At 39.6% G+C, this 72,089-nt stretch overlaps 1 protein-coding gene and 1 long non-coding RNA gene across 2 annotated transcripts in view; one reads left to right on the top strand and one right to left on the bottom strand.

Annotated features, from left to right (window-relative positions):
• LOC148133029 (uncharacterized) overlaps nt 1–81 on the top strand; it is a 7,447-nt gene extending 7,366 nt beyond the window's left edge. Inside the window, exon 3 of the long non-coding RNA XR_015746032.1 lies at nt 1–81. This exon is cut by the window's left edge and continues 1,842 nt beyond it. This is a non-coding gene — a long non-coding RNA (uncharacterized LOC148133029).
• A 15,626-nt stretch (nt 82–15,707) lies between these two features.
• On the bottom strand, nt 15,708–63,964 carry FOXO1 (forkhead box O1). The gene is made up of 3 exons (XM_026668589.2): nt 63,118–63,964; nt 20,112–21,464; nt 15,708–18,692 (listed from the first exon to the last, which is right to left on the bottom strand). The coding sequence occupies exons 1-2, from the start codon at nt 63,709–63,711 to the stop codon at nt 20,121–20,123; spliced, it is 1,938 nt and encodes a 645-aa protein (XP_026524374.2). The 5' UTR covers nt 63,712–63,964; the 3' UTR covers nt 15,708–18,692; nt 20,112–20,120.
• Between the last annotated feature and the right edge of the window lie 8,125 nt (nt 63,965–72,089).

Below are 72,089 nucleotides of genomic sequence, written 5' to 3'. Positions count from 1 at the left end.
CAAACAATGGTACCCAGCTATTTGTATTCTTTAATGTATTACTTGCATTTTATAAAATAATAAAACAATTATAAACAAGAAGCTGGAGGACTATTAATTTTTATTTATTCAGTTTCTATAGCTACCCAATCAACCAAGTATCTCTGGGCGGCTTATAATTCTTGGTCTCCAGTCATTATCTTCAACATAATAAGCGGCCATATACCAGTCCCCAGGTGATTAAACTATCCATTCAGTCCAGTGTGCCTCTTTGACCCCTAAAAAATTGTCTTCCATGTTAAAAATAAACAACAAAGCACTTAAAGTTGGTACATAGCCCAAACACGACCATAATAACCATGGATAATGGGATACACTTCACATTAGCCTGCATGAATGAAAATCTCCAAAATGGGAAGTAGTTGTTTCATTCTATTTTATGCTGGTTAGATCCTAGTCAGAAAATATTCAGAATGGGTCTAGAGAAGGGCAGCCAAAAATCAAGACTCCTACAAGATGATTTTGAAAGAATGGGCATGTTTAAACCTTGACAAGAAAAAAAAAATTAGGAGGACGTAGGAAAAATGGCTGAAGGGCCGTTACTGTTCTGGACCTTACAACCATTAGCTGATTACAAAGTAGGCAGATAACTCCACAAAGCATCCATACAAAGTCTTTTTATTTGGTTCATCAGGCATCCTCAAGATAACTCACAGTTACATTGTGATTCATCTCAACGTCCAACTCTTTGCATAGCTGACTTTCTGGTGTAAAGGGATAGTAATCTTTCATCCCCAAAATGAAGGAGCAAGGGGGTGAGGCAGCAGCATGCTGCTTGGTTCCAGGCAAGAGTGCAGAAACTTGCCCCAACCCACCAAGGGTCAATTCAGTGACCAGTCAGGATTACAGATGTGGCCACATGACATGGACTACATTTCCCAGGATACCTTAACTACATTTACCATGATGCATTCCCTTAAGGGGATAGCTCCCAATTACTAATTATACCAATTCCCCATTAACTATAAACTGTCTGGACAGGACAGTTACACAGTAGGTCATAATCCCTCAAGACACGGCATAGACTGATAATCAAGTTACAGAAAAACAGATTCTGAATATATATTAGCAAATCATGTCTAATAGAGTAATTTGACAATGCAACCAGTTACCCAGGGAGTGGGGGATTCAAGCAGAGGCTGAAAAGCTAAGCGTCTGGGGTGGATCATATGACCTAAAGCAGTGGCCCCCAACCTTTTTGTGCCACGGCCCGGTACCGGCATCACAAAATGATCCGCGGCCCGGTACCGGCATCAGCACGCATGGCAAGGTGAGCCAAGCAACCGGTGAGCCGACCGGCCAGCCAGCCGTCCCGGCTTCTCCCCGCCACCTTCAACTCCTCCTTTGTACCTTTGTCGATGGGCTGGGACGACTTCCGGGACGGTCGCTCGGCTCGCCTTGCCTTGGGTGCTGAAAGAATCCTCGCGCCTTAGTTTTGTTGAAGCCGCCCCCTCGACGAAACTAAGGTGCGAGGATTCCTTCAGGACCCAAACGCCGCTTTCCAACTGGAAAAGCTCACCGGAAACACTTTCTCATCAAAACAAGATGGCGGGCGCCCAGCAAACCGGCGGCCTGGTAGAAAATGTTCCACGGACCGGTCCCGGTGGTTGGGGGACCCCTGACCTAAAGGACACCTTGCAATTTTTAAGCTTCTCTGATCAGCCCAACACAGTAAGAGACAGCCAGTCACCCTCCCAGGAGAATGCCATCATAACCCAAAATGAAGGAACATTGACATTGCACGATCCCGATTTATTTCACAGAAAAGAAACTTTTCCCTTTTACCTACGACAGTCTAGATTTGAATGCAGGGATGGAAGGAGAGAAAGGAGAAGCAACAGGGCCTGCAAATGTTTTCAAAGAATTGTTCCTGTCTGGTCTCCTTCAGACTCTTGTTCCCTTCCATATTTTCCCGGGCGACCGTGCCTTATAGCTATTTGGCTTCTCTGAATTACCAAATCAGAGGAGTTCCAATCCAGCAATATTGTTAACTCGCAGTGTGGGATTGCAGGAAAAGTCGCAGAACCTGTTTTGCAACATTTCCTGACCACCTCTCTGTTGACCTCAATGAGAGGGAAAGGGATTTTGCAGGCAGGAAATCCATGTTGGGTGTGCGCGGGGCTTTTTTTTTCTATGCACAAGACTTCATCATTGCACAGTGGTGAATAATCAGACCTTCTTTATTTTAAAAATCGGCATTACTGTGCAGTTGTAGAGGTACACGTATATTTGCGCAACACAAGGAAAAACTAGCCATTTGATGTAGCATAAAAAGTTTGGGAGGAAACTAAATCCGTAAGTTCATATTGGCAACCAAGATTTCTGCACAGCTACTCATGGCAATCTGAAATAACAGGATGATTTTCCTCCACAGTCATTGTGCTCGTGCCATGTGCTCACACACTCAAGTAATAAAATGCAATCTTTTTTGTGTTCCTCTTGTAATTAGAAGTCCAGACACAGGATCCCAGCATACATTCCATGAATGCTAGAGTGATTTCATTAACATGCTCACCAAACATTTCCTGCATATGGGGGGAGGGGGCAGTGGGGATGATCTGTTGTAACAATTCATCAGGAACAAAAGGAATCTCTAGAAATATCCTGCTCTACTGTAGGAAGTTAGCACCCACCCCTCTCCTAGAAAAATGAAATATCCTAGGAAATATTTAAAAGGCAGAATATTTCCCCTAAAAGGGAAGTAGAAACTCAGGGAGGCAGAAACTCCCCCCCTCCCACTTTGTTAATGGGCGGGCCATTCAGGCCTGGGCCAGAGTATTCTACATAACAAAGCCCTCTATCCATATCACCACATGGCCTGGGAAGATTGCATCAGCCAGCACTCAGGTAAAGCCATTTGGTCCAGACAAAGCCTACAAAGCTAAGATCCTTGCCCCGCCCCCCCGGAGTCTGACAGCCAATGGGATACATTTAACAGATTAACAGATAGTCAGAGTTGGAAGGGACTTTGTAGGTCATCTAGTCCAACCCCCCGCCCCAGCGGGAGACCCTACATCGTTTCTAACAAATGGCAGTACAATCTCTTCTTGAAAGTCTCAAGTGATGGCGCTCCCACAACTTCCGAGGGCAAGCTGTTCCATTGGTTGATTGTTCTCACTGTCAGAAAGTTTCTCCTTATTTCCAGGTTAAATCTCTCCTTGTTCAGTTTCCATCCATTGTTCCTTGCCTGGCCTTCAGGTGCCTTGGAAAATAGCTTGACCCCTTCCTCTCTGTGGCAGCCCCTCAAATATTGGAAGACCGCTATCATGTCTCCCCTGGGCCTTCTCTTCACTAGACTAGCCAGGCCCAGTTCCCGTAACCGTTCTTCATATGTTTTAGTCTCCAGTCCCCTAATCATCCTGGTTGCTCTTCTCTGTACTTTTTCTAGAGTCTCAACATCTTTTTTATAATGTGGTGACCAAAACTGGATGCAGTACTCTAGGTGTGGTCTTACCAAGGCTTTATAGAGTGGTATTAGTACTTTCCTTGATCTTGACTGTATCCCTCTGTTAATACAATTTAGGATTGCATTATATTAACAGAGGGATACAATTTCTTACACAGGAGCAGGAAACACTAAGGTGGGGCCCAACAGAGGGTATAAAATTAAGGGTCTCTCAGTATCTTGCTCTTTTCTTTTCCTTCACCCAACATCTTCAAGCATGTGATCGTCTTTTTCACTTCACTCCAAGCCATGTAGTCCTGTCCACCATTAAACCATCTTCCCAAACAGCCTCCAAGGTCCAGTGTCTTTCTTCCCCACCCAGAAGGATATTTTTCCCAACACTAGTCTGACTGTTGCTGCCTATTTAAGACACAAAACTCCAGGATTGGAAAATATCCAAGAGCCAAGGTTGTTAAGGTGTTGGGGGGGGGACATTCATCCCCAAAATCCTTCTAAAGGCAACCATGAAGGGATTGTGGGATGCTTTGGGCTCCTCTGGGGTTCAGTCCCCCCCTCCGCTGCTGGAGAACCTGTGATTGGCTGACCACCAGAAAAGATCCAGCCCTGCTCAACCTCTCGGGCCCAGCAGCTCCAATGAGATGGGGAAGGAGCTGGGTCACCTTGGGGAAATGGGGGAGTTCTGTCCAAAAAGGATGGAAAGGAGGGAGAGAAGAATGGGAGAATGGAAAAACAAAGTGGGAAGGTATCCAGGCTCCCTGGAGATGATGAGCTGCAGGGATAAGCTCTGTGAGATGGGTGCCATACAAGTTGTTTATATCAATGTTAGATAGATCAATGAATAGATCGATCGACAGACAGACAGGTATAGATTGAATAGAGGTAAATAAGATAGATGAAAAATACATAGATGCAAACAGATAATTAGATAGATATAGATAGATAGATAGATAGATAGATAGATAGATAGATAGATGATAGATAGATAGATAGATAGATAGATAGATAGATAGATAGATAGATAGATAAATAGATATGATAGATAGATATGATAGACAGACAGACAGATATAGATTGAATAGAGATAAATGATAGACAAAAGATACATAGATGCAAACTAGATAGATAGATAGATAGATAGATAGATAGATAGATAGATAGATAGATAGATAGATAGATAGATAGATAGATAGATAGATAGATGGATAGATGGATAGATGGATAGATAGATGGATAGATGGATAGATGGATAGATAGATAGATAGATAGATAGATAGATAGATAGATAGATAGATAGATAGATAGATAGATAGATAGATAGATAGATAGATAGATAGATAGATAGATAGATAGATGTATATGATAGATAGATAGATAATGATAGATATGATAGACAGACAGACAGCTATAGATTGAATAGAGATAAGATAGATGAAAGATACATAGATGCAGACAGATAATTAGATAGATAGATAGATATAGAGCTAGATAGATAGATATAGATTAAATAGAGATAAATAAGATAGATGAAAGTTACATAGATGCAGATAGATAATTAGATAGATAGATGATAGATAGATAGATAGATAGATAGATAGATAGATAGATAGATAGATAGATAGATGATATCTAGATAGATATTAGATAGATGATATAGATGATAGATAGATAGATATAGATGATAGATAGATATAGAGATAGATAGATAGATAGATAGATAGATAGATAGATAGATAGATAGATAGATAGATAGATGATAGATAGATAGATAGATAGATATGATAGACAGACAGACAGATATAGATTGAATAGAGATAAATAAAATAGATGAAAGATACATAGATGCAAACAGATAATTAGATAGATAGATAGATAGATAGATAGATAGATAGATAGATAGATATGATAGATAGATATGATAGACAGACAGACAGCTATAGATTGAATAGAGATAAGATAGATGAAAGATACATAGATGCAGACAGATAATTAGATAGATAGATAGATATAGAGCTAGATAGATATAGATTAAATAGAGATAAATAAGATAGATGAAAGTTACATAGATGCAGATAGATAATTAGATAGATAGATAGATGATAGATAGATAGATAGATAGATAGATAGATAGATAGATGATAGATAGATAGATAGATAGATAGATAGATAGATAGATGATAGATAGATAGATAGATAGATAGATAGATAGATAATATCTAGATAGATGATATAGATGATAGATAGATAGATATAGATGATAGATAGATATAGAGATAGATGATAGATAGATAGATAGATAGATAGATAGATAGATAGATAGATAGATGATAGATAGATAGATAGATAGATAGATAGATAGATAGATAGATAGATAGATAGATAGATAGATAGATGATAGAGATGATTAGATAGACAGACAGACAGACAGACAGTCAGATAGATGGTATAGATAGGAACCTTGGGGGAGAAGTAAGGACACACATACACATCTACACTAGGAGCAAGCATTTTCTTCTCTTTGGCTGCTTACCCTCATGCCTTTCAGGGTTGTGGTGGGGATAAGAAATAGCTCCCGTAATAAGGATTCCTGCCTTGAACAGGCTATTCAAGACTAGAAAACCCTTCAAAGTCCCTTGCAGCTCTGTGATTCTATGATTCATGTCCAGGGACTTAGCAGCTGCTTCCAGAGACTCACCACAACTTCTTAAAGCTATTTAATATTATCAGAATAATGGCTTCTTTAGAGGGCTTTCCTCGTGGCTCAAAGGGTTATCTACCCACCTTTCCATTGGTGGAAAACTGTCATAGTGTAAACCCAGCTGCCAACCTTCATTCTGCCTCTGTTTTAGCTTGCCACCCGATGGGCGGTATCCTGATTTCCTAAGGGCAGGGTGTGTGTTAAGCAAAGGTGTTGCTTAAATCCTTTGGATTTACACTATTGCCCTCTCCTTCCTGGACTTCACCAGCTGGGAGGAAACTATGAACTGGGCATGCAGTATCGACCCAGGGGGAGACCTGTGGCTTTAGCCATCTGCCAAAGCCCTCTTAAGGCCCTTAAGCCTGGCAGGCAACTCATCCCAGGATGGGGCTCCACTTGGATATCTCTGACAAACCACGACTGGTTGGGTTTCCTTTCTTTCTTCGAGAGAGGGATTAGCACTCAGTTTGCTGCCAAAGCAACTCAACCCAGCATCTGATCCAGAGAAACTCTCCATCCTCCCTCCCGCCCCCTCCAGTGTAATAATCACCTGCTTTACAATCTTATTGTAAATGTGGGTTTAGCTCTCCCACTCTCCTTGGATCTGCAGGAAAGCTGATTTTTACAATCTGGGAAGATAGTGGGTACCGCAGGAGAACATGGCGGTTTCAAATCTACCACTTCTCAGATCTGCAGGCTCCAGGAAGTGGAAAGGGTAGGAAGACCCAGCTGGAAAGAGACAGATTCTTCATATTTTAAAATTGGAATGACCCTAAGGGTGAGGGTCCAAGAGCTGAAGCATAACCAGCAGGACACAGGCTGATCCCAGCCCCCACAATCATTTGCATGTCTGCAGTAATAAGCAGAGGTGGGTATTCAGCAGGTTCTGACCAGTTCTAGAGAACCGGTAGCGGAAATTTTGAGTAGTTCGGACAACTGGCAAATACCGCCTCTGACTGGCCCCGCCCCCATCTCTTCTCTGCCTCCCGAGTCCCAGATGATCGGTTGGGTCTTCTTTGGTTGCCCTGCACAGGAGAACGGAGCTGGAAAGCAGGTTAGTGGGGTGGGGAGGGAATGGAGATTTTGCAGTATATCCTTCCCCTGCCATGCCCATCAAGCCATACCCACCAAGCCACACCACGCCTACCAAGCCATGTCCACAGAACAGTGGTGGGATTCATTTTTTTTTTTTTACTACCGATCCTGTGGGTATGGCTTGGTGGGCGTGACAGGGAAGGATACTGTAAAATCTCCTAGAAGAGGCCTATCTACAATGTCACCATTGACTTGATGGCACATAACTCAGGGCATGAAGAGAGAAATCAGAAAACTAATCATTTGTACTTTGGTCCTGATGCCGAGAAGAGAGTGCTTAACCTGCCTGGGTGGACAGGGGGAGTGTGGAAAGACCTGAAACTTAGACCCACAGAAATGATTTCAGCTGCTCACTCAGGATGATGTTAGTGTTCTTTCCCCCAATCTTAATCACATGGTGATTACCTGCTGTAATCGGCATGCTTAATTGCAAGGTGAAAATTCCCCGTCTAAGAGCATGGCTTTAATTAGCATTAAGGGATTTAACTTGAGAGCAAAATGCCCAAGTACATCTTCATTCTGATCAGCGTTTTGTCAGTGGTTTTTGGTTTTCAGGGGTTTCTTTTCCCCAAGTTAAGCATTTGTCAGACGAGGCTTACAAATCTGACATCATAAATAATTGTGCAGTCTTATTACTGACTGTAAACCCTTCTGGAAACAAGGGAAAATTGGATCTGCCCTCCTTGGCGGAGTCTCTAATTAGTCAAGCTGCTAATTAATAAGACATGGAAAAGCCATTAAAGAATCACTGAGGGGTTGTTTTTGGCCTGTATCATTTTTTGATTTTTATTTAATTGGTTTTATATTCTGTTCTTGTTACATCATTTTTATGAAATGCAATTTTTCTTAGCCCCCGAGTTTTCCACCTGTCTCTTGTTTGGAAGAATGCTAAACATTTATTATGACAATGGTTAAAGCAATTTTAATATGACAGTTAATGGCAGATTAAATGGGTGTACTTCATAAAAGGCACATTTCTGAAATAAGAAGACTAAATGAACAAACACATAAAGGGTTCAATCTGAGGGAAACCTAGTTAAATTAATGTTGGTTCTCTGCTGAGGCCTCATTCTGTAGTCACTGTTGTGGGTTGCTGCTCCCCCCCCCCCCTGTTTACCCTATTTCTGATTTTGCCTTTCAATTCTTCTTTCTCTTTCAACTCAGAGGCAGAGGTGGTATTCAGCGGGTCCTGACCAGTTCTGGAGAACTGGTAGCGGAAATTTTGAGTACCGGCAAATTCCACCTCTGACTGGAGATATTACAGTAACCTTGCCCTGACACGCGCACCAAGCCACGGCCACAGGACCGGTAGTAAAAAAAATTGAATCCCACCACTGCTCAGCGGCATCTGGAGAAAAGAACAAACGGCTCAAGATGGAGTTCTTCAACCAAGTGATCAAAGCCCGGCCCTCTTTTTATATGGGTTAGACAAAATGCACCTAAAAGGGGGGCATAACAGGACTTGAAACATGCAGTTAATGGCCACCATCTTAACTGTTTTATTCTGCAAATACCCCTATTCTTCCTTTTTCCAACATTCCTTCTCCTTTCCGGTAGCTCTAGTTATTTATCATTTTAATAGGCATAGGGTGGAATGGATAATTTTGCCCATCCTTTTGATGAAGGCAGTTGAGAGAAAAGTTTTCATGAATAAATAAATTCTAACTGTAGTAGTCCTCATAATTTTGGGAATGATGAGAAGTAGGAGATATTCCAAGCAAGGCAAGGCAAGGCAAGCCTGTATAAAGCAACGCCAAAGGCAGTATGAAGCCAAATCAGTGGAATCAATTTCCATAATCTGTAGGCCTAGATTTTAAAATAAGTTGCTGCTGTCTATTTATACATATCAATCCCTAACTCCTTGCAAATCTTGTCATTTTGATTCTGCCCCCGGGGCATTGCTTGTGATTGGTAGTAGTAGCAAGCTCATGTTCTGCTCTGTCTTAAAAGTATTCATAAGATGTAAATCATACTGAATGATGGTTTTCTTTTCACTCAACATTCATGTATTTATGCATATAATTTGTATCATGTTTGTCCTTTTATGCAGCACTCATCACAAAGCGCAAATTAAAAAGGCAGTACAATAAAAGGCAAAATTACCATGAGTGTCATTAAATGGAAAATAAATTCAGAAAATTCTTCGATTTTTTTTTTTTTGAAAGCTTGTCACTATATCCCCAAATACTGTAGAGATGAGATAGTCAGGATCAGATACATCTCCTTGGGGAACATATTCCATGATTAGATAGTCTATTTAGGACGGGGGGGGTGTCAACCTCAAGGCCCGTGGACCGAATCTGGCCCGCCAGGTGCTTAGATCTGGCCCATGGGCCCAGCCTGGAAACAGAAAAGGACTGGCCCACAATGCCTCTGTTAGCAAAAATGGAGCTGGGGGGGCCCCACGTGCGTGCCCCGCCACCACCATTTTTGGCCTGGATGGCCTCCTGCAGCCTCCTGCCAGTGAAAATCGAGCTCCAGGAGCCCACAGGTGGCCCGCAGGCTCTGTTTTCACTGGCAGAGGGCTGCAGGAGGCTGTCCAGGTTGAAAATGGGGCCCAGGGAGGCCACACGGAGCCCCCCTGGCTCCGTTTTCATTCGTAGAGGGCTATCAAAAACTAAAAACAAAAGGAGAAATGTTTCCCCTTTTGCACTGAGCATGCAAGAAGAGACAGGAAAGGAGAAAGAGGAAAGACAAGGAAAAAGAAGGGAAGACGGGAAGAGAGCAAGGAAGGAAAAATAAGGAAAGGGGAAGGGAGAAGAAAGAACGAAGAGGGAAGGAAAAAGAAGAGAAGGAAGGCAGGAAGGAAGGAAGCAAAGAAGGAAGGAGGGAGATTATAATGAGAGTGAGGGAGGGTCTCAGGGAAGTCTTGCCTTAGCACTTGGCCACCACAGGTGCCCCCAACACAAGTCCGGTATCACGCCCACCATGGCCATGCCCCATGCCCCATGCCCCCCTGGCCTCCGAGGTCAAACACAACCCGGATGTGGCCCTCAATGAAATTGAGTTTGACACCCTGGATTTAAGAGAAGGTCCTCTGCTATATAGTCATGGGCTGAACTTCAGGTAGCAGGGACATCTTCCAAAGAGTTTCCCCTCCTACTAAAGAAAATCAGGTAGACTTGAGTGGTAGATCTGCTCTCTGAGACAGTCAGCCCTCATAGGACTCAACCCCATAACTATGAAAACATGAGACTAACCACAGCTGGGGGTCAAGGAGCAACCCCAAACTATGAATCTGTTCTTCTTGTGAGGAACAGGGAGTGTAATGCCCTGAAACACTTTCTCAGGTAAGTTATACAGAATAGTGCATGCAGGGGTGGGATTCTACCAGTTTGCACCTATTCGCAAGAACCGGTTGTTAACATTCTAAGCAGTTTGGAGAACCGGTTGTTAGAAGAAATTACTGGCCTAATCCTGTAAGGAAGGCAGGAAGAAAACATTCTGGTGTTGCTTACAGAAACTGCCTCTCCGTTAACCCTTATTACATTCTTGGCAGGACTAGACTTCCTGTCTCTGGAACTTCTCTGGAGTTTTTTTTCCCCTTCCTTTGCTGGTACTTTGTTTGTGTGGAGTGACCATTCGAAGTTACAATGGCATTGAAAAAAGTGACATATTATTGTTTTTGACACTTATGACTGTTGCAACTTCCCCACAGTCATGAGAGGCCAGGCGAGGAGATGCGTGCCTCAATATGAGTGATATTGAGTTGGCCACTCCCAGCCAGTAACATGACCACCAAGCCGTGTCCACCAACTAAGCCATGCCCACAAAACCGGTTGTTAAAAAATTTGAATCCTACCCCTGAGTGCATGTGGTTGTATATGCTGTAAAGCTGACTGGAGGAAGCAGGGGTTAAAATTGATGTTGGATGTCCACTTGAAATAGGCAACTGTGTCCAGGGCCCAATGCTTTCGTCAAACCTTTCTCCCATTAACCTTTCTTAGAGCAGAGTGTCTATTTTCAAGTGTCAGCCATGCTAGCCATTCTCACCTTCCCCCCAAAACTCAGGAATCTGGTGCATCTTTTCCAACTAACCTATTTTATTAAAAGGCATAAGTTTTTGTGAGTTGCCATGTGCTTCTTCAGAGCTGCAACATATACAAGCTTGCGCCATTCAATGAAATTGTTTGGGCAGAAAAGGTAGTATCAGGCTCCTCCTTGCTTTTTGCCACCAGGGACCCACACAGCTCTCTTTCTCCAATAGCTTCCCAGAAGGCTTCTAAGCTCAGTAACCACTTGGAGAACCAAAATGAAGACATGGTAGTAGACCCTTCACTGTGCCTCTCTGGAGAGCTCCCTCAAGTCTGGCACATCCCTTTGGTCAGCAGAAGAGTAGAACCATATGCGTGGCATGCTTGCCAACTGGAAGTCCTTTTTTCCCCTCCCGCCTTCTGTCTCCTTTCCATCTTTCCATCTGCCTTTCTTCTAGTTCCTTAAGCTCCACTCCAAAAAGTATAATATTTTAAACAGTAATTAAGAACATCCTTACTTTCTGGGTCAGTGTTTCTCAACCTTGGCAATTTTAAGATGAGTAGAGTTCAACTCCCAGCATTCCCCAGCCAGCTGTGTAATGCTGGGAGTCCTAAAAGTAAGGATGTTCTAGGTGCTTCAACAGGCCACGTTAAGAACATCCTTACTTTCTAGGTCAGTGTTTCTCAACCTTGGCAATTTTAAGATGAGTAGACTTCCAACTCCCAGCATTCCCCAGCCAGCTGTGTAATGTTGGGAGTCCTAAAAGTAAGGATGTTCTAGGTGCTTCAACTGGCCACGTTGTTTTAAACAGGTAGCTACCATTTTAGAAAGTGCTCCAAACTCAACAGCTTCCTGCTAGATAGAACTCCCTCATGGGCTGCTCCTCACCTCCAAAGATGTCCCAAAAACTAATTTTAGGGCAATGCATCAGGGAGGAATGTGACTTTCAGCAAAAAATCTACTGCAAGGATCTATGTCTGGATGTGTATTATTGTCGTACAAACCATGACTGGGCAGTTGAACTAAATAATATGTACAAAATCCAAAATCAGGAAATTGGGAACATATTTATATTCTTTCTTTCTGCCAAATATTTCGTTTTGTGCTATGGCTGTTTGCTTGAGATCTTTTTCAAATCGAAGAGACCAGTAGTAAATATTAAAAAAACCACCAAAACCTTTTGTATGGCTTGGCTGATGCCCACCTTTGCCACTTCTTTTGGGAGGAACGCAGCCGGGCGCTTACTTTTTTGATTCCCTACTAGGGGATCCTTCCAGTCAGCTTTCCAATATTTCTTAGATTTTTCAACTCAGTCAGCATGGAACTGGAAGGTAGGTATTCTACTCCAATCCCCTGCTCAAGCAGGAGACCCTACACCGTTTAAGACAGGTAGCTGTCTGGTCTTTTCTTAAAAGCCTCCAGCGATGAAGCACCTACAATTTCTGAAGGCAAAGCTGTTCCATTGGTTAATTCTTCTGTTAGGAAGTTTCTCCTTATCCAGCTTGCTCCTCTCCTTGATTAATTTTCATCCATTGTTTCTTGTCCTGCCCACTGGTGCTTTGGAAAGTAAGTTGACTCCCTCTTCTTGTGGCAGCCCTTCAAATACTGGAAAACTGCTATTGTGTCACCCCTAGTCCTTCTTTTGTTTAGACTAGCCATACTCAATAATTTATTATTTAAAAAAAATTACATTCTCTCTCCCACCTTTTCTGCAGGAGCTCAAGGCTACTTACATGGGGATCTTCCTTCATTTTATTTCCTCAATAACATCTTTGAGATTCAGGCTGAGCTGAGACAACAGTGTAACAGGACCAAAGTTGATCCAGTGCCCCAGATGGATACAAGTCCTATACCAACTTGTTAACTACTATAGGACACCGGAACTTCTCTATCTCACGAACTCCATTTTTATTTTAATCCCAATTAAGTTGGATTCTGATTATTTTGTGGTGTGCTAAAATGATTGCTTGTGTATGAAAAGGCCTGAGCTTTCTGGAGCTAGATCTGTATCCATTTCCCACCCCGAGATGATCTGCCAGTGCGAGAGAATACGGGTGTTGATAGCTTCTGTTGCTAGAGCAATTCTGAGACCTGGAATGCAATGGAGTGAAGGTTCAAGTTGCATGCTGACTTGAACTAAGCAATCAAATTAATTAATAGCTAGTCATATGCCATTACTTTTGATGAAATCATTGAACTCCTGACTGAATATGTTTCTTTTTCCTAAAAATGTACCATATGTACAATTATACATATAACTGAATTAAATACATATTAAAATATGTATTAAATATATAATAAAATATTCTCAGTAGACGAACAAATAGACAATATCACCGTATTATATTCAATGCTTATTCTATATATTGTACTTTTTGTACCCTGTGGGATATTTATTAGAAAGGTGTCATTAATACTAATTATATCTTCCTATGAATCAGTGATTCTCAATCTTCTTGACAACTTTCAGATTGAATAGCCATCAATTCCCAGAATTCTCAGCAATGCTATGTTGATTGGGGAACTCTTCAAGTAGCAAAGGTTGGGAAACCCAACTCTATAATATGGAATCTCCCATTAACCATGAGAAAAATTTCTGGGTTGCAAAACAGCAGGCACAGTCATATCTGTTATATTTTCTTTAATAAGTTTTTTTTTTAATTCCTCCCAATTAGATATCTAACTCTGGTGAAGGAGGGGTGAGGCTCGTGATTTTAACTAGTCTGTTGGAGTCACATTCCACAGAATACCTAGGTCCAAAGCAAAGTGAATGGGACCAGAACTAAATTAAATTAAAATTACATCACATTGATTCACATATATTTAATTTTTTATTTATATAAAAATTACAATTTGGTGGTAGACATTGGAAGCATTCTTAGGGCCACAGATGCTTCGAAGGCTCTAAATAGATAGCTAAGGCTGAAGATAGTTGATAATAAAAAATGGGGAAATTCCTAAGTAAAATGTCAAAGACAGATTAGTACCCCAGAAGTGGTTCCACTGTTTTATGAGAAGATATGGTATATTGTGACAAAACTGAAACTGTTACTTTGAAAATATAGTCTATGGTAGATAATGGAGGCATAATTTCGTGTTTTATTCTGCATTTCAGGCATACCAAGTGATGTTTCATTTATTGTATGAAAATTCTTTGAGGAGACACCTTTTTATTGAATTTACCATTTTTATTGGGTTAGTTGTAGACTTATACCTTGTTATAAAATGTTTATATTTAAAGATGAATTCAAACAAAAACAAGTGTTAAGTTTGAATCTCTTTCTTCAGTTATATCTATACCTCTTGGGAACCAGAATAGAAATAGTCCATGTAATCCCCAAATTCTATTAGCAGAGTTCTCTCTTCTTAAGACTGAATGTAGAAGCTATGCTGAAGACCTCACAACTTTCTGCAACAGCAGAGGCAGCAATATAAAATACTATTGCAAATACTAGATTATAGTGGCTAAACCATACTGTTATCTCTTGTGACAATGAAAGGGCAGTACTGATGCACCCCAACAGAAAGGGAGGTAAATGAACTGCCAAAAACAGTGTCTGGTTATTTTTCATGGTGATTGCTAATATAATATGAATACTGCAGAAACATATATACAGAAGTTTTAAAAGAAGTCCTATGTTAGCCATTGGCTTTGGGAGATGAGGTGTTTTCATTAGTAATAAGTGGTACTTTCCCATTCCACTAATTACTGTTAGTGCCTTTTCTCAGCAGTTTTTAAAAACCTCATTAGCATATAATCATTTTTTCCTTTAATTGCAGTGGAGAATGGTTTCTGAAATCTCAGTTTAAGTATATCTTGCTGCATAATGGCACTAAACCCAATTTCCTTAAATGCCATGGGGAAAATAATTTAGAAAAAGGAAGTCTGTCCTGCTACAGAATATATCAGAGGAAATGTGAATAGATTTTAAGTCAACTTAACTCAATGTTTATGGGAGCAACTTGCTACCTCTATTTAGGCATCTCAAACTTCTCTCTTTTTTCAAGCACAGCTACAGTAGTGACACGTTTGGGAATAAGAACACCAAATTAACATAGACCAGGATTCCAGCTGTAGAAGTTGGTACAGCAGTTAAAATAAAATCTACAGTGGCATCATTTTATTGCTGACTTTTGGTTGTGTGTGGTAAATGTTACAGCCTGAAACAAGTGTTTGTTGAGAAAATTAGCAGAGAAGGAACACAAATAATCCCATATATAACTGAATGAACGCAAAATTGGGAATCACAGCCAGGGGATTTGGGTGCAAATAGGGCCTCAAGCAATGACTTTCTGAAGCAAATCATACCCCCTCAATCTCAGGTCCCCATATATTAAAAATGAAAATAGTATTTATTTATTTATTTATAAAATATATTCTTTCCAATAAAAAATGCCCAAGTAGTTGTTTTAAAAAAGCCTTTTCTCATGATATTACTATAAAAACAGATTAGAAAGATTTTAAATGCCTTTGCATTTCTGAATGAGAACAAACAATAACAAATAAACAGAATCCTTTATCAGCATACAGATAGCCATATGAAGGACAAGATCATTAAAATAATGCATATACATATATGGGTTTATACAAAGGATTTCTTTCTGTTTGGAAAAACATCAGGCACTTTTCCACAAATATCCAAAAGGTAGTCCGAGGTGTTCAGCAATCAAATTGCCTTCTCTTTACAAATAGCAAAAATGATCTGTAACAATTTGGATGTCAACATGTTGGTTGAGGGAGATACAAGGGAAACACAAAATGGAGGATAGTTCTTTTCTTAAAAGATCTAGTTATAATGCAGTTACATTTTCTCTGTTATCTTAAACCATACCCATTAATTTCAGACCATATAAAACACAAAATCATTTTCCTAAAACATTAATTATAAATTATAATTAATAATTGAACTTTTCATCTTATGATCTTAACATTGTTTAAAAGTCATAGCAACATCTAATTCATTGTAATGAGTGCAAACTTAAGATTGCAATCCTGAGGCATGCTTGCTACGATATCAGTCCCACGGAATCGTCAGAATTACATCCCAGCAAGCATGTGCAGAATTGCACTGTAAGACTTTCAAGGAACTGGTCCATATGAATAATCATCTCTTTTTTTACAGATGCTCTGTTGAGTTGTCACCATTCAACATTACAACATTAGCTTATCATTTCATAGAACTTGTCAGTTTTATCAAAGCAGAGATCTCATTAATGCAGTTATTAATACATAATTAGAAAACAGTACATTAAATTGGAACAGTTCTATTACATATTTCTTTTACAGACTGAGGCAGAGAAGATAGCCTGGCTGCTTGGAAAAGCAACTGACACAATTCACAAAGCCATCATATGCGATTATTTAAAATTACAGAATATAAAGATATATGCAAAAACATGTATGATCAATCTTCACATTAATTTTTATAATACCACACTCCATTATATTTTAAATTTCCCTGTCCTCCTGCCCTATAATAGCATTACTGAGCATTGGGTCCAGGTAATGCTAATTGTCAGTTATTTAAAATGAGCAGAGGTGTTCCTTATCTGGGCAAACAGTATTCGACTAATATTCATACTGAATTGAAACATACACAGAGACACGAGAATATTTAACAGTCTTTCCCAGGATTCTTTGCCAGCATTTTTAAAACATTCTTAGGTTATAAAATGCTCATGGAACCATTTATCTCTTAGGGGTGTTCTGCTGGTAGTTAAAATATATGCTTGCTGCAGCTGTACACCATGTGGTATCATATGAATATAAGGTCTTCAAAGAATACCTTGCATGTGTCTTCCGTGAGGCATGTGCAGTTGAACCACATGATATAGTAAATCGCTGGAGGAGGGTTAAAGCTTAAATGTCCCTCAGGGGCTGTATCTCACCTAATGTCCACTAAATCCTCCCTGGCTATTCCTCATGACCTCACTCTCCAAAACATAGAAACAAAGTGATTTGGCAATTTTGAGGGGCCAGTCTCCTTGCCTTTTCCTCAGGCACCCCTGAAATCTACTTCAAAGAATTGAAAAATTTGATTTGCTAGGATTTGAAGACTTTTTTGAATAAATATTTTCTTTGCTTAAGATTTGGGAGGGGCGAGATTCAATATCATATAAAAGAAAGATGCACAACACAGCTACTATATCAAAGAGACATAAGATATAGCTCACAATTTCAATGATATTTATATTTATTTATATATTGCAAGCCTGCTCTTATCGATCTAAGAGTAAACTATTGGAACTTTCCTTGATCATTGTAAGATGTTGAAGGCAATGGTCGGTAAACCCCACCAAAACTATTGTTACATTATGATGATCAAGATTTATTTCTACAAAATAGATTATTACATCATAATTATCGTAAACCAGTTTCTAGCTGTATGATCTCTTCAAATCAAAATAGGAGGCAGTAATAAAAAAGAAATGAGGGACCATGCAATTAAAAAAGGTAAATTAAAATGGATTATTAATGAAAATATTAACACAAATGCCTAACAATCTTTATAAAACTTCATAAAATAAATACAAATATGATCTGTATGTACAAAGTATTTAACAACATTTAAGACTTGAACTGTCAATATATACTAAGAATACAGATCATCCTCATGCCAGATAAAAACCAGAAATTTTATATGTAAAAACCTTCTCTTATAAATCTTACAGAATGCTAATAAAAATTCTCTCCTCTTATATTGTTAAAATACTGTGCATAAAATATGCTGAATGTCTTTAAAGTATTGGATTCTGCATATTTTTAAGAAGCTTGTAAAACAGCAAATGTAAGAAAATAGTTATAGATGTATTACAAATTTTACATTTTATTAATAAAATTAATCAGTCTGGAAATGAGCTCTAAAATAAATCTACTCCATATGCATACAAAGCTTCTCAATATACTCTCTAATGTAGAAATCTGAATACCAAAACTTTGGTTGGGTTATATTCAATGGTTTGTCACATATGAAATTTACAGCAACTTTAACTCACCAAAAGAAAATTAATCAAGCTGTTCAACCATGTTCCATGATTTTAATAAATCTAATATGTTCTTATAGAAATTAAGATTACTTCTACAGCTTATTCTATACACCACTTTGCCCATACTGCGGCCATGTCAGCAGGGATTATGGGATTTGAAATGTAATACATCTGGAAGCCATCTATTCGGGGAAAGCTGCAGCATACAGTCAGGTATCTTCTGCTTTTCTATTACATAATAATAAGTTTGGCACTTCCAAATAAAGACACTTCCAATGGCACATTCCTTACTTTCAGCAGCGAATAACCTGCAAGTATCTGGCAGCAAATATTTGTACAAAAAAAAAAGAGAGAGAGAAAGAGATCAGCAGCCAAGACTGACAAGAGAAAAAAATTATACAAGAAAATGCAAAGAAGATGAAGAACGTCTTTGGACTTCTTTATGCATATGCAGTTCTTGTAGTCAGAGATGTCTAAAGCACTTTAAGCTGTAACCTAGGATAATAGAAAGAAAACATACAATGATAAAAGGCACTCTTCATTGATCAGATCCCTACATAAAAATGCATTTTTATGGCTTTTTCATCAGGCATCCGGCAAACTGTGCTATTTTGACATAAGTCTGCCAGGGAGGATATTGAGGTATTCATGCCTTAAAAACTTGTGGTGGTGATTCTCCTGTGGCTTTACTCAAAATAAGTAAAAGATAATGCTATATTTGACTTCACATGGTAGCTGCTCTTTCATGTCTCTTGTTGCCTTTTGATGAGCTGCCCTTCTGTGACACCTTAAGATCACATAGTGCGATTCATCATCTAAGATACTTTCAAAATGTAACTCCACCCCATCCTTTCATCATATAACCAAACAAAAGCAAATATGCAAGAAACCAAAACCATTAATCTTTAGAAAACTGAGAATGAACAACATGATGGTAATTTCAAAATGAAGTCATTAAAATGCCTAGATTAACGGTAAAATAAGAATTCCTTTCTCTTCCATTTTCTTGTTGCCCTTTCCACTGATTATTTATTGGCCAAATTGCACCTAAAGTTATTCTACGTTACTAAACTTTTATCATAACATTTTATTTATTATTAGAATTTAAGTTTCCTGCTTCTAGAAAAATAACATGTCTCATATCTCACAAGATAGCTTTTTTATAGCTTCTGTATTGATTTTTAAAGTACAGGTAGTCCTTACGACCACAATTGAGCCCAAAATTTCTATTGCTAAGTGAGACAGTTGTTAAGTGAGTTTTGCTCCATCTTTCAACCTTTCTTGTCACCGTTGTTATGTATATCACTGCTGTTGTTAAATTAGTAACAGAAATGTAAAGTGAATCTAACTTCCCCATTGACTTTGCTTGTCAGAAGGTCACAAAAAGTGATGACATGACCCTGGGACATAAATATGAGTCACTTGCCAAGCGTCCCAATTTTGATCATGTGACCACAGGGATGCTGCCATGGTTGTAAGTGTGAAAAATGTTGTTGTTGTTGTTGTAACTTCGAATGTTCAGTAAGATTGTAAGTCAAGAACTATCTCTATGTATTTATAAATCATCTTTCATCAACAAGGCAAAGCATGTGTTTATAAACTTTCTGATCTAGAATATGTTTTGATCATATAAGCAAATTATATAATTGCATTTGCTAATGATATTTTACATGTAATATCTACTGTGCCTTCTCTCTTTGTCTAATTTCCTTCTAGGGCAGGAGTTCCTTTAACACTCTTGGAGCAGTTCTGTACATGACAACTTCATGAAAATAAGATAATTTATATGCAGCTTTTCATTCTAATGGAACAGTCTACCCCAAGCTCAATTTTGCCCTTATACTATTGCTTTAAGGTTTTAAGATAATGAATGTATTGCCAACATAGTCATAAAATAATAAAAAGAGAACTAACCTTCCAGTCTTATCCTGATACCCAGCTATGTGTTGTTGTTTTAACACCGTGTGGCAAACTTTGGTTAGGTAACACACTGTCAAAGTTAAAATCTAACGTTTCCCCATCCATCAGATCATTACGGATTATTGATTCCATATCGCAGTCCAATCGTTCAATGAACATGTCATCTAAGTCACTAGGCAGCTTCTCCTGATGGAAAGAAACAATTCCCACTCTTCCATACCCATTACAGCTGTTCACTGTGGTGAAGGGGCTTATGCTATTCACTTGCATGGGGTGGCTCATGAGCCCCTGGACTGAGTTTTTTGCTGAGGTTGAATGCGTCACATTTGAAGCGTGAGACACAGCGCTAAGGGTGAGAGACAAGGTATGGCTGTTTATAACTGCTGTGGGTTGGACGTGTCCTTGATGAGAGTGAGCACTGGGGGCAATGATTTTGTTGTGGGACTGCTGGTTGCCATATGGTGATATTGCAGAGTTAGAGACCATTAGTATATTTTGTCCCAGCACTCGGCTATTAGGCTGGGAAACATGAGTATCTACTGAGGCTAAGACGTCATTATGTGGCGGTGAATCAGAAGTAAGCAACTCCTTAAGAAGTCCTGGGCAATTATATTGGTTCAGAGTCCCATAGCTCGATTTATTGTCCTGAATTGTCGGCATAGGCATCTGGGACAAAGAATTGATGCTAGGCTGAGCATAACTGTACTTCCTGTAGTCTGCATTGGCGGAACCTATATTTGTACTGGACGATGTATATGAATAACCAGTGGATTGTTGCATCATGGTAGTAGGTGGAGATTGGGTAGACCCAGCCAATGATGTATTTGGAGACAAAAGATTGAGATTATCCAGTAGGTTTTCCATATTTTCGGAACTACTCATTTCAGAAAGGCTCGGCAGGGTTGAGGCCATTTTGGTTGCTGATGGAGGATAGACCAGGGAATGCACGTCCCCTTCCCCAAGGTCATCTTGTTCTGGCAGAATTGGGGAAAGTCTTCCACTAATAGTACTAGCATTTGAACTGGCTCGAGGTCGAAAAGTACTCCAGTTATTATCAAAGTCGTCGTTGCTATGATTGCTGGGGCTCGCAGGCCATTTCGGGAACTGCGCTCCTGGACTGTCGCCATTTCCATCTTGACCTGCTTGAAGAGCGGATTTTTTCTTTGCAGCCCTCCCTCGGCTTTTTGCAAACTTGCTGCTGTTGTCCATGGAGGCAGCCCTCCTCCTGGGTGACTTGCCACTTTTGCCTCCTTCTGGATTAAGCATCCACCAAGAGCTTTTTCCCGTTCCTTCATTCTGTACTCTAATGAACTTGCTGTGCAAAGAGAGGTTGTGACGGATTGAGTTCTAAAAAAAAAAAAAGACAACGTAAGAAAGATATTGAATTCCTCTGCCACAGTAATATATTCTGGATTCCCCACCCCACCCAAAAAAACCACCAATCCATCAAGTGAGAAATAGAACAATATCAATATAAAATAGTATCTCCCCCATCACACACACACACACACTCACTTTCAATTGTATTTCTGTCAGTAACAAAACCTATCACACTTGTAGGATGCAAAGAGGGGGAATCAAGATCAACAAATCACAGTGGCTGCCACACCAAATAATAACACTCTTCATTGTTAGAATCAACAGGATCCTGCACTACACACATGCAGGAAGCCATACCTGCTCCACCTGAAAATTAACACCATAGATTATCAAATGTCTCTGGACACTAGACATTTAGCCAAAATGCTATGTAAAAAGCCCTCCTCACGGGAGCATAGCTGAAGAAAAAAAAAATTCAGGATCTGCTAAGCCAGTTCCCCTACCTCCCACCCCACAAAGAGGGACTGGAAAGTTTGGATTCATCAATAATTCCATCCCGTCAGCTCAAAGACAAACTTCTCAGGAAGCAGACTAGACTAATGCAAATACAGAGAAAAGAGGAGGAAGAGAGGCTGCCTAGAGGAATCAAAGGACACAGAACAGTACAGATGGCATTTGGCTTCAAAAGGGTTAAACCCACTACAATTCCTTCTCTTGCCAGTTGACCAGCTAATTGGTCTGAACAGAGAGTTATTTTACCTCTGCTAAGGGAGCGGAAAGCCAACAGTCCATTCCCACCAAGTCATCCATCTCCCGGCCTATGAGAAACAGGGAAAGGACCCAAGACCGCGGAAATCACACAACCCTTGTCCCAGCACTCCCGGGCACGTCTTTCTATTAGCAGATGCCTTAGAAGGAACTGGAATCAGGTGGGTTGGCAGCAAAGGCACAGATAGCTTTCACACTGCCCAAACGAGCTTGTTAAGTTTCCAGAGATGATGGCAACGGGTTTAACTATCATAGAAACAGGTGGACAATGCACCCAGCTGCATTTACAAAGCTTTTGCCGAAAACTGGCAGTTACTTAACAACCTCTTGAGAAAATGTCATAAAATGCAACAGTTATGTCTTATGAACATTATGGACAGGCTCCACCATGGTCATAACTCAAGGACCACCTGCTAATTAAAATGACAGGTTAAAATATATTTGTAGTTAAAAATGCTGTCAAGAATTTTGGAAGCCATTTCATTATAACTTTTGTTATTTTTTCCTTTTCTTGCACTTTTTGCTTTTTCTCTCTCTCTTTTTCTCTTTTCCTTTATATTAGCTTGTGTTAGTTTTTATCTTTTTAAAAAAAAAATGTATGTGTATGTACATATATATAAGATTAGAATAAGATAATAAGATAAAACCAAAATAAAAGTATTCAGATTTCATTTGAACAAGTATGGTAAGCCCATTAGAAATATTAGGGGAATATATGGTTATAAATTTCATATTTTGCTATGAGTCCCCCTTTTTGCAAGATGCAAGGTTTTTGTGTGTGTGTGTGCATAAGATATAGTTTAAACAAGGATCAAATTGGTGTGGGTGTTTTGTGTTGGAGTGTGTGTGTTTGTTGTGTCAAGGGAACAGAAACCTGACCCCTTTTCCCACTTTCTTGGCACTTCACCTTCCTCGTCTGGTTCACATTTGATAATGCAATTAGACAGACAGGTAAAATGTTTAAAGCAGCTAGTGAGAAATGGAGTGTGTTGTGGTGTCAACTTTTACATTCCTCCTTTGCGTATACTTTTTCGGGTGTGAAGTAGGACCCTTCCTCCGTTTCATAACTGAATGGGAGAAATATACCGCTGTTCTACGGGTCTGTTTTATCTTGTATGATGTTTCTAGCCAAGGCTTCTGTAAACTTGCTTCATTCACCCAATGTCAAATCCAGAGATTATCACTTTCTAATTCGAAACATCAAGTTTTGCTCATCTACTCAGCAAAAGTATATTCCTACTTCCTACTGAAAATAGGGACAGACAGAATAATAGTGCTACACCTTGTCCCTGGCAACATCAGCAGATAAGAATGTTTGAAGCTACTTGAGATAATTCAGTGTAAGATGAACATGAGGTTGGAAAACTTTAAAAAAAACCCACAACACTCTGGACTGTTCACACTAAAATCCATTAACACATTCCAAAAAAAAAAAAAATGAAACCAAAGATGTTTTGTGGCCATCATATATCTCACCTTACCAAAGCTGAAAGTATGTTTTATACTGAAAATGTAATTCTGTGTGCAGACCTATCTGTGCAAATTATTCACTCCATCCACAAAAGAACCATTTAGTATTTTGCAGAAACTGCAGAGGCTTCCTTAGTCATCAAAAAGTTACAATCTAGTATTCTTATATGAAGGACATTCAAGGTCACTTTTGGAGCAGCTAAGCCATCTCCAAATTTTGCCAACAACAACAGAAGTTCCAAACAGGAAAAAGTTTGCAGCAGAGCGCCTGTTACATAAATTCCTGTTTTTCACAAGCCGGGGGAAATTAAAGAAACTACAGTATGATTTACTACTTGGAAAAAAGTGTGGAAGAGAAATAAGTAATGCAAAAATATTTAGCGTAGTTATTGATGTTGTGTCTACAAATCTTTGCCAAACATAGACATGACTTGATAATGGTACAATTTTAAACACTGGAACTTGGCAACAGGGCCAGCAAGTGCAGTGACTGAATTTGGAGTCTGTCCCTCAAACCTAGAAAGAACTTGAGCGACAGTGAAAATGAAAGGTGGCATTTTTTGTCTAAACTAAGCAGGAGTTTCACTTCAAAGTACATGCATCAACTCAGTGTGTCAAATTTTATTGCTCTATTTCTTGGCAGGATTGATTGCAACTTCATCTATAATAAATCTTTAGTGGAGTCACTAAGTTTCTCTCTAACTTTGCAAACTTCACTCTGGAAACATTTCTGCATTTGGGCATAATTATTCTATTGCCACTTTCATACATCTATGTTTCTATTCTCTGATCCCCCCCCCCAATTATGTTTGGAAGATGATCTGTGTGACCCTTTTTCCTCCTGGCCAGCTTAAAAACCAAGGAATACGCAGGAAATAACTTAGGCAAATCAGTGTCCTTTCCAGTCAACCAAGTGGAAAATCGAGACTACCACCAACCTGTATCCCTCCCCCAACTTACAGGGGGGAGTAATAAAACTCCCCTTGTGCCCCTCTGCACAAAGAAAGGGGAAATTTATTTATTTTTTAGCGCATGTTTCAAGTTCGTGCTATGTGTATTTGGCTGCTTGTGATACACAGAAAGACAGATCTAAGCTTTTGGTATAAAGGAAAATTGCTTAGCCATCAAGACTTTCTGCAATAAATCCCTGTTGAATTCTGTGATGAAGGCATAACAGAATTATGGTCTCTTTCCCAACACTTATAGGTCACACTGTAGAACAGTGTATGGAAGCAGAGAGAACATAATGGGACAATTTGTCACAGCCAACTAGCTGCGGCCAACTCACCGCAGCTAATTCAACAAATACAAAAGTTAAATTAATTTCAACAGAACCGTGGTGAATAATAATAAAGTCAATCCAGAAATACAAGAGCCACAATCATTTTGACAAAAATGGAACCATCAATAATAAAAGTAGCTGAATGAAACAATTAATACAGCATTGAATTGTCCCGTGGCGAATTGGCCATGGCGAGTTATCCTGGCCCCCAGAGAGAAAGCAATGACTTGCTTGAATCCAGGCATTTATTGAGATTGTGAAATGGACCAGAAGGATTAAATTGAGTTCAAGGCTTCATTTTGCAAATCAAGTTGCAGAGGTTTTTTGTTTTTTTACAGGAATTATGGACGCTATAACATTGCCTGTAAAAGAAGCTGAACAGCTTACAGCTAGGAAGTGCTGAATGTAAATGATGGAAGGAACTGTTCAGGTGACTGTTTTCCTGAATGGGAAAATGCCTCTCTAATCCTTGTACAGTTCCAATGTCACCAAGTGCAACTGAATCAGGGAATGAGAGATAAGACTTCTCACTGTTTCCATCTTTTTCAAGTATTACTCTGTGGTGGCGCAGTGGTTCAATCCTGAGCGGCTCAAGGCTGACTCAGCCTTCCATCCTTCCGAGGTCAGGAAAATGAGGACCCATATTGTTGGGGAGGGCAATAGGCTGACTCTGTAAACTGCTCAGAGAGGGGCTGTAAAACACTGTGAAGCGGTATATAAGTCTAAGTGCCACTGCTGTTCATTTGAGTAATATTTATTGTTTTGCTGTTAGCAATTTGCTACCAAATGTTTGTGGGACTTGAAGCACATTGCATCCTGATCAATGTTCCCGGATCACTAAATCAGATACGTTAATTTCCCACCTACTGTTCATTCAGAAGCCCACTTATGTCCATCCACAACAAAGCTAGCATCTGCTTTCTGTTACCTGGAATATGCATACAAGAGGAGATGCTCTGAAATTTGGAAGCCAAGAGCTCTACAGAGATAAATCTGACCCAGTGAAGTCCCTCTACAGGTTGTTGATTTTCAATGACTACTAGCAACCGGAAAACAGTGGTCTGATCCTCACCAATCTTTTGAATAAGTAATCAGCAAGCGGTTGGGACACCAGATTGTTGGGCTTCCTGCCTTAACAGCAGCAGGAAACCAATGATCCATTTCCTGCCGGCCAGCTGATGATGCTGATTAGTTGGCCAGCAGGAAAAGCAAACCAAGTTCCTAAGATTCTAGGAGGTCACACTTTTTGGTGGTTTAGGACTGTCTATGACCCTAGACCATAGCTTGTCCATCCATAATATATTGTCATTTCAAAGTTTCAGTTAAACCTGAAAATCTTCTCCATTTCTAGCAATAATACCATCTATGGGGAAAGGCATTACTATTCCATTAAAAAGAAGTAAGGAACGATCTGCTTAGGCGTGAATGTAGTAGCTTTTTTTATAATGGTATTATAATATGACTTACTTGTTAAATCTTTTATACTCCATTTAAAATCTTTTTGAGGCATTTTAAAATAAACAAGCTTGAATCCAATCACTTACAATAACAATATAACCAAATTAGCCCATCACCTTTAAGACATGGCTCTTTTATCAAGAATGTTCTAAAATTATATGCATCATCAAACTATGGGGAAGCTTATGTAAATGTTAGTTTTGAAGAGTTCCTCATATTGATGGATTTAGTTAGAGCAGGGGTGTCAAACTCGTGCCGTCATGGCAATGTCACATTATATATCACAACTTTTTTTCCCCTTCACTAAAACCAGGCATGGGTGTGGCCAGCATGTGACATATCCAGCCCACAGGCTGTGAGTGCGACAGCCCTGAGTTAGAGGCTTATCAAAATTATTTAGCCAAAAAATCATGGATATATTGATATACATTTAATGGTAGTAAAATGTTCTGATTTTATCCTGTATTTCAGGATTTAGTGACCATTTTCCATTCTGATACATAGAAAAAAAATTCAGAGGATCTGTTATACTGCTTTTTTTCAGATGATAATTCACTGTGTCAAGATTTCAGGTGATGTCTTTAAAACACTATAATATTTTTTGAAATCAGTTATGAACTATATCTCTGGGGAACTGAACATCTGTTTCATTAGCTATTGTGCACACTATTTATAGCAGGATTGAGATTACACAGAAATTACAAAGCATCTAAGAAAGTGTGTTTGTCTATGTGTCTATGAAAATGAAATAAAACCTTAGCTGCTTATTTAATTCTCTGTATGTTTCAATGTATTGTTTACCTTCTGTTTTTTGGGTTTGGTCTTAGGGAATACATACTTTAAATGAAAATGAAATGTACAGTTTAAAATTGATTTTTAAAAATAGCAAACATAGATTTAAAAAGAAGAAATTTAAACTTAAGGTAGCAAGAAGTGGCATAAAATCTTATTTAGTAAAAAATCAAATCATATAAGTGTTCTTAAAAGAACTCATTTACTGCATTGAAATAACATATTTTACCTGATTATTCAATTAACATATTTTCTGAGTGCCATAGAATACACCATACCATATACAATCAAGCACACTATTTTTTATAACATACTAAGCCACAAAAACAAAATAGCCTTTCCCCTTCAAAGCTAACAAACTTTCAGCTCATTCTCATGTTGCCTGTCATAATATAAAGACACCCCACTGATACCATTTCCTGGGCATGTCTTCACAAGACATGTTGTCTCTATGTTACCACCAGCTCACTGAACAGCCAGGCCGAAATTGGTATAAAATGTTGTAGTCTGAAGAGTAATGATTTACCTCATAATATGACACAAAACCTCTCCTGTGGACATTCTAAAGCACACAGAGAAGCAGCTTTGGGGGACATGTTCAGGTTCAACAATCTGCTTGGCTCCAATTGACGAGGAAGATGAGCTGCGACATCGTCCCCTCCTATATGGTTGCTGGTCTTGGACATTTTTGCTTTGGCTACAGGAAAGACAGGATACCTCCCGTGAGTGACCTAATTCCTCTTCTTTTGGGAGGTGTGGATATGAGAATATTAATCTCTATACAGTCTTCCTTATTTGGTAAGCAAAATAAAAATAAACCTAGGACGTAGGTTTTGAGAAACAAAAGTAAATCTCAGAAGTATTGCCCTTAAAAGTTTCTAAAAACTGCCGAATTTAGGAGGGGACAACTGTGTAGGTTGCACCATCCCAAGTACTGACACAATCGGAAGGCTGGGAGAGACTTCAAGAAAACCTCAGGCCTGTGTGGACAATATTGTGCTGATTTTGGCAGCTGGCACTAGGGTTCCTCAAGAAACAGCTGAACAGCCTATGCTTGTTCACTGGGTAGGCCTACCTGAGTCAGACAAAATCATTCCAGCCACAATTGGCACATGATCTAACATTGGGCAGAGGCAGTGACCTAACCCCTACCATAAAGACACAAACCAGGACACAAGTAGTTTCCTCCAAGTAGATCCTATAATTTATCAAGTTGGTTTGGTCCTCTGTGGGATTAGGAGAGAGCAAAGCAAGCAAAGATGGGGGATCAGGGACTTCAAAAACTAATGTTGACGGTAAGAACCATGCCTTTTATAGTCCTTTATTACCATCCTTGAACCTCTGATTAGCAAGAAAGAGGAGTCGGAAGTGCTATTCTGATCATCTATGTAAGTCCCAAGGCAGTGGTGGGATTCAAATTTTTTTTACTACCGGTTCTGTGGGCGTGGCTTGGGTGGGCCTGGCAGGGGAAGGATACTGTAAAATCTCCAGCCAAAGGTGGTATTTGCCGGTTCTCCGAAGTACTCAAAATGTCCGCTACCGTTTCTCCAGAACTGGTCAGAACCTGCTGAATAACCACCTCTGTCCCATGGTCTAAGGAACAGAGCAGTTCTGGAAGACACTTGAGAGGACAATATTCTGATAGCCAGAACTTTTTGAATAAGGTAAGAAAAATAGTGACATAATAAGAAATGAAAGCTCAAACCTGAAACCCATCCCAGAACACGTATGAATAATTATTGGTAGTTTATTTTCCTACCCAGTGAGCCAGGCTGGCAGTAAGGAGAAAGGGAGCTGGGAATCTACCTATCACTGCTCAAGGTTACACTCTGGGTGAGAGGGCAGTTTCTGCTGAGGTGCAATAAAACAAAACAGCACAAGCAGCCATTTTCATATTGACAGATTTTCTTCCCAACTCAAAGATGTGAGGAAAAAGCCCTTAGTCAACTATATAAGTGTAACTGCCAGGTTTTTTCCTGGTTTCAGTGGAAAACTCAGTTGAATTGTATTGCCTCAGTCACGAGCATTTTTCACATCCATGCCCTCATGGCATTTCAGCCTCTGGATCCTGGTATTTTACTACATTTTTACAATGCTTTTCAAATAGGTAGTCCTTGATGTATGACCACAATTGTACCCAAAATTTCTGTGGCTAAGCAAAGGTAGTTGTTAAGTGAATTTTGCCCTGTTTTACGACCTTTCATGCCACAGTGGTTAAGTGAATCACTACGGTTGTTAAATTAATAACATAGCTGTTAAGTGAATCTGGCTTTCCCCATTGACTTTGCTTCTCAGAAGGTCACCAAAGGTGATCCCATGACCCCGGGGACACTGCAGCTGTCATAAGTACATGCCACTTGCAAAGCGTCTGAATTTTGATCATGTGCTGCAATGGTAGTAAGTGTGAAAAACGCTCATAAGTCACTTTTTTTCAGTGCCATTGCAACTTTGAACAGTCACTAAATGAATGGTTGTAACTCAAGGACTACCTGTATTTATTGCTATTATGAGCAGCTCTCCTTTAAATACAGATCAGATTGTCCATGCAATCTGTCTTATAGGTGGACTCAGGAAAGCCCTTTGAATTGGGAAATCTCCAGGACAAATATAGACAAGATGACGGATTTGATAAATCAAAGGTAGAATCATAATTCATTTCCTGGAAAGTAATGAAAAGCCAGCATAGTTGGGGAAATAACTACTTTGTTTAACCCCAAAGACAGCAATCCCTAAATTCAAGATGTTTCCTTCCTGAATACTGTATACCTACCAAAATACTGTAAACTAGATTATTAGAAAGTCAAAATATATCTCAGCGAGGTTCTTCTAAGAAAACTACATGGACGTGTCCATAAAGTCATCAAGCATCTTATGTGATTAGAAAGGAAGATTAAATAGAAAAGGGAATATAATTTTTTTTAAAAAAAATTCCTATCTTGTTAACCAGAGTTGCCAATAGGCATTAAAATCAGTCCTGGAGATTTCCCTATCCAATAAATGCATACTTGTAACTTCCCTTGTGAATCATAAATATGAATGAATGAATGGAAACAATACACACACACACACATACATGAAAATTGATTAAATTAATGATTAATAATTAAGATTACCTATAAAATAAAGCACCATTGCCCGTATGTGTGGTGTCTTATTTTTGCCAATATGAAATTACAGATTATTCACAGGTAATTTTTGGGAGAGGAAGGGAAAAATCAATTCTCTTTGTTTTCTTTTTCATTGCTTATTTTATTGTTCTGTTATTTTACTTCTGTTTTGTTTATTATTTTTCCACTTCTTGCTTTTTATTGTTGTAAACCACCTAGAGCAAGGGTGTTAAACTCACAGCGTCACATTGTTGTCACATGACACGTTGCAACTTTCCCCCTTTTGTTTAACTGGGGGTAGGCGTGGCCAGTATGTGACGCATCCAGCCCATGGGCCACGATTTGACACTCCTGGCCTGGAGTAATCCTATGGCGAGATAGGCAGCAAATAAATTAAATATATACATACATACATAGGTTTTCACTGTGGATCAAACTTCTTTTATCGGTACATATCATAAACATTGAAGCCTGGCCCCTATATTTTTAATATTTATATCTACAGTGAGCCATTCATTAGAATTACAGATACTTAGATATCAAAGGAAACAGCTGTTAGAATCGGTGATGAAAGCTGTCATTTAATTGTGCTCCCAGGCCACCTAAACACTTTTGAAGGGTCACTGTTTAAAGCCATATCCCTCTGAACTGACAATAAAACGCCACCAACTTCTTTAGCTTATATTTTGTTCCTATTTAGTATTTCCTGCAACTTCAGAATCATAAAACAGGAATGACAGGGCCCTAAGCCAAGAACCTCCATTGTTTTCAATGGAGGCACTCAAGAATTGGCAAAACAGGCTGGAAATGACAATGGAAGTAGAACTGGCCAGGCATCCATTCACACTGCCTTCACCCGCTCTTTGTCTCCCCTTCCCCTGACAGGATGAGTTTTGCTCAGAAATTCCAGTACTGTATTACAAACACCAAGGGGAAAAACATGCCATACGCACTATATAATGAGAAAGACAAATAGCCTGTTACATTTGTATTCCACCCAGCCTCCAAGGAACTCAGCCTTTGAAAGTTTCCTGCAGTGCCACAAACACTAGCTTCAAGTTTATGAATGAGGCAGGCAGCAACTGAGATCAAAAGACATGCAAACGGCCCAGAGGGATTTATCAAAGCAACCTGCCCCAGACTATAAAGTTCTGTTTAGCGCAAGTAGTTTCTAACTGCATGGCCATGGTGTTATTCTACACAAAGAATTTATTTCACTGCTGGCAAAACAGTCCAATATTCCAACCTTCATTCTGCTGCTCAGAACAATTCTACTTTTTAATACTTCTGCGTAACTTCTCCTTTTAAAGAAAGGTTTGTACAGATTCTTAGTATTTATTTGTTTACACTTAAACATATTAAGTATGTAATGTGTTTTCTGTTTCAGAATGTTTGTTTTTCTTCAAGTTACTGTCAATCTTGTCATAGTTTTTTTCCAGACCAATTTGAACAGTTAAAAAGGAAATAATCAACATTTGCGTAGGGGTTTCTTTTTCCACAAGGATGCATAGATGATGAAATACAATTCATCAATAGACTGCCTTGTGGTTCATTTAAGTACCTTTACATTCTGAATTTAATTATCTTACAGAATTCTCCCCTTCCAAAAAGTTTCAACTGTGAAGCACTCAACAAATATTTCTCTTTTCTATTCTCTTTATCACTCCCTGGTTTATTTTATTTATTTTTTATAATCCCTGAAACAGAGAACATAGCCCCAAAAGATTTGCCAGCACAGACTTAAAAACAAAGAAACAAAGAAAGGAAATACCCTGACATGTGCAGTTTCAAGTTTTAAACTTACAGTACTTAAATAATTGTAACTCCATTCTCATAGTCACACTGTAGCTACAGGAATTAAAACCTTGCTTCTACCAATGCTAAATATCCTTACTTTTTTTTTAAAGTAATTTTATTTCTAATAATGCACATAAAAAAAGAAAACTAAGACATAATAAATATATGTATGAGTATATGTAGACATAATATGGTTCATATATAAGAAAATAACGTTTTTTATACAACAGATTTAATACACTTGAAAAAAACAGTAGGTTTTTCTTGAATTAAATGGCTTTAGATCAAAAGGTACATCGATAACATTGTTTAACATTAACATTGTTTAAAGGCCAACTCTGTTGATTAATTAAGATCGAATGTTCCAATTCCTGTTCCACTGTTATTGCAAATTATTGATACCTATCTGCAAAATTTTCTTTATTGGTCTATTTAAGAAAAGTTGGGTTTAAAATTTTCCAAAACTATTTACAGTAAGATTTTTGTATGCTGCTGGTGCAAGTCCAAACTGTGTAATTAAGCAATATTTTAATTATGTATTCTGCCATTCCACGCTTTTAGATAGAGCAAATTCTTCTTATAACCCCACAAATATTTTTAACTGAAAATCAACTCATCTAGGATATTAATGCTATTTCTTTAACCACGAATTTCCTCCAACCCCCTTCTCCAAAAGGTTTATCTGAAATTCTCAAAATAGTTCTGATAGACAAATTTACTTGGGGAGTAATACTGTTTTACTGCAGAAAATACGAATCCAATTTGTTAAAAGAATGGAAACATTTATATCCGATATATTTGTAATATTAGTATTTAATATTCAATATTTGCTGGCTGGCTGGCTGGCTGGCCAGCTGGCTGGCTGGCTGACTGACTGACTAGTTGGTTATGTACTCTCAAATTGATGTTGATTCTTAACGACCGCATAGATTTTTTTTAACAGACAATCTATTCCTAACCTGGATTTTCAGATTTTCCTAATAGCGTACTCATTACCATTGTAACTAAGTCCATCTCCTCTTTCTGTCTATCTTTATCAGGCTTACAGCCTTCTGCAGTGACTGGGTCACATGAGGAAATCACCAACAAATTCATAGTATCTGGTAACTATTGATGGCCTTGAAGTCAAGAATCAATCTCCCTGTTCTCTAATTTCATATTCAACCACTGAGTGATGGATTTTTACATTGGCCATTTGGAATGGAAATAATGACTCAGAAGTTGCTAATTATCAAATTAAGATATGGACTTTAGTAGAAGTGCTTTTTGTCATGTTATTGTTATCACAGTCAACATAATAATACAATCCCTCCCTCTCTTTCTTTCCCTTTCATGGACTCTGTACTGTCATAAGGAACAGCTGAGCAAAAAATTGGATTGATAAGATTATATCCAAAAGAAACTTTATGTTTTCTAAACGACACAGGCAATAATTGTTTCTCCTCATCCTTAAATGTCATTGGAAAAGCTACCACATCCTCAACAACTGATGTCATCCATTAGTCTAGCTACCCCACAAGTAAAAGGAAAAAAGAAAAGAATCTCTCCTCCTATTCACTCACATGGTGGTAAAAACAACAGATCTGAACATATTGCATATTGTGGGAAGAAATTTTGGGTAGCAAAAACACAATCAACACCATTATAATGCTCAGATATTTCAGATCGTCTATTGCTGAATTCAAAGCAAATACTATATGGGATCTCATTTAATCCAGGTTAAAGTCACTGTGAGTCTGAAACCTGTGTAAAATGGGATCTGTGTTGGATTAAAACTGGTGCTTCTGTGTCAGCGCAATTAGGTATAGCAGATGAAGAATCAACTCTACGTGAAGGTTAAAATTAATTTTATTGAGATCAGTTACAATATCAGAATCTGGCAAATCTGTTTGTGCTGTAAATTCCCCCCACCCCTCTGTCACCTGTACACTTGTACTGAATTAGGGAGGCATCTGCCTAAGCCACTTCTGAATATTGTATCTCAGGATTTAAAAAACAAAATCCAGCCCTCCTTATTTGGGTAATAATTTTTGCATGTCTCTGTCAAGATCATCTTCCTTATTCTCTACAGCCTGCAGCTTACGTTTTCTCCCTTAACATGTAACCCAACAAGGGTTCATGCTTGCTATCCCCAATTGCTTTCATTAGTACTTCAATCTGTTTACGGTCCTTCAGTGGGATAAAGATTTCAGGCACTGTAAATTGAAGCCAAAGTAATCAGAAAATGCTTACAACAAGCCTACAACTTACATCATTTGGTCAGTGACCATTCAAAATTACGATGGTGCTGAAAAAGTGACTTAAGTCCTAGCCATTGCAGAATGACTATTGATCAAACATTGCAGTGACAATTGATCGCATGATCAAAATTCAGGCTCTTGGCAACCTGCCCACATTTATGATCACAGAGAAGCTTCAACTTCCCTCACCTGCCCCCCCTATTCCCCCAATTATTCCATATTAGCTTCCCTGCAGAGCAGCACTTATCAAGGGGGAGATCTGGGGCTGAAGTAGAGGCCCAGGGTCTTCAGCAGACTCAGCCAGCAGCCACCTCCCCACAAAGCCCCCCCCCCCATTCCAGAGGCCCTGCAATGCTCAACTGACCTTCGCCATCTTCCTCCCCCTGCTGATCAGGCATGCCTACCTTGACCCTATGTGAGGCATCTACTAGTCACCAGGGGTGGGATTCTACCAGTTTGCACCTATTCGCTAGAACCGGTTCTTAACATTCTAAGCAGTTTGGAGAACCGGTTGTTAGAAGAAATTACTGGCCTAATCCTGTAAGGAAGGCAGGAAGGAAACATTCTGGTGTTGCTTACAGAAACTGCCTTTCCATTAACCCTTATTACATTCTTGGCAGGACTAGACTTCCTGTCTCAGGAACTTCTCTGGAGGTGTTTTTTCCTTCCTTTGCTGGTACTTTGCTTGTGTGGAGTGACCATTCAAAGTTACAATGGCACTGAAAAAAGTGACTTATGACCATTTTCACACTTACAACTGTTGCAGCATCCCCACAGTCATGAAAGGCCAGGCAAAGAGATGTGTGCCTCAAGGTGAGTGATATTGAGTTGGCCACGCCCAACCAATAACATGACCACCAAGCCATGTCCACCCAGTCACATGACCACCAAGCCACACCCATCACCCAAGCCACGCCCACAGAACTGGTTGTTTAAAAATTTGAATCCCACCCCTGCTAGCCACCCCAAGCCTTCTCCCTGAGGCTGCTTGCTCCATTCCCCAAATCGCAAGTGCCGTTCTCCAAATTGTGCTTCCTGTTCTTATCTGTAGCTCAGGGTTGACATGAGAGGTATTTGGATGTTTCATGATCTAGCACTGATGATGTTACTTTGGGTAATGAAACGTCTGCAAGAAAACAACCAAGCTCAGAGAGAACCAAGGACCCACCACCCCTCGCTTCAGAAAACTTTTGGAAAGCTTCTGAGGTTTTCCAAAGCTTTGTGAGAATGGCGCAACTTGCCATTCTCCAAATGGTGCACCCATTTTCATGAGAGCTGAGGAAGCCTCAGCAGTAGAAACAGGAACAAGAAGACAGCAAGAAGGTCATCTAGGGGGGTGGGATGCAGGGTGGCTGGAATGCTGGACAGCTAGGATGGGAACACTGAGGGGGAATACCCACAGAGTTGGGGGCAACCCCAGACCTGGGGCATGCCAAAAAGTCCCTGCTGGGCCAGGCTGTGGCACCTGAGGCTTCCAGTGCGGCTACAGCTTCACACTGCTCTGAGGCTTCTTGCAGCCCACAGCCAGCGTGCACCAAGGAGCTCTTGAACCCCAGCACATCCTTTCCCCAGCCTTCCTGACCTTGTGCCACACCACAGCAGCCCCTCTCCCAACTTATGCACAGCCTGAACTGGGCTTCCCAGGGACTGCCCCCCACACACGCACACATACTGAGGCACCCCTGCATACTTTACCTGGGATTCCCTCCACTTCCGGCTGTGTCTGGAGTTACAACAACAACCAGGATTGCCGTCGCTATGTGATACTGTCACATTACATTGTGCTCTGCAACCACATCACTTAGTGATGGCCATTCTGGTCCCTATTGTAGTCTTAAGCCAAGGACTATTCTATATAAGAATACTTCTGGGTTATCAGCTATGTAATAGGTTCAAAGTTTTTACTATGATAACTAATTTTATGTCAAGATGAAATATCTAGAATGCTCACCACACAAAATTCAGCCATTTGTTAGTTACAGCTGAGTAAAAATAAAAGCAAAAGGAAGAGTCACAACAACCATTTTGAGGTTCTTGCAAGAACCTGCATGAACCAGATGAGACTGTCGCTTTCACTGATAATTAGTTGCACAGTATGACACAGCTGCCTACAGTATATTAAAAATAAATACCTTCTCTTAGCCCATTTAGTTATACAAGTTTTCCTATTTCCTTCCCCATCACTGGTGGGTCTTCTAAAAGTGTGTGCTAGGGATGGAAATATAATTTAAACTGTAAGAAGAAGACAATAGTATCTGTCTCAATCTATCTATTCTCTACTTTTCCTGAGAGATCCAGCCTCTTGTAAGAATTCAGAAATATTACGGGAACCCTTGTTTTATCTAAATAAAATTATTATATAATTAAATAGAATAGTAGAAAGGGAAAAAACCTTAAACTTCCACAACACAGCTATTATGCCAGTGCCACCTGCCCACATAGACACACATCTTACAGCAGTAAAGCAAGAATAAAATCTGTGACAAATGTAAAAAAAACCCAAACCCACAACATTTAAAATTAGGAAACTAGGGGCCCCAAATTCATTCATCCTTTCAACAGGCCATCAATTATCACCCATCTGCTTCCTGCAATATGTAAAAAAAAATAACGTTCACCATCCTCAGTCAACCATATATTCTGTATAGATAGATGGAAAGCAAGCAAGAAACTGCAACGTTCGGCCCCCAATCTTTTTCCAACATTATCTTACTATCTCCTACTTGTACAGAGCTCTTAAACATGTAAAGTTACTTGTTGTCTGTTATAATTTGCTTGCCTGCTCTTTGAGCTGACATAACGATTTTATGAGGAAGTCCTGCATTACGTGAGCAAATTACTTATTCCATAAAGCATACCTTGGTGTACTACAAATAATGAGGAATGTATTATTTATTAGATTATTTATTTGTACATAATAATGAATAATGTACATATTCATCTTAATTAATGACTCTGCATATAAAAGCCCTTTTAAAATGGAGCTTAAGTATTAAGATTATTAACAGCTACTAGTTCTGATGTCTAATATGTGATATTTTGTATTATATGGAGATACTCCAGAACAAGCTTGGGTGGTGCTAGAACAGGAGTGGGCAATTAATTTTCCCAAGGGGCCACATGAGAGAATGGGCTATTGTGGAGGGCAAAACAAGGGGCGTAGGCTCTGATGCATGCACATATGTAAATTTTAAAACATAGCAGTCACCTTCAAAAAAAAAAAAAGTAATGCAATTGTATGGTTTGCACTTATTTACATTTGATTTCTAATTTCCAATTGACCTCATGCAGGCTAGACAGGAACAGCCAAAGGGCTGTAAAATGCCCAAGTCTGTGCTGAAAGATTTGTGTCTTTGTTAATACTGAACTTTTCTCAAACATCTGGGTGCAAAATGTAGAAAATAAAGAACACCATCACAGCATCTAGAACAATTCAGGCTAGTTCCAGATAGAAAGTCCATAAGTGTAATTCCTCAAAAAATGTCCTGCAGCTGTTTCATCTTGTCCATGCTGACAGATGAGAAAAAATATGGGACAGACCCATGCACAAAGCTATGCTTGAGGTGGGGATAACTTCATAGTAAAAATTTTAAATTATCATCATCAAAGTTCAGTCTAATGCATAATTCACATGGTTAGGTGAGGTATTAGGTTTTTATCAGTGGTGTGATTCAAAACATTTTTACTACTGGTTCTGTGGCGTGGCTTGGTGGGTGTGGCAGGGGAAGGATACTGTATAATCAGTCAGAGGTGGTGTTTGCCGGTACTCTGACCTACTCAAAATTTCCGTTACCGGTTCTCCAGAACTGGTCAGAACCTGCTGAATACCACCTCTGGTTATTATATACAAATTACATGATAAATTTAGACTTCAGCAGAAGCAAAGAAGGAAAAAGGAAAGCGATAAAAGCATGATTATATCAAACGAGAACATCATCAACAGGTCTTTTAAAGGAAAGTAGGACTCATCTTATTCACTCCTATCAGTGATCAGAAATGGGGCAGGGCAGTCTTATAAGCAAATGTTACTCACTCCCTAATGTCTCTTAGAAGATAGATACAATCATACATCTTTAAAGCTCTCCTTGTTAGCTTTCTCTTGATCTTTACTTTTTGCTTTCTTCCCTACAGATATTCAGAGTCCACAGTCAGCATGAAATTTGCTTAAGTCATTTCATAGTGCTTTTCAAACAGTACAATCCTCAAAAGAAGACTATGTCAAAACCAGACTTTTCCCATTTTGAATTATGCTCCTTTGACACACACAGTTCTGTCAATTTATGGCTTATAATTATCAGTTATCATTCTGTTCCCAACAGAATGTCTCCTTAGAATTTTCCTTTGGACCCAACATGATTCCTCAGACATCCGGGGAAAGAATATTCAAAAGGCCCTTTTCCTTTTAAAAGAAAAGCTGAGGCAATAATGAAAATTGGGCATGTTACTCACCAGCAAGCTTGTAGGAGGAATTCCTTCCGTTCAAGGCTTTGCTTCCACCCTTTTCATTTTTTTTTCCAACTGGAGGGCAGAATTTCTCAGACAATAAACCATGCTCAGTCCTCACAGGGTTATTTTTGCTTTCCCCTCTTTAAGCTTTTTCCCTATAAAACTTATTTTGGGAGGCAGGGTTCTAGAATACATTTGGGTTTCCCGTGTCAGCGGATACCTCCTGCTTGCATATGGCTGCTGATGTTTTGATTTCATCATTTATGGTAGTCACAGAATGAAATTGGGACAACAGTATTGGATGAATCAGCACTGTGTTAGGGTGTCTGTCAAAAAGAGATGCTTCGATTTAAACCTCTTTAAAAGGCTGTTGAAGTTGTGAAGTTATCAGAGACATATAGAGAGGATACATATGTAATTCCCTCTATGCAATTACAGAATCTCAGATTTTCTGGGTAAGGGATCAATTACCAAAAAAATTCCTTTTTCCATTATAAATTGTAACTGCCTATATGATATTTGAAGTAATTAATCCCAGCTGAAAGGGTTAGAATTGTATTTTAAGTGGGAATGCCAGGCTAAGGGAATGGCACAAAGTACCTTAAGAGGGCAGCACTGTTGGAGTTATTTTGAAATGAATATGTTGAAAAGGCTGTGAGGTAATTTGTGAATTCTCTTTTGCCTTTCTATCTAGCAAGCAGAACAGGAAGCGAGTGCGGTAGAGAACAAAAGTAGACTTGCCAAGTTGTTATTAAATACATTTTCAAAGGGCCATCTCTGAACACCAGGATGGGACAAAGCAAAACTGAATGTATTTTATGTGTATTTATGTAATCAGAATTTAAAGGGAGATTTTCTTTTAAAACTTCCTTCCATCCCATTTTTGATTCTTAGGCCGTATCACACATTATTTTGCCCTTAGAGATACTGTGCATACATAGATTAGAATAAGAAGTAGAAATTTGCTTGAAATATCTATTTGAAACAAGGCTAATAGAATAAAACTTAACACTTGTCATGCCCCTGGTGGAGACTGACTCTGAGGGAGAGGAGGAACGGCCAACAGGGAGTTGGAGTGTGGCTCCAGAGGTGGTGGAGGAGGCTGGGGAAGGGCAGAGGCTGGCTGAGCAGTAAGAGGAGGACCCAGGTCCATCCCCTATCCATCCTAGGGCACATAGGGAGGAGAGGATCAGGGTAAAATGTGATCCTACTCAGGAGGAGAGGGCCATGATCCTCTTCATAGGTTGCAGGTGTGAGATTTGCATAAGAGTTTGGACCTGTGTGCTAACAGATGCTGGAGATGCTGGTGTTTTATTCCTAAAGAAGGTTTGTGTTGGTTAGTGTTCTTCCAACAGACTGTACCTGGTTATCTTCCTGAAGTTGGCAGTTATCTATCCTGGTCTGTCGTGGAACTTTATTCAATGCGGTTTGTTTTTGGTTTTTGCTTTGTTATCGGCTCTTTGAATTTGAACTGTGTTTCTTTCCTTTGAAATGTTATTTTGAAAATAGTTTACTCCTCCACTGTGAACAATTAAACAGTGAAGCCAAGTTGAAGGCATTAAAGGACTTTTATTTATGTTTTGGTTTTTGTTCTGGGTCATTACAACACTGCTCAATTTACCATACTGCAGCCAAGAAAATGATAGAACTGTATGCTTTCTTATAAAAATATAAATGTAAAGAACATAAGATTCTACTTCCCAAGAATTTGTCTTGCCTAAAAGTCCCTAACTTTCATAATGAAAGCTGGCAGCCATTGCTAAGTAGATCTAGAGTAGGCATATCATCACAATAAAAACAAAGCTGAATTTTATTTGGCTATAACTTAGATTAATTTTAGAATGCAGGCAGTAATTATGCAACTGAAATTTGGCTAGATTACTTGGTCATAAATTCTTACAGTATTTTTCAAAGGATACTGTACTAATCTTCACTGGCACTGTCTTCTGATAAATTGATAAATAAATTGATATTTGTTTTAATTAATAAATGAGTAAACAAACAAACTGCTGTCATTCTGGTATATTTCTTCAGAAATTGTTGAAGGTACTGTACTAAAACCTAACTTTATTTTATTTTCTGCTCAATGATGGACCATTCATATAACATTCAATTCATTCTAACACAGGGTTTATTTCCACATACTACTTGTACTTCACTCAGCATCTATCCTTCAACTATCAACATTAAAACCTGAGTTTTAATTCCACTCTTTAACATATCACTATCCATCTCACACAAATCTCTAAAATACTCCTTCCAGTAGTCCTTCATTCAATTTCATCTCTAATGTTTTATCACTTTTATTTCTAGAAACTTTCATTGTGCTGGAACTCTTTAGCCACTTCCAAACTTTAAAAAAAATCCATCAAAGTCAATCTGCATTTTCTGTGCGTCTTTTAATTTTAATCTTTCCTTGCCTCTCTTTCACATTCATTTCTTATATACATTATAAAAATCTTGTTTTTGTAGCAGTTATCTCATATGTACATTATATTTTCATGCACACCCTTCTTAAATTTATCATTTCAAGGATCTTTTCTTATTCTTATCATTAATATTTATTAATATTAATAACTGTTCTAGAGCATGTAATTCTTTTCACTCTGTTACAAGCCATTTCCATCTTGATCTTTGTTATATCCATTTTCACTCATTCTGATGGGAAATTAATATTTTGCATAAAAAAATCATGTCTCTCCCTTCAGATGTTTTATTCTTATTCTAATATTTTAACGGTTTTTCCTGTCCATTGTTCTTAAGGTCTACTCTTGATACTACCAAATATATTCTATATTCAGAACCTATCATCATCTATATACAGTATTTCTGGTTCTTCTGTTATGCCTTTTTACTGGAGAATAGTGCAAAAACCTATGGATTCCTATTTTCATACACATTAGAAGAACGACAACAATTAGTACTTTCTGATATACACTTTTTCTTTTAAATCCAACCTTAACTTTTCTACATGTATTAGTTAGCCCTCTATTCATAAGAAAACTTTCCATTGTATCTTGGTTTCTGATGCCCTCCCTCCCTCTTTACCTACATTATTTATCCTACACTCCAAATCATAATCTTCCATATTATTATGATTTGGTTGTCATCAGATGGGCCCACAAATATTGACCAACACAAATCACTGTCACTTTAGTCAATCGAAGTTTTCATGTAAGACATTTTAGTAAGATAAAGGATGTAAACTATCTTTACTTATATCATAACACATGTTGCATTAACTATTAATGTTAAGGACAGTCAGTTTGATATACTTCACCAATATTTCACAAGCATAAACAAATCTCAATTGTACTACAAGTTGTATCCCGTGCTATTCCATGCAAGCTAGGATCTCTAGTCAAATTACCTTGCATGCCAATGTACCAAATCCCACTGATTAAAAGATATAAGCAGCATACTAACATACATTCAAATGTATCAATTTGTAAAATTTAGTGAATGAAGGTCATGATACTTCTCCCCATTAAAAAACAAAAACAAATCTAGGCGTATGAAGTCTGCCTTGGTGAGGGACTAATAAGGCCAGTTATTTTGAAGAACTTTCTAACATAGGATTTTTGAACACAGTAGACCTTTGTGCATCTTCTAAAGTTTAAAAACTCCATTGATAATCCTTCCAACATGTTGATAAGTGATCCTTGGTTCTTCAGTGAAGATCTACTGAAAGTCTTTTTCTGACAGGAAATAAAAGCTTTTGTAGATACAGTATAGGGATGTCTTCAATACTAGCATATGTATTCATCAGTTCCATCTGTTGGGGAACCTTCTGAGAATTGAAACTTTTTAAAAAATAAATAGGTTCGATTCTCCAATAGTCCCTTGGTCAACCTCCAGACATTTATATTTAGGAATTCTCATTTCTGATTTTGACAAGCCTGGCTTAGTAGATATTTCCATCAGGGGATGGAATCAATCAATTCAGCAGGAAACAAGAATTGGAAACTGTAAGTAGCTTGGTTACTTCTGAGTTATGAAGATCTTTCTTAGCCATTAATTTATTTATTTGTATGATTTTGCTTATCAGTGCCAGAAGAAAGGCGGCACAGAAGAGTCCATTAGACCAATTCAACACAAGACCATCCATTACTGTTACCCCTTCCTCTTGGAGACAAGTCTTAGAGCCTAAACCAGTGTTTCTTAAAGCTCGCAATTTAGCAATGTATGGACTTCAATTCCTAGCATGATGGCTAGGGAATTTTCATCTTCCCTTGATGGCAACATTGACAATTAACAAGAAAAGCGAACTGAAGCTAGATATGAAGGAGACCAGCCTCTAAAGTTACAGAGTTCTGAAATCCAGATATTTAGACGGGGTTTGCCTTCTCTAGAAATTGGGAAAGTGGGGCTCCCTCCTATAATGAATTATAAAACTAGAATTGTTCCAAAAGAAATTGCTTTACCCTACGTGCATTATACTGTGCCTGCAAGAAGATACTGTATATTGTATTTTTCTTAAGTCACAAGCATCTTGCTTATAATAAGCTCAATAGAATAAAAAGATGCAATTTGGTACCCAGGTTGCTCTTCTAGCATCCTGCATTATTTTGATTTAAAAGACCCAAAAGTCAAAAAGTCATAGCTGAAATAATAAATGACTTATTTTTCATCCTGGTAAAGGAAATACATCATGACCCATTGTGATACGCTCACAGATGCTGTTTTCACAGGAAAGTTTAAAAATAACTGAATCAATCCGCCTTGCTACTAACATTAAAAAAAGCACCTTCCCACAATTCATTGGGAAAGAAAATACATGTTTTCAATACATTGAGTGAATTTAGAAGGAAACTGCATCTTAAGTAGAGAAACAACAGAACGCCTAATTAATTTTAAGAAAGGAAAAAAATGGAAAAACATAATTTAAGAAGGCTGAACAAACAAACTCCTCCTATAGGCTACTGTTCTTTAACTCTAGAAAAAAGTCATGCATTTAGATTGAATTTATACAGAATTCTTCTGGTTCTCCTGAGAAAGTTTTCCAAAATCAATGAGCACACACTTCAAGATGAAAATCTAAACTCCAAGGGATGGAAATGAGCATTGTTAGATTTAATGGGGCTACGGCTACTGGGACATACACAAGACTACCTCATTACTCTCATTACTCTCAATACGACCTCATTACTTTAATCAAACACTGATTAATTCATTACCTCAAAACTTACAACTTTTCTACCTCATCACCTATATCAATGATTAGATAATCAATTTCTATAAAATATTTCATTAATGGTTTAATTGATTTATTGTTTTAATTGATTAGTGTGATTAGAGTGTTTAGTGCAAATAGTGTGATTACTGATTAGTTTAAAAGATCAAGATTCATGTAATTTAATTGATTAGTAAAATCAGTGATTTAGTGAATTTAATTGAACAGTGTGATTAATAATTAGTTTAATTAATTGATTAGTGATTAGTGTAATTAATTGATTAGGCTGATTGTTGCTTAGGAAAATTATTTGACTAGAGAGATTACTGCAATTGTTTGATTGGTGTGATATTGGCTATATTGATTACCCAAAATTGTTCCATTAATTAATTTAATCAACGTACCATCTTAACAAACCTACCATGCCAAGAAAAAAATCCAATGCCAAACCACAACCTAAAGAGAAAGTAATCCCCACCAATGAACCACAAGACTCCTGCACATGCCTTAAATGCTACAAAACTCTAAAGGATAATGAAAACTCCATCAAATGTTCTCTATGTAACAAATACGCTCATCATGACCGCTTGGGATTACCCGAGCAAATGATTCAAAACCTAGAATCATCCAATGAGTTTCCATATCTCTGCAAATCATGCAGACCCAAACTGGATCTGTTGGAAAGAGTTGATACCATTGAAACACGCAATACTTGACATTTCCCGCATTGGCCGAGAGCTCAAAAACAGAGATGGCTCTGTGGCCCCACGCTTCTGCAGGGTCATTTGCAAAAATGAATCAAGCAAACGTAAATTCATTTACACTATAAATTCACTCGCCAAAACCAACACCAACCATAAGAACCTCTGTTGTCGCCCTGACCTAACGATACAGCAACGTGCCCACTCCCGTGTACTCCGCACTGAACTCAAAAAATATCTAGACAATGGAGAGAAGGACCTGTATATTGACTACCATGCTGACTGTATCAAAAGTAAGTCACACAACCCGCAACTCAGCTTTAACCTTCAACCACAACCCTACCTCAATCAATCCACCATCACCCAAGACTAGGCACGCACGCCCCTAACTACCTCAATTCCAACTACTGCTGGCCTTAAATGCAAGCTACTCAATGCAAGAAGCCTTGCGAATAAAATACCTGAATTTCTCCTCTTACTAAATATGGCTAAATTTGACATCACATTTGTCTGTGAAACATGGCTCAACGCATCTCTCCCTGACTCCATTACCACAGTAAGATACTGATCAGATCGTGAAATTCATAGAGGAGGTGGTGTTGCTATCTTCTATAAAAAGTCCTTACATCTAAAAAACATCCAAGTTACCCAGGAGCTTGCTCTTCCTGAGACCATCATCTGTGAACTATCCTTAAATATCACATTTCGATTCTTACTATGTTACAGAGCACCTGATTATGACATCGAACATGTAAACAAGCTAACACAACTAACATGGGCAGCATCCTGCCCACACGCTTTTATCTTTCTTGGTGACTTCAATCTACCTCATATTGACTGGACCCTAAATGAATGTACAACTGAACCCATACACGCAACCTTCTACAATGCTGTTACAAATCTGGGACTGGAACAACTAGTAACCAACAACACTAGACTAAACAACTGCCTCGATCTCATCTTCTGCAATAGTTTGGATTTAATTTACGGAATACAAACTAAAGAACCCTTTTACAGCAGTGACCACAATATGATTGACTTTTGTCTCAACATACGCCCACACAAAAACCATCACAATGACATAATCCCCAATTATAACTTCAAAAAAGGCAACTATGATCTTATAGACAATGATCTCTCATTCCTTGATTGGCAATCTCTATTCACTGGATGCAATACTGTTGAAGACCATTACAACATATTTTTACTTGAAGTCAAAAGAGCCATCACTCTATATGTACCAACAACTCCCCCCCCAAAAAAAAAAACAGATTACCCATAACAATAAGGAAACTTCAATCCAAAAAGAGATCATTCTGGCGGAAAAACAAATCTGGTCACGTTGCCAATTTCAAAAGCAGATACAAAAATTTATGCCATCAGATAGACTGAATGCACCAATTATCACATTAAACAAGAAGAAAACCTTCTATGCACCAATTCCACCTGCGCCTTTTACAATTTTGTAAACAACAAACTAAAAGACTCAAGGTCCATCCCACCCCTGATAGGACCTAATGGTAAAGACTGCAATGACGACACCAGCGTCGTCGCAGCCAACATCTTTAACACATTCTTCGGCTCAGTATTTGTAAACAGCAATGGATCATGCCCAGTATTTCCTAGCCAAACCACAGACAACTACAATGATCTAATACATATTGATTTTACAGAAGACAATGTTGAAAAAGCACTACGCAATCTAAAACCATCTCTATCTATTGGACCGGATGGAATATGTGCCTACTTCTTAAAAAAGCTATCCACTGCCATAGCCAAACTTCTAAGCATAATCTTTGAAAAATCTTTCAGGACCAGCTCCTTGCCTAACCTATGGTCACAAGCCACAGTCATCCCCATCTTCAAAAAGGGAGACCCCAGCCTAGTTGAAAATTACAGACCAATCTCCTTATGCTGCGTCACCTGTAAAGTCATGGAATCAATTATTAATCAATCCATTATCCTCCACTTAGAGACAAACAACCTACTCTCCAATAAACAATTTGGTTTCAGGAAAAAACTATCCTGTAATCTGCAACTCTTACACTGCAACAACATATGGACTACACAACTCAATCAGGGCAAAGCAATAGATGCAATCTACATAGACTTCTGTAAAGCCTTTGATTCAGTGGTACACGACAAACTACTCCTAAAACTAAAATCTTATGGTATCTCTGGACAACTGCATAACTGGATAGAAGCATTCCTGTCAAACAGACAACAAATGGTCAAAATTGGGAGTGTCCTATCAAATTCTGTACCTGTCAATAGTGGTGTCCCCCAAGTGGTGTCCCCCAAGGCAGTGTTCTAGGACCAACTCTCTTCATACTCTACATAAATGACCTCTGTGATTATATTAAGAGCAACTGCGTTCTTTTTGCTGATGATGTAAAGCTGTTCAATACCACAGACAATACTGCTACCCTTCAAAAATATATTGACTATGTATCAGAATGGTCAAACAAATGGCAACTTCAAATCTCAACAAATAAATGCTCTGTCTTACATATTGGCAAAAAAAATCAGAAAATAAAATACAAGCTGAATAGTCAAGATCTTGTTGATGATCCAAGCTCTGTAAAGGACCTTGGAATACTCATCTCTAATGATCTAAGTGCTAGAGCACACTGTAACTACATAGCCAAAAAGGCATTAAGAGTTGTTAACCTCATCCTACGTAGCTTTTTCTCTGGTAATATCACACTACTAACTAGAGCATACAAAACATTTGCTAGACCAATACTCAATACTCATCAGTCTGGAACCCACATTACGTATCTGATATTAGCACAGTTGAGAAAGTCTAGAAATACTTCACAAGAAGAGTTCTCCACTCCTCTACTCGTTGTAGAATACTTTATGCCACCAGACTTGAAATTCTAGACCTAGAAAACCTTGAATTACGCCGTCTTCGGTCTGATCTAAGTATGGTATATAAAATCATACATTGCAATGTCCTACCTGTCAATGAATACTTCAGCTTCAACCATAACAACACAAGAGCACACAATAGATACAAACTCAAGGTTAACCACACCAAACCTGATTACAGGAAATACGACTTCAGCAACAGAGTGGTCAATGTCTGGAATACTCTACCTGACTCTGTAGTTTCTTCCCCAAACCCCAAAAACTTTAACCTCAGACTGTCTACTATTGACCTCACCCCTTTCCTAAGAGGTCTGTAGGGGGCGTGCATAAGCACACCAACGTGCCTATTGTCCCTGTCCTATTGTTTCTTTTATTTTTCTTATATGTACCTATTTCATGTATTCATAACTATGTATATACTTATACCTATTATCTTGTAAGCAATTGACAAATCAAATAAATAAAATAAATAAAAAACAAGACAAGATTCTTCTATGATGTTTAAAAATTATATCCAGCAGGGATTTCCTGCAAAACAAATTGAACTTGTCCTTATTGCAAGTTCTTCTCATTCATCCTGGCCAGTTATCCATAATTGCAGATTAAGTATGATTAGTATTTAATATTCCTTTAACTGGGGTTTCTTTCCTGAAGGAGATTTTTTAGTTACTAATATCCTAGTAGCCTGGCTTCCTTTTACAATGAAATATCACTACCATGAAGAAATGATTATGCAAGGCACAGACAGTAATTAACATTCCCCCCACTATATGCATATATAGAGAATTAAGTCAACAAATTAAGAGGTAAACATTAATCATTAGTCAGGAGGCATTAAGATTGGCAAAATCCATATTGTAAACTTTTAATTCAAGAGTAGAGAATCTGTGCCTTAATTATGTAGTTGTACCATAATTCCCAATGTGTTTCCCTGCTCATCAATCTGGCTGCCACGTCAGTATTTGGAGATCAGATATAGTTATTCTCCAAAGCTTCTATAATATTTTTTCCTTTGTTGTGTTTATTGCCTATTACCACAAAACAGAAAAGGGCAATGGAGAAAGCTCTCAAATATAATCATTTTGGGTGGCAATGTCATCTACATTATTTGGAAGAGGTAAATGACAGCAATTCCAGGGAAAAAGATTACTATGGCAGTACCATAGCAATACAAACATAAATTATTGACCAATATTTGAAAGTCTTCTGAAGAAACCTGTAATGAGCCTAAGCAACCTGCATTATATCTGTCTATAACTCCTCCTCCTCTTGGAAATCTGAATCTCAAGATTCAACCATTTACAAAAGCTGCCTAATCTTATTATCTACTTCTTGGACGAAAGTATTCTATTCTTTCCACCTACAATTTCTATTAAGCACTGGAATAACACGGCAAGGTGATGAAAACTGAGTCAGATCTGAAAAACAAACCAACAAACCATAAGGGATATTTCCATTTTTGTTGTTGAGAGCAACCGCTTTTAAAACAACAGGTGCCTTGCAAAGTTGGGTCTGTGAATGGGGCAGTTATGCCACTTCTTTCTATCAGATAAGAAAGTCTGGCAAATCTGCAAGTCTCAGAACAAAAATATTATAATTTATTTACTATGACAGAGGATCCAGGTAACATTTTTGCATTTGTTGCCATTTCATGGTTTGCAACCAGAGCTATCATGTTTACATGAAATATATGTCCAGTAATTCTCTTCTTACTGGGGAAAAAAACCCCATCACCACCAAATTTCTTTTTGCAGTGTTGTCTGTAAATATCCCTGGGGCCTTCTGGATGGATGGGCATCCACCCTATCCTAAAACTCACTTGCCAGACTTTCTGGAAATTAAGTTGTCTTGCATTAACTAAAGGAATGAAGAACATAATCTGGCCCAAGGGCTATCATCTCCTCCTAAACTTGTTGGACCAGGCTGAAAGCTCTTCCACACCACAGCTTTAAGTTGCTTGACTGACTCCCATGCATAAACCAGCTAGAAGCTAAGTTCCTTCAAGAAATCCCTTTTCTGATTTCAGCTTCCTGCACTTGGCCAAGGGGATGGTCTCCTGTTGTCTTTGGATTAAAGGATTTGACTGTGATCATATTTCCTTGCTCCACCCATTCATCCTGGAAAAGGAAGCTGAGCAGATTTCTACTGAGGTACACCGTGTAAGAATCCCCTTATACCCAGTGGCTTAACAGGGAGGGAAGGAAGGAAGGAAGGAAGGAAGGAAGGAAGGAAGGAAGGAAGGAAGGAAGGAAGGAAGGAAAGACTTTGATTATATGGTTGCAGCTGCCACCTTTAGTTCTTTTACTCCCTCTGGATTCCCAAGAGTAGTAATATCAGATACAGAAGTACCAGAAAATCATGTTACCAATGTGTTTAATTAAAATGTACACTCAATTGCATTTTGTCATATAATTTCATTAAACATCAATCATGTCCCTGCTTCCCTAACTAATAAAGGTGGGATTTCTAAGATAACAATATTATGTTTAATTTTCCCCAGATAATTAGTTTTACCATTCTTCTTGTCACTTAGTCTAAAAGGGGAGGCTGGCAGAACTGTTGTCAATTTCATCTGATTAACAAAAGGCCCATCCTCAGCTGATCCCTCCCACCCCCAGCAACAAAAAAGAAAGAAACATACAATCATTCCACCGGTGAACTTGAAATGATTCAGCATTTAATTGGGCCACTAGAGGAAACAAAAATGGTTCACTGGTTAAGGTCTCTTTAGAAGGGGGCATGCAGCCAAGAGATTGATCAGTGACTGGAAGGAAAGGGATATCTTTCACTAACACTGAAGATATTACTTAGTCTGGTAATGAAATATCTGTAAGCAAATAACCAAGCTTAGGAAGCACTCTGTGGTGTCCTTTCCTTCACCAACTCTAGTGGAGATATTTGCCTACCACAAAATGTAAAACAGCACCTTAATCCAACAACATTGTTTGCCCCAGAAGAAATCAGAAAGCACTATTTTTGATACAAAAGTCAAGTGGAAGTTGCCCTCCCAGTGAGCAGGAACTGGGTATATAATCATGACCATATGTCGCCACAAAGAGTTAACAACCTGATAGTATATACCCAATCAATCTGACAATGTGAGTTCCTGTCCTCGAAAAATGGTTAGTGGTTCATGCTTGCACTGAGACCGCCCACTGTGCAGAACAATCCCAAATCAAAGAGAGGAGTTTCTTTTCGTGAGATACAGTTTGGTCTAGTGGTTAAGGCATCAGGTTAGAGAGTGTGAAAGCCTTAGGCATGAAAACCAGCTGGGTGATCTTGGGCCGGTCACTCTCTCTTTAAACTCACCTCCCCTCACTGGGCTTTTATTGTGGGGAAAATAGGAGAGGAAGCTGTGTTGGATATGTTCTCTGCCTTTAGCTATTTGTAAAAACAATACAGATGGGATACAAATAAATAAATATGATAGAGACAAGGAGTGACTGATCTGCAGGCCAATTCTGCTGAATGCCAGCAGTTCAGCAGTTCAGTTTTCATCGGCTCAAGGTTAGCTCAGCCTTCCATCCTTCCAATGAGGGCCCAAATTGTTGGGGGCAATATGCTGACTTTGTAAACCTCTTAGAGAGGGCTATAGCGCACTGTGAAGCGATATATAAGTGCTGTTGCTATTGCTATTGGTCCCTGGTTCAGTTATCAGTGGAGAAAGGAACCTCTTTCTCTATAAATGCTCCTGACTTTTCATTCTGTGAAAAATACAATTTTTGTATTTAGACAAAATTGTAGACAAAATGGCTTTTCTTTGATTTACTGCTGATCAGAAATAACAGCAATAGCCCTTAGACTTATATACTTACTTGAGATTACAGGAGTTGTTGGCTCAGTGGCTAGATTGGACAAGTGCTTTTCTTGTCTATCCTGTTACCGATTTTATGCAGCAATAAAATATTATATGTCTCCAAACTGTAAAGTACGTATAGTATAAGTGTATAACACCTGATATATTCTCAGGTATTGTATATATTCTCCTGATATACAGTTCTAATATGTTACATTTTGAAAAGCATTTTATAAATTGTTATTAAATATAAGATTTGGTATCTTACCTCTAATTACCAATGTTTCAATGTTGTAAATTACCAAACACCTGCATGTGCTATAATCTCAAACAGGAATCTGTCACTTTATATATGCCATATAAAATGCTGTTCATTTTTCAATTCCTTTCAATGGAAAAAAAGGAATTGGAATGTGTTCCCTGCCATAAACCAATGATCCCCTTTAATTTGGATTAGTGATAATACAGTGAAGCCTCAATGAAATGGGCTTGAGATGCAATAGACAAAATTTCCTTGGTGCCAATTTGCCTAATAATGTCATTTGCACAATGGTGAAACTACAGATGATATACTCTTCAATTTAATAAACCTTTTCTTTCCAATTCGTGGTTTAAATCAAGGCTTCATTATATTTACTATTCAGACCATATCTTTACAGAATGCCAGAAATATTTTGTGTGTGTCACTCCCGATTCTCTACTCGAAGGACTAGTCAGCCTCACTACCCACTATATTTTTCCACTTTCCCTACTTTTTTATTTTCCTGCTTCCTCCTTTATTTGTTTCTCTGAAATGGCTTTCTCAGCTTTTCTGACTTCCTACCATGGGCTCTGGCTTGAAATTAGCTATTCTATATTTTAGTTTGTGTCACCCTGTTTTTTATTGCTTTCTCGGCCTTGCCAAAGGACGTCATCCATTGTTTCAACCAAACTCTGCAGGGGCTACTGCCCTTAGCATGCTATATACTGTGTTTCTCCAACAATACGCCTCCCCCAATAGGAAGACCCAGCATGTTTCCTAGGCATAAAATGAAATTAAGCCCCTCCCCCCAAATTTAGGCCTAGTTTAAAACATGCAAAATTGGGGGGGGAAGGCGGGGGAACTTGCCATTAGGAGTGCCCTGTGGGCAGCTACGCCTCACCATCAGCCGCTCCTAACAGCCAATCATGGTGAAGCATGGAGGGCTCCCTTACCCGGGTCAGCAGGCGGGTGGCGTCGGCGTGGATGTCCGGCAGCGTTTCAGCCACTTGTCAGGCCTCTGTAGCTTCCACGGTTCCCACTGGTGCTGGCGCCTCTCTCGCCAGCGGTGTCTCCAACAACAGCGTCTGAGTCGCTCCCGCTTTTCCCCCGTCCCCGTAACAACAGGGGAAAAAAAGATTTTGAGGTACCTGGGAGCGCCACGCGCTGCATTTTGGTTTAATCCCGAGTGGCTGGGTGGGCATGAGAAGAGCCGAGCGAGTGTCTGTGCTGTTGCTACCCTTGGTGCTCCAGCCTCGGGCTCTGCAAGTTTGCAAAAGTCCCGGTGCGCAGCCCGTTCCTGCATTCCAAGTGCCCAGGCTGAGCTGCAGCTGTCCCTCTCTCACCAGTGCCATCTCCAATAACAACAGCAGCGGCGGGAACCGTGGAAGCGTTTCAGCTGCTTCTCGGGTGGGGGAGCCACCTCCGTAACTTCCATGGTTCCCGCCGCTGCTGCCGCTGTTATTGGAGACGGCGCTGATGAGAGAGGGACAGCTGCACCCTGGCCTGGGCGCTTGAATGCAGGAACGGGCTGCGCACCGGGACTTTTGCAAACTTGCAGAGCCCGAGGCTGGAGCACCAAGGATAACAGCAGCAGAGACACTCGCCGGCTCTTCTCACGCCCACCCAGCCGCCGGGATTAAACCAAAACGCAGCGCGCAACGCTCTGAGGTACCTCAAAATCTTTTTTTTTCCTGTTGTTACGGGGACGGGGGAAAAGTGGGAGTGACTCGGATGCTGTTGTTGGAGATGGCGCTTGGTATGCCGGGGAGAGAAATTAATTCACCCCCGAAAAGACGTCCTAGCCGTTTTTTCGGGCCCAGCCTTATTTTGTGAGCAACACGGTAGCAATAGCACTTAGACTTATATACCGCTTTATAGTGCTTTACAGAGTCAGCCTATTGTCCTCAACAATTTGGGTCCTCATTTTACCCACCTCGGAAGGATGGAAGGCTGTCAACCTTGAGCCTGGTGGAATTTGAACTGCCAAATTGTAAGCAGCTGGCTGCAGAAGTAGCTTGCAGTACTGCACTCTAACCACTGCTCCAGAGGCTCCTCAATCTTGTTACCAACAATTAAAATCACATGTTTTCAATTTAATCCATCGCACTAAAGACAGCAAAAGAAAGTGTGAGAATTTATATATTTATTCATCAGTAGGCATCATATATTTATGGTACTGGTGAAATACTTTGAAAAACTTGGGTTCAGCTTTCCATTTGTGAGTCTTTCAACATAAAATGTGTAATAGCTTTTTAAAATCATCTAGAAGCTATTAAAGCAGAACTTAAATCAATTTTTTAACATAGAACTGTATTACCAATCAATGCTCTTCCATCACAACTCTTTATGTAATGTATTCGTAATTCATTCTTTACTAATTGATCCCTCAATTTTTAAATGCAGCTTGTTAGTGCAAGTTAAGCCATTATCAAATCACTACTGATTTGACTCTTAAATATCTCACTAAGATTGGGCCATATAGGTCTCTTTTTCTAGAGTTATATAGAATGAAGGCCAGAACAATTCTTGGGGGAAATCTCAGAATTTTTTTCCTCCCTATCTCCCTCCTCATGTTTATATATCTCTAAGGGTATAATTGTAGAGGGACACTTCAATTACTTCCTTTATTTTTTCTTAAAGTGACAAATAAGCCTACTACTAAAAATAACAATGCCGTTAAAAAATGAGAGTTCAGTAAGATTCCCCACCTCACCGCAAATAGGAAGAGAAAATTACATGTGAACAATGTAGGGATTCTGTTTAAGAATCACATCAGAATTATTATTCATTTGTAATTTCCACATCTCAGTTGGGGAAGAAGAAAAAAGAGGGAGAGAGAAAATCAGCAGGATGTGAACTGCAAGCAGAAAAGTCGAATTTAATTTTGGGCAGAGGTCAGCCTATTTTGCAATCAGTTGCCCTCCGGAGCTGGTATTCAGCAGGTTCTGACCAGTTCTGGAGAACCGGTAGCGGAAGTTTTGAGTAGATCGGAGAAGCGGCAAATCCCACCTCTGACTGGAGATTTTACAGTATCCTTCCCCTGCCACACCCACCAAGCCGCGCCCACAGAACCGGTAGTAAAAAAAATTGAATCCCACCACTGTTGCCCTTCCATTAAAGGATCAGGTCTGCAAGAACTCCTTGATTTTCAGCTGCATATAAATTTACTCCTACCGGTGGTCGTAGAAATGTTTCACTATGCCTAATATACAACAGTTTTCTACACAATTATTATTAGACCACTACAGTGTGGTCTATGCAGAAGCATCCATAAGTTCCGCTGGAAAAAAATGCAGTGGTTAGACTGTTAATTGATACACAGGGTTGGGCCCCTTATCCTCCCTTTATTGAGAGATCTGAAATAAGGGCATTGTTTAGGAACTCTTTAAAGGGGTATTTTCTAACATTTGCTCAAGACCTATCTATCTAGTGAGATTTCCTCTTCCCTGGGTCCTAGTATTTGTAGAAAAAATGTTGTTTCTTTGTTTGTTGCACAAAAATAATCTCTTTGAATCACTTATAAACTAATGAAGGTGGGATAAAAATCTAATAAATCAATAAGCACAAGAGGAACTTTAAAAAATAAAAATGGTAATGTACTGTAGGTTTATGAAATGTACACTTGTGAATTTAATACAAGCATTTCAAGAATTCACACTTAGTATTTCTGTCCAGAAGGATATTTGTTTAACATGCTGGGGTTAATATTACATTTAAACACTGAGATTATCTTGCTTTTGAAATAAAGCAGTTATACATCATTCTTGAAATAATATTATTGGTCTTAATCAATGAGACTTATATATGAAAGTATGACTAAACTTGACTCATTTGGTATTTATGATATTATTTTTCCAAAATGTACTGAGTCACAGGATCTATCAAGAAGTAAAATTTATCTTGCAAACACCTCTCCTTTTGGAGGTGGTTTTTTTTTTTTTTTGCAAAATAATGCTTCTTCTGAATCACTTCAGTGTTCTTTCTTACAGGTGTGTCTGTTCCCCAGGCTCATAACTTTTGGAAAATAATTTAAATTTTGATTCTTCAATCAGGCCTTTTATGATGTCATTTTAAAAAATGTAACCCCACCTTAGAACATTGTTTTGTATCTCTTTATGCGAGCCAGCCTGATCACCCTGACTGGATAGAAAAGAGGGGTATAAATTAAGTGTGGTAATAAAAAAAATTTTTAAGGAGGTACAGACCATTCACAACACTGCTAGAATTTACTTGAGCATAAAAGCTATACAAAATACAGGAAGTTTATTTTAAAAAACTTTAAAATGGAAATGGCCAAAATGACATCATTTGAGTCCATATAAATCAAATAACATATTACATATTACACCCATTAAAAGAGATTTTGATCACATAGCTGCAGCCACCATCTTTACTTCTGTATTTAGTTAAAATGTACACTCAATTGCATTTTTAAGGAAGGAGGGAGGGAGGGAGAGAAAATAAAGCACAACCAGTAATTCTTCTTGTAATTTCCATCTAACCTGACTGGCTTTAAATTCCTGGGCAAGCATATAAAAGAAGAACCATTACAGTAATCAGTAGGAGGAAATGTTCAGGCAGTAAAACATAGGAAAGCACATCCTGAAAAAATATTTTTAAACATGCCTCTTGGCAGTCAATTATTGGATGGCAGCAAGCTGTCATTTCCAAGCTATTTAATATTAATAAATTCCCTTTGGGGGTCTGCTTTTAACATTGCAGCTCTATAAGCTGTACATTGGGCAGGTGTCAAAATTACACATATCCTCAATTAGCATTTAAACAGAAGTTTTTTTGCCACTTCTCTAGTAGTGTGGGAAAATGTAACAAATAGGACCACAGAGTAGAAAAGCATTGCTCAAGATTTTTTTCTACTATTGGAGCAGGAAACAATACATTCAGAAAAAGTCATGAAAGCTGGGAAATAACAGAGTCATTGGGAGTTGGGTGGCATATGAATTTAATAAATTATGATTATTATATTGGAAACAAAGGAGAAAAAATGAATTGCAGACAAGTCCCTCCCTTTTTAGTTACAAAAGGATATTCTTAGCTTTAGTTTTATTAGTGCTAGTGTCATTAATGTTGTTGTAGTTGTTATTGTTGTTATTATTATAATACAAAATGTATAATAAAACTAGTGCTAACAATACAGCTGTTAAATTGTACAATAGACTGGTCTCAAAATCAAATCCACATCCTCAGTTACCATTCTTAAACTAGTAAGCTAAATCAAGTTGAGCTCAACTGCTTATGATGTGTGGCACATCATTATAGTTTTCTTGGCAGCATTACAGAAGTGGTTGTCACTGCTTTATTTTGTTTTTGGTTTTTTTAATTTCCCAGCCTCTTAAAGGTCTGCTCTTTTGTAGTGACCTCCCAATCAAGCACTAACCAAATGCAGTCCAACTTACTTTTTTTGACATCAGCCAACATCCACTGATTTCCAGATAAAAAGTGATTTCATATGCAGAAATACACTTCTTTACCAGTCTATTTTTAAGAAAATATATATAGAAAAAAGTGCCTGATTTACCCTGAAAAAGTTCAAAGTAGTTTCTACTAAATAAATATTTTATGATTTTATAATTAATTATGTTATCCCAAACAACAATATCTTATTGGGCTAACAAAAATAAAATAACATTAGAAAGGTATTCAATTATATAAACTCATAATAAACTGTAAGCCACCCAGAATCGCTGCATCAGTGAGATAGGCAGCATAAAAATTTTAAAATATAATAGTATAGTATAGTATAGTATAGTATAGTATAGTATAGTATAGTAGAGTAGAGTAGAGTATAGTAGAGTAGAGTAGAGTACAGTGTGCAATACAATATAATAATATAATTAAAATAATGCAAATAGTACATCCAAAGTACAAAATAAAACAATGCTATTTCTGATATTAAAAGCAGTTTCCCAGATATGAAGTGCTGGAAATTCACATGTCTTTTATAAGCTTGCCAAGTGGACAGCAAGGCAGATGAAGGGTGCCAGGTGTTTGGTTTTTTTGGGGGGGGAGATAGTGGCAGCATAAAAAAAACAATCAATTTGACAAAGAGGGAAGCCCTGAAACTCAGCATTTTTTATGCAAATAACTTATGTGGGTAAAACTGACATATTTTTCTCATTTAATTTAATCGGTAAAAGTGCAGTCACAGTCCCAAGATAGATGGTCACATAAATCATTTAAATAAACAAGCAACATTCAACGATTTATTCACAAATAAGAATTTAAGATGTTCTAAATATAGCACATTTTTTTTTACTTCTGTGAACCTTCCTTTGAATTAACATCACAGACCAGCATTTTTTTCAGCAGAGAAGTCTATTCAGGAGTAAGCACATTTATTGTCACCATTTCATTATAAAACTTATGTTTAGCATTTCAACGATCATGTAGATTAAACAGTTAATAGATCCTAAAATATTTTATTTAATATTTCATTAACCTTCGTGTTTTCATTTCATTAACACAGCTTCTTGTTGTGAGACGTTAAGAATTTCAGCTTCCACCTAAACTGGAAGACTTGACTGTGAGCTCCACCTGAAACACCAGTGTACATCCATGGAAGTATAATACACAGACAATCTGATAAACCCGTGTTGCATGCATGAACCAATAATGCAAAAATAGTATCAAAATATTATGATACTGGACCAGTAATTTCCATTTTTCCAGCATAGGAAATATACGCAAGGCTGTTTAAAAGAAATATATAATTTTGCAACATAGGATGACTGGGATTTAAAGTAATACAAGGTGTTTTTTTACTTTTTGAAAACAGAATGAGAAGGAAACATTGTTAGCACATCACTGAGAGGTCCTGGGTTTCTACACTGTTTCCTATCAGAGGCTGTCATTTTTTCCACTCTAATGAGAGATCATCAAAGTGTCAAGTGAATCCAGGAAACCTGAGCTGCAGACAAAGAAATTATCAGTTGTATACTTTCTTATGTCTGTGCCTCAGACAAATACAGGTAATTCAGAATTCATTTCTCACTTCACTTGAAAGGCACATCAGGGCTTCACAACAATTCCACTGTCCAACTATCTTGATGTTCCTTTTCACCAAAGTTCTTCAAGTTGCAAAAAACTTGGGAAAATGTAGGACTTTTATCTCCTGCCCAGCCTATGCAAAAGAGCCTTAAAGCAACTTCAATATTTTAAAAATATGAAAATATCAGAAAACAGGAGAAGCTTTTTTAGTTCACGCAGTACAACTTGGAACAGATGGTCACAACCAGATGAGGGTAATTTTTTTTTTCTTGAGGCAACCCTAGTATTTCAGAAAGCGGGTGCAATGAAACTCTTTTGTTGTTTTCAAACAAAAATTAGTATAGTTTGAAAATATTTTATATAATGATATATTGTGATATACTCATGTCTCTTTAAAACCCTCCTTTTTAAAAAATCCACTCTGATGTGGAATAGAACTGTATTATTTCATTCTTTTGGGTTGGGGTGTGGAGACTTATTCATGTGCTTCTGAAGCAGAGCAACTTCTATACTTTTTCACTTTCCAGAATTAATAAATGACCCCTAAGGATAGAATTATAATTCCTGGATATTTCTAAACTTCAGGTTATCTCTCACCACTGATTATCCTGGATTGGCTTCACAAGAATTATAGCCCCAAACAGCCAACTGCCAATTTTTGCCCAAAAGTTTAAGGAACATTTAAGAATGGAAGTGTCACCATTTTCATTAGCAACAAATGCAGTACTTTAAGTAACGAGAAAGTAAAAATATTCAGGAAACAGATCATCTCTTTTTTTAAAGTTGAGAAATGCTCCTTTGTTTGTATATTCCTTTCCAATATGGGATATCTAATTCACATGGATATGCTGAAGCTCCTAATTTATTGATTTATAACATTGTCCTCAATTTTGAGTCCAGGAAACAAGTAAACTGAATCAAACACACAAATATTACATAATTTTCACCAGCAGTAGCAGGTAGTTTGTCATCAACACTGACTGACTTATGAATTTATAGAGCATACTGAAATCTGCATTATCACTTTGACATATGGATGAATAAATTTATTTTACTTCATTTACCTTTTGAGTAAAACTTATATTCAAAAATAAAATTGACAAATCCACCAGTTCAGGCAGAGGGGTTGTGAATACCTACAGCTCCAAGCTTGTTTGAAGAGCTAAAACACTACCAAAGCAAACCATCTTCAAAGTTTCTCTATAAAGTGGAACAAATTGTTATTGACAAGTAACCTGGGCAGGTTGCAGTTCATTTTTAAGATTCAAATAAACTGATTCATACATATATATTTTTTGATGCTTGAAGGACAAAATTGTATATCTTTCTCCAGAACTAACAATTAGAGATTGTTGAAGATTAGATTTATTAGGTTATATCACCCAAAACACTGAAGGAACTATAGAATTTTAAACACAAGTTTTTATCCCTTTTTTGTGCAGAGGCCACCGTGAGCAGAAAGAAATATAGCATTTTTGGCAATTCCTCTAACTTTACAATTCACCACACCATTTTCCATAATGTTTTGAAGCTTTCAGAACAGATTGAAAATGCAAAAAAGAGGACAAATCACTGAAAACGACTTCTGGCTGCTTCTACTGACAGAAATCTCAGATGACTCAAACAGCATTTCTGCAGCACTGTGAGCAGTAGGCTGTGATCTGTATGCAGATTTTACATAGAGGTTGCTTATTTTTTCTAGCTTCACAAGATCTGGCCTGCAAAACCCAGGACAATTACTAGATGGGAGCAAACAAAATGAAATTTTCTGTGTCTCTTTCCTGCCATCTAGTGGTCACTGGGATTCCTACAGACCAGATCTGATTTCTCTAATTTATCCATACAAATTATTATACTTTGTTATATGATTCAAGGGATACAGACGCATGAGCAAACTGATGAAATGTACAGCTTTTGCTAAGCCAAACTGCTTTCTGATTTTTTCAATGTTTTTGCAATGACTTAAGTTTTAAAACTAAAGAATGTAATATACTGTAAGAGCATTTTTCATCTTCAAGAGATAAAAAGCATGGACAGCCAAGGATATATAAAGTAAATATATTACCAAGATTTATAAAAACTAGATTTTACTTGAACATTAAAAATTGCTGAACAGCAATGTAATGGAATAAGTATAAGTGCATCAATCAAATGCAAGACAATTATTTGTGTCTTGGAAGAGGATACATTTATTTGATATAAATTTAATATTAACCAAATTAAGCTGAACTTTCCTAGTATAAACCAGAATGCAGTAGTCCCTGATTTAAACTAGTTAAAGGTAGGAACACTTCCTGCTTTCATACTGTATTAGCACATAGCAAATTTCTATAGAGAAGTTCAGTATTTGTGACATACTCAAATTATAGCTGTCTACATAAACAACAGAGATCAATTATATTTGAAATTATATCCATACAAAAGGAAACTGGAAATAGTTTCTTACTGAACATTTAATCTCAACAATCCGTAAACATTTGAACAGCTACTTTACTGGATTGTCCATGACTTCATTGAAGTGTGTTTCCTATTTTCCCTTCCTGAAAATGAAAACTATTGGTCTGTTCATTGTATTTATAGGATCTATTTATTAGAATTGAAAATATTGAATTAATTAAAGCTAACTTAATATGAAACTAAACTTTAAATCTGGAGGTTATGCTTTGTTTAATAATATGTTAGCAAAGCAAATGATCACTGCTAAGTAGTTTTTTTTCCAGAAATGGAGATGGAAAAGCCAATGAACTATTTCCTTTTCTCAAATGACTTGCTACCAAATTCTACTGCTCATATATTTCCATAATGTTCTTCTGGGATTGACAATACTGGGCACCACTAAAAGGTTAACTTTGATGAACATTGCCACTGCTCCCCCTTACTACATTTGTCTTTTTTTCTACCAGTAATTATCACATTATAACACTGGGAATTTGTTGTGAATTAATAGTATATCTCCTTAATAAATTAACATTTTAGTTCTTTTCCTTCTATCAAAAAATGATGACTCCATTTTTTTTCCCTTTGGAAAGTATGCAGATAATATTTATACGCTACTTTACTGAACTTAAGTAGCTACTGAGAATTCAGGAGCCAAAAAAACATATCCACTCTCATGAGAATTTCTCAAACGTTAGTAAGCTGTAATAACTTGCCCATTTGGAAGGAACCCCCAAAAGCTCAAGCATCTCAATAAGTCATTAGGTAACATCTGCACCAAGATACATTAGTAAAATATAAGTGTAGCAGGATCTTTCTTTTTTTTAAAAAAAAAAATTATGTTGTTGAGAACTGTTACACAGTATTTGTTTCTCCTAGTATGTACTTTCTCAAAGCTATCCGATATAGCTGCTTAAGGTGAATTAACTGACCATGGCTATGAACTCTGGTAGATTTCAGAACGGGAAGAAAATCTGCCTTGGTACAATTGTGGAAGCAATATAGAAAGAAGTCAACTTTGCACCAGGGCAATACAGCTAGACCTGTAATATCCAGTTACTCCTCAATCCAACCTTAGCCAACGTGATGCCCTCCAGATGTGTTAGACTATTGTGTGGGAGTGTGAAAAGGCTCGAAGAGCGTCAAGTTCAGAAAGGCTGCGTCAGTCAAGCAAAACTGCTCAAGTGCCTGGATCACTCAAGGGCCTCTCAAAAATACCAGGGGAAATGACACAGCTGTGCTTGAAACCAGCTGTCTAGCGAGTTATGTATAGCAATTGGGACAAAGACAGGAAAGAACCGAAGGATCTGGGGACCCTTTCTTCAACCTAGCACTGCCTAAGCGGCTCTTCATCTGCGAATACCAAGAAGGAAGAGGACGCCGTGGGAAATGAAAAGACATCCCAGCATCAATAGGAAGGGGTGATGCATAAGAGCCAACTACAGGTAGTCCTCGACTTACAAGAGTTCAATTAGTGACTGTTCAAAGTTACAACGGCACCGAAAAAAAGTGACTTAATGGCCCTTTTTCACCCTCAGGACCTCTGCAGCATCCCCATGGCCACGTGATGCAAAATGCGTCCGCTGATCAACTGCTGGTTCGTATTTATGACGGTTGCGGTGTCATGTGATCCCCTTTGGCGACCTTCTGATAAAGTCCACGGGGCAGCCAGATTCACTTCACAACCAGTTCACTAATCTTTCAACACCTGCAGCCCTTCCCTTGAGAACTGCGGTGGTAAAATGGGGCAAAACTCACCTAACCAATGTCTCAGCCGCATAAATTATGGGTTCAGGTGTTGATGCTAAGTCGAGGACTACCTGTAGAGATTATTCCCGGGCCCGGCACTCTGCAGATTTGGGGCAAAGCGGAGGGGGGGCAGGAAGCGGAGGAGACGCCAGGCAGCTACATAGCTCGGCTCTTTCCACTTCCCTCCTCCTCCTCCTCTCCTCTGCCGGCCTCACGTTACCTCTCGGCGAGGCAGAGTCTGCGCCTTTCCACATTTCCTCTCCGCCGAAAGCAAAGTTGGCCGGGCGAGGGGCGATGCCGCCACGCGCCCCCAAGCCCCCCCCCCCCGCCCCAAGGCCTGCTAACCTTCCATCCGGCGGAGCTGTTGCTGTCCCCCTTGTCCTTGAAGTACGGCACGTTCTTGACCATCCACTCGTAGATCTGGGAGAGAGTGAGCCGCTTCTCCGGGGCGCTTTCGATCGCCTTCGTGATGAGGTCCGCGTAGGACAAGTTGCCCCAAGCGTTGCGGCGGGAAGAGCTGCTCTTGCGAGGGCCCGTCACGGAGGCCAAGGCGGCGGGCCCTGCATGTTGTTGCTGCTGCTGCTGCGGCGGCGGCGGCGGCGGGTGCTGAAGGCACGGGAACTCCCCGCAAAGGCAACCGCCTGAAAGTCCGAGGTCTCCCGCTCCGGAGCTGCCCGCCTCGAAGCCGTCGCCTCCGCCCGCTTCCAGCAAACTCAGCAGGTCACCGCCGGCGGAGGAGGAGGAGGAGGAGGAGGCGCCCAGGGCCGTAACCAGCCCGCAGCGGGACGGAGACGCGGCCCTGGCCGGAGTTGCAGTGGGCGTCTGTCCCGGACTGGACGGGGCGAGCTCCGGACGGGGCAGAGGCCAAGTGCAGGACCTCGGGCGAGCCAGCGGCTGGAAATCAGGGTCGGTCTCCACGGGGTGAGGCGCCTCGGCCATGGCGAAGGAAGAGCGGAGCGGGGCAGTGAGGCGAGGGGGAGAGACAGAGAGAGAAAAGAGCGAGCTTTCTTGAGCCGGGCGGGCGGCTTCCTCGTCTGGCAGCGGCCTCCTCTTGAGCGCCAGACGCCACTTGACAAACTCCAACTCCGTCCCGCGGCGCCCGCTCGCTCGTTCGCTGGCTGGCTGGGCGACAGACGGGCAGGGCTCAACGCAGTTAGCTCGACGTCCTGGCTGAGGAACGAGCACCAGCGCCGCCCACTCCGCCCGGGCCTAAGGGACGAGCGCGAGGGGGCGGCCCAAAGGGCCGAAAGAAACGCCCCGAAGGCTTTGCCCGCCTGGGTGGAGGGAGGCGCTCTCCTGTGCGCTGCGGAGGGAAGCGCGTCGGGGCATTCTCCCCCGTACACACACACAGAAACACGCAGACAAAGAAACAAACAAACACAGGCACACAGCGGGACTTTGGCAGTCCAAGGCCCCCACACACAGCTGGATTTTCACAGTCCAAGCCCCGCCACACAGCTGGACTTTCGCAATATAAGCCCCCACACAGATGGACTTTCGCAGTATAAGCCCCCCCCACACCTGGACTTTCGCAGTCCAATGCCCCCACACACACCTGGACTTTCGCAGTCCAATGCCCCCACACACAGCTGGACTTTCGCAATATAAGCCCCCACACAGATGGACTTTCGCAGTCCAAGCCCCTCCCACACACCTGGACTTTCGCAGTCCAATGCCCCCACACACACCTGGACTTTCGCAGTCCAATGCCCCCACACACAGCTGGACTTTCGCAGTCCAATGCCCCCCACACAGCTGGACTTTTGCAGTCCAAGCCCCTCACACACAGCTGGACTTTCGCAGTCCAAGCCCCCACAGCTGGACTTTCAGAGTCCAAGCCCACACACAGCTGGACTTTCGCAGTGCAAGCCCCCACACACAGCTGGACTTTTGCAGTCCAAGCCCCCACACACAGCTGGACTTTTGCAGTCCCAGCCCCCACACACAGCTGGACCCTCAGAGTCGAAGCCCCTCTCACACACCTGGACTTTCACAGTCCAATGCCCCCACACACAGCTGGACTTTGCAGTCAAGCCCCTCTCACACACCTGGACTTTCAGAGTCCAAGCCCCCCACACAGCTGGACTTTTGCAGTCCCAGCCCCTCTCACACACCTGGACTTTCAGAGTCCAAGCCCCCACACACAGCTGGACTTTTGTAGTCCCAGCCCCCCACAGCTGGACCCTCAGAGTTGAAGCCCCTCTCACATACCTGGACTTTCAGAGTCCAAGCCCCACACAGCTGGACTTTCGCAGTGCAAGACCCCACAGCTGGACTTTCAGAGTCCAAGCCCCACACACAGCTGGACTTTCGCAGTGCAAGCCCCCCACACACAGCTGGACTTTCGCAGTCCAAGCCCCCACACAGCTGGACTTTCGCAGTCCAAGCCCCACACACAGCTGGAACCTCAGAGTCGAAGCCCCCACACACACCTGGACTTTCACAGTCTAATGCCTCCCCACACACACCTGGACTTTCAGAGTCCAAGCCCCACACACACCTGGACTTTCGCAGTCCAATGCCCCCACACACCGCTGGACTTTTGCAGTCCCAGCCCCCCCACACAGCTGGACCCTCAGAGTCAAGCCCCCACACACACACACCTGGACTTTCACAGTCCAATGCCCCCACACAGCTGGACTTTCAGAGTCCAAGCCCCCCCACACAGCTGGACTTTCGCAGTCCAGGGCCCCCTACACAGCTGGAGTTTCGCAGTCCAAGGTCCTCCTACACAGCTGGTCTTTCGCAGTCCAAGCCCCCACACACAGCTGGACTTTCGAAGTGCAAGCTAAAAGGGGGAGGGAATTGCTGCCCGCGGTGGGTTTTGGTGGGGGTTTCTTGAAGTGTCCCTCCTCCGACCTCTCAGGGCCAACGCAGCGTCTCTTGTGCCTTCCCGATCTGGCCCGCCTCGGGACCCAGCTCCCCCTTCGCGTGGTGGGATGGAGCCACCCGTGCGCGTGGGGCGACGGTGTGTGCCCGCGGGAGAGGCCGTGGGGGGGGAGCGAGGGGTGCGGCCGTGGTGAGCCAGGCAGGATGTGCGGGTGGAGGGTGTGAGCGTCGAGCGCCGTGCGAGAGATCGCAATCCGCGTTTCAGATCGGTTTTAAAACTCCAGACCGCCAGTAGATCGTCCCTTCAGTCGATCGTGGCGGGGCTTTGGAATGAAAGGGGAACAGGAAAATCATCAGATAATGTTATTATCTGCAAGAAGCACAACGCAAGGCGTGAAGACGGTTTAAAGGAGTTTAAAGACCTGCTTAAAAGTGGGTTGTTTACTCGCAGAATGGAGGCTGTTCAGATCCGTTGCAATTGGCGGGAGGCTAAGAGGAGGAGACCCTGATGCTGGGCGGGTGAATTCAGATCCCCACACACACACACACACACGATCCGGGTGGCTTTGGATGCTCCAGAGACCTTCAGGCACAATAAGACTAATGTATGCCGAAGACTAGGACCATGCAAGACCATTAAAAAAAAAAAAGCATATACTGGGCACGCTGTTCTCTCTCAGAATAAACTCATGGAAAGCAAAAATAATAAAATGTGGTAAAGCAAAGATATTTAAAAGCACAAGATTCTTTTTTTTTTTAAAAAGAAACTCTAAACCAGGTTTACAACAACCCCATTCACCATGCCTCTCCAAACTCATCTATACTTACAAAAAGTACTTAACTCCATCATACACGCACAGTACAAACCAAGAGTCAAAGCCTGCACGGAGTGGCTGGATCTCATCAATTGCTTCCAGCTACTCCTTCTTATTCACCTTCTTCTCAATCCAGCCACTCTTTGGCAATTTAATTTCCTAAAAATGTGGAGCGGGGGAAAGGGGGTTCCAGATTTTTTTTAAAAATGAATTATCAGGTCATTGGCATACCACATACTTACAATACTCAAAGTGTCCTACAATATATGTAAATATAATAATAATTTTAAAACAGTAGTGCAATAATCAACTGAAATCTAATTCCATATTCTCCCTGTAAGGGGAGTTTTCCCTGCAGAAGAGCCCTGTTTGCAACCAGAACTGGGTGGTTTAATATAACCAAAGTATTCAGAGTGGGTGGCTTTCCGACTGGATGAGGAGACAGCATCAGAAATATCACTCTCTGTCACATAATCTGCTAGATGCTGCTTCCCATTATGCTGTATATTGAGCAGGTAGCTTCTACCTGAAGCAGACCACCTCAATGGTACCAAGACGCTAATCCATAAAAGGAGTTGTAGGTGACATTACCACTGTGAGTTGGGGCCAGAAGCTTACTGGTGAACTGGCCTGCTCCCACAGGATGGAGATGACTCTGCTACTAAGTCACAAACTAGGCAGCCACATTCTGTGTCATTTGTAGGCCATGTGTAGGCCAGTCACTTCCAGACCAGGGTCAAGGGCAGCTCTGTGTTCAACAGATTGCAGAAGCCTAACCAGGAGTTGATTACAGCATGGTTCACTGTATTCGGAACCTTCTCATCTAGAAACTATAGCGAATGGTGCAACACACAAAGCTGGCCAAAAATTTCTCTAGCTACAGTTTCTATCTGCTGTTCTAGCAGGAGCCAGAAATCCAGAAGACCCCACATACTATACAGTCAATCCTTAAGGTCAGTGGTGGGATTCAATTTTTTTTACTACCAGTTCTGTGGGTTTGGCTTGGTGGGCGTGGCTTGGTGGGCATGGCAGGGGAAGGATGCTGCAAAATCTCCATTCCCTCCCAACTTCAGGGGAAGGTCACTGCAAAATTCCGTTCCCTCCCCACTCTCACTAACCTGCTTTCCAGCTCTGTTCTCCTGTGCGGGGCAACCAAAGAAGACCCAGCTGATCAGCTGGGACTCGAGAGGCAGAGAATAGATGGGGGTGGGGCCAGTCAGAGGTGGTATTTGCCGGTTCTCCAACCTGCTCAAAATTTCCACTACTGGTTCTCCAGAACTGGTCAGAACCTGCTGAATATCACCTCTGCTTCAAATAAAGTGCAATTCCATCAAGATCTACAAATGGATCATCCACAGTACCTGTTCTGTATCAACAGAAACTAGAAGGCTCCAGGTCAAGACTTTCACCACCTCTTTTACTCAGCCTGGGGGTGGAGATATATAACAGCAAACTCCTCTCTCCCACCAACATCAAATGGCACCCCCTACTCAAAAAAAAACAGTGTCCTAACCCCCAGTCTTTAATAGATAGTCCAATATGATACCATGGTCAACACCATTGGATGAGTATCATTTAGAGATGCAACAGTAGTAGAAGTACACTACACTCATCCAGGTCCAGTAAACAAATTTTGGGAGACCACCAGCCTGGCAATGAAATGAAGCTCTTAGGGAGGGAAACTACAGTATATTACATAGGCCAATATACAAGTAGTACTCCTCACTTTATGCTTGTTAACCACTTACAGTGATTTCAGATTCAGAGGAAAAATACATCTCATTCTCACTGTATATGATGGCCATCCTTCCTCCATTTCCTGACCTTGCTGTAGTGGCTGGTGTACAACTCAAAATCTGTCTCCCATAGCTTGTTGAGCCAAGGCTCTATAATATATTCTAGCTCTACTCTCTTCTCCATTATTGGCAGTCCACATTCAGCGACCACAATTTGGACCAGTAACTCAATCATTAAGTAAGAAATTGCTAAGTGCAACTGCTACCGCGCTCACAATCTTCTTTCAGCTTTCCTCTGCTTTAAAGTTCTGAATGTCATAAATGCAAAGATTGGTTGCAAAGTTACTTTTTTTTCATCAACGTTGTAACTGCAAATGTTTCTGTCCCAGGCAGTCACTAAATGAGGACTACCTGTAGAGAAGCAGCAGACCTACCATTTAGCAGAGCCAACTTGAATCCAAGGCCTTGTTCCGTCTAATGTAGTAGATGAGGTCCTTGCTGAATTTTCTACACTACTTTCATAGGCTGATTTTTTTTTTATTCCTAGCATTGTCTCATAAGTACAGCGGTCACTGAGGGGCCTATTTCAGCATTTTAATCTATTGTACACTAGAATATAAATAAAAGGGCCAAGGTACCCACCTTTTGGCAGCAAACATAGCTGTATCTCAACCACTTGTGGAACAATTAAGCTTAGAAAGAGGTATTGACACAGCCATACGAGGAGTTTATGATTTGTGGAAATGTTAATTGTATGCTTTGTTTCCTTTATTTATATATCGGCTTGTTTAGAACAGTGAGCCTAATGCAATTAATTTCAACCATAAAGTTGGAAGGCTATATACCCTGCAGGATGTCAGTTCCTCAAGCTCAGGAGAGATTAAAAGTGCAAAAGGTTGTGTTGCCAGAAGTCTAAACCATTGTTCCATTTCCCATATAGGAAAACACACAGGTTTATCCAGAAGAACACCAAGTCCCTGTTTTTATGCTTGAAGCAAATAGCAATGTCAAGAAACAGCATGTGTGTGTGTATATCCACACGTACATATATGCTGAAAGAAAGAATTGCTTTAAATGGGGTTAAATTTAATTAACATGAATATGCCCTCATGAAAATCTCATGTATTATAATCATTTCATTATCATGCTTAATTATTGTGTTAAAAGTCAATAGCAAATATTTAAAATAAGCTGGTGCTGTGCAACTGACTCGGTTATGTGCAAGAACAGACACGCCTGAAGAGGCCACCACAACAAGCCTGATTCCTAGGAATTCCCATACTGCCAGACTTGGAAGAAACAAAAGAACTGTGATAATTGAAGAAATAAATTTGTTTTATGGTCCAGTCACAAGCCCTGACTGAGAAGGCTCTTACAGTAAAACTACTGTAAGTTTCTCCCAGAGGTGAGGGAAAGCACAGTTTCATAGAACCCCATGTATGCAGTCCAGGGAATTTTCCACACTTTCACCTGTTTTCCTTTTTTATTTTGAATTTTCCCTATAGGTGGGAACAACAACAAAACTTGGCTTTGCTTATTTATCACATCCTATCTCGCCAATAGAACAACTCTTGGCAGCTTGCATTATATCTGAGACAAATATTACAATATTTTAATTGAATAAAGTATGTGTGATTATTTTGTTGAAAAGTCTCTTTTGTTTCCATTTTATAAGAAATCCATCTATAAATGTGCAGCGTCGTGGTGCAACCTGCAGCAATTTTTCACCAAACTTTACTTAACCTGGCTAAGAAATTCATTTCAAAATTGGGAAATGTCTGCCTTCTTGATAGAAATGACTGAAAAGAAAACCCCAAAGGATGCTTCTTAAGGGTGAAGTAAGCTGTCACTTCCTTCCTGTGCTTTTTTTTTTTCCAGAGAGGCACCTATACATCTGGTCAAGTTGCTTGCTCTGCAGACTCCTGGTATGCACCAAATACACAACCCAAAGCACAGCTTCATTTCCTTCAGAAAAAAATATGCATATGAAAGCATTTTGATTTTTAAGAAGTGCAAAAATATATACTTCTATGAAGAAGTATTCCCTTTTGCAATGTTATCGTATTATGTTAAAAAATACTCTTGAACCTTAAGGTAAGCTTTGTTTCCCTTCCCCCAACATAGCTTTTTCCCATCAGAAAGCCAAAACAATAGAAAAAGACATTAAAATCTCTTAATAGCAGTGATTAGCAAACTAAATTTCTTTTGCAAAGATGGCTGCACTCTTTTCTTCCCCAAGATAAAACAGACGATGGAGCTGTTGCAGACAAACAGTTAAATATTCAGGGCCTGTGGCTGGCTTGGCTAAGATCAGGCTAGTTAGGGAGTCAAGGAGCTGCTGAGAAGCAAAAATTTTTGTCCAGGAGAGAGGAATGTCAAGGGAGCTTAAGAGATTGCTGCGCTTGCCCCAATGGGTAAGGCAGTTGCCTCACTGCCCAATGAGGGGGCCAATAGGGACATTATTATTAAAGGTATCTTAAAAATACAACACTCTAAATGAATGTATTTCATCCGTCCCTGTCTTACTGTGCCCATTGTTTATGTTCATACTTATACTTGTTATCTTGTACATGTTTGACAAACAAACAAATAAATAAACTTACAACAGTTCATTTAGTGACCGTTTAAAGTTTACAGCGGCACTGAAAAAAAGTGACTTATGACCATTTTTCATACTATACCGCTGTTGCAGCATCACCCTGGTCATGTGATCAGAATTCAGACGCTCGGCAACTGACTCATACTTATGACCGTTGCAGCGTCCTGGGGTCATGTGATCCCCTTTTGTGACCTTCTGACAAGCAAAAGTCAACACGGAAGCCAGAAAGAGTGGTTTGGGTGAGAAGTTGCTGGTTACTTTTTACCGGTCTACCATCAAGAGCATTTTGGCATCCTGTGTATCGGTATGGTATGCTGGAAGCTCTGTAGTGGATAAGAAGATGCTCCAGAGAGTTATCAACACAGCACAAAAAATCATTGGTTGCTCTCTTTCTTCTTTGGAAGAGATTGCGAAGACCAGACTCCTCTCTAGAGCACTAAAAATCTCCACAGACCGTTCTCATCCTGGACATTCATATTTCGAATTGTTACCATCAGGAAGATGTTATAGGTGTCTTCAAATGAGGACCAATAGATTGAGAAACAGTTTCTTTTCCAAGGCAGTAATTGTCTTGAATCAAACAGTGCATTTGTGATTTAGTCTTTTTATTATTATTATTATTATTATTATTATTATTATTATTATTATTATTATTATTATTATTATTATTCTTTTAAATACTCTGTAGTGTGATTGTGATGTGGTGTTAGGGCCACTGTGCTGGAGTAGCTTTCAAATTTCATTGTATTCGTGGAATGCAATGACAATAAAGGTATTCTCTTTCTATTCACATTTCACTTCACAACCTCGTGGCTAACTTAACAACGGCACTGATTCACTTAGCAGCTGTGGCAAGAAAGGTTGGAAAATGGGCCTCAACACACACTTAACCAACGTTTCGCTTAGCCACAGAAATGTTGGGCCCACTTGTGGTCGTAAGCCTAGGTCTACCTGCAGAAAGGTAGGCAAGAGTCACACCTGCTGAATTCCAGGCTTTGGTGCCTGGGTGTCATTTTAATTACGTTTCAATGAAACGTGATCCTGTTTATCTCTGGTCTTGGGGACATGCAGGTCTTGGTCTTGGGGCTATCTGCCGTTCCACCTTCTCATTCAAAACTCCGACATAACCCTTTTCCCCAGGTTGGTTAGTCAACTCTGTTTCAGCTCCGGTCTTTAAAGGAGCAGCCCTGTGATCATTCTAGCCTTTCCTTGGGTCTGTTTGATAGTGTGGATGAATGAATGGATGGAACATTTCATGTCAGAATTACTCAGCCGGTTGTCCAACTGGAAAGGAGCATCAGTAACGTGATGCAATTAAAGAGGCACTGCTGACTATTC

The sequence above is a fragment of the Notechis scutatus genome, chromosome 1, assembly GCF_049901735.1.
Source record: "Notechis scutatus isolate UNSWTSFEM ecotype Mainland chromosome 1, rNotScu1.2, whole genome shotgun sequence".
Lineage (NCBI taxonomy): Eukaryota > Metazoa > Chordata > Lepidosauria > Squamata > Elapidae > Notechis > Notechis scutatus.
The sequence above is the reverse complement of the archived record's forward strand: the minus strand, read 5'-3'. Positions and strand labels throughout refer to the sequence as shown.

Bases quoted from the DNA above. Each gene is read 5' to 3' on its own strand.
- FOXO1 (XM_026668589.2), bottom strand. From the start codon at position 63,711: ATGGCCGAGGCGCCTCACCCCGTGGAGACCGACCCTGATTTCCAGCCG. The intron at 21,465-63,117 runs GTTAGCAGGCCT...TTTTTTTTTTAG, and splicing joins ACAGCTCCGCCGGATGGAAG to AACTCAATCCGTCACAACCT.